This window comes from Lotus japonicus, chromosome 4 (assembly GCF_012489685.1).
Source record: "Lotus japonicus ecotype B-129 chromosome 4, LjGifu_v1.2".
Lineage (NCBI taxonomy): Eukaryota > Viridiplantae > Streptophyta > Magnoliopsida > Fabales > Fabaceae > Lotus > Lotus japonicus.
This window is the reverse complement of record NC_080044.1, coordinates 62,945,352-63,017,440: the sequence shown is the minus strand read 5'-3', so window position 1 is coordinate 63,017,440 and position 72,089 is coordinate 62,945,352. Positions and strand designations below refer to the sequence as shown.

The following is a 72,089-nucleotide window of genomic DNA, read 5'->3' as shown; positions in this document are numbered from 1 at the left end:
CTCCTGCTGTATGCGGCGTTGTCCATCTTTGTCATACCGCGCCAGGTTCGCAGCAAGAAAAGATTGGAACATGGTCGCCCCATGTAAACACCAAATCGCCTTCAACGCGTCGTCTTTGTACTTGAACCTAACAAAGCCAAATCTGGTTCGTCGGCCCAACTTCTTACGTTCGCTGCAAGTACACCCAGCACCTTCCCAAACTGAAAAACCATCTCCTTCAATTGCAGATATGAAACAGTATCTACAAAACCATCTAGGAACACCGTTGTTTCCTCCACACTCTGGGTAACATGCTCCAGGCGTCTAGATCTCTGGCGGCACCACCGCGAGTCCCCGGAGCCCTAGTAATTTCCTTAAATAGATAGCTTTTGAATTTAATAAGTAATTAATTTTTAAAATGTTTTTTTCCATTCTAAAAATGGAAATTATTTTAAATCAAAGAAAACGCGATTCATGTCATTAATTTATGTACATAAGGAATTTGAAGGAATTAATCAATGAATTTCGAATGATAATTTCCTTAAACAATTTTTCAATGCATTAAAATGTAATAAATTATTTCAAATGGGGTTTTAAAAAAAACGAATATAGCATGTATTTAATATAGCATTTAATGTCTTTTATGAGTGCAAATACAAATTAATATAATTAAGTGGTTTATATAATGAATTTGAAGGAAATAAATAATTAATTTCGAATGGTAATTTCATTAAATAGATAGATAATGAATTTAATAAGTAATTAATTATTTAAAATGTTTTTTTTTTATTTTAAAAAATGAAATTATTTCAAAAATGTTTGCACTGATTCACGTTACTAATTAATTTATATAAGGAAATTGAAGAAATTAATGAATTAATTTTGAATATTAATTTCCTAAAATAAATAATCAATGAATTAAAATATAATTAATTATTTTGCCCGAGGTTTTAAAAAAAACGATTATAGCAATAATTGACTGGAAAAATGAAATAATTACTGCATTAAAATGTAATTAATTATTTTAAATGGGGTTTTTAAAAAGAAAACGAATACAAATTTTATTTCATATAGCATTTATTAGATCTTTATGAGTTGACTACAAATTACTATAGTGAAGTTGTTTATGTAAGGAAATTGAAGGAAATTAAAAATTAATTTCGAATTGTAATTTTCTTAAATAGATAGCTTTTGAATTTAATAAGTAATTAATATTTTAAAATGTTTTTTCGATTCTAAAAATTGACATTATTTTAAATCAAAGAAATGATGCAAAACCATTATCTTTATTCATTGATTTTCCACAGATGCAAATTATGGATTTTAAGAATATATGTCGCTGATGCTCTGAAATGATGGAAATTAATATAAAATGTTTGTAAGTATATAAAATTACACGACCTCAATATATATCTTGCATTTCAAAAGAGAGACTCGTTCATTATAGAAAAATTGTAAACACAGGTAGAATGAAAGATTTGAATCCATCTAAAATAATAACATATAATCATAAAAGAAGCAATTATAAATATAAACCGTAATTTATTAATAAACCTTGAAAACTAATATGCAAAACATAAATTCAAACACTTTATGTTTCCTTGTATTGAAAACAAAAATAAATGCCAAAACTAATTTGAAATGTAAAAAGTAGTAGCAAAAGAGAGATGGTTTATCATCAATCTTTATTCTTGTTCTACTTGGATAACAAATATGAGAACCATGAACGGAAAGCTTATTTCTCCTCCTTAACAAATCTTTATTTTTGTTCTACTTGGATAACAAATTTATCATCACTTTCTATTCATCATATCTTCTCCTTCTTGACAATTTTCAAAAGCTTATTTCTCCTCCTTAACAACTTTCAATACATTTTGTTGGCAATCATCAACTACAATTGAAAAAGACAACAACTCAGTATTAGTTAACGGAACCAAATCAGATGTAACATGTCAATTGAATAGAAAGTGCGAAAACATACCTTTTGATATGAGAAGGTTGAAACTTCATACTTGCAGAAAAAGGATGACAAAAACACATTTTGAGTATGTGATGAAATCAACAATAAGAAGGTTGATTTATAGGAAATGATTTTGAAAATCACATTTAATGGGGGACAACTAAACCAAATTATAGGGAAATCAATGCAATTAATAAATTTGTGAGAATTGTTGTGGCTGTGACACTTGTCAGCCAGTGAGGGGGGTGGGATGAGAGTGCATCTTGGAATGCCACGTGTCTAATTCTTTTGGATAACGTTGTTCTTTTATAAAGTATATAGATATGTTTTAACTTAGTTTAGGCTATTTTCAGTAAGTATAACAGATATAGAACCGAGCATATGTTACAAACATGTAGATAAATGGACCACATTAAATATATTAATTTGATGAGGTTGTAGATACCTCACAACGTCAACACTTTAATAGTAATAAAAACCAAGTTTTAAAGTACTGCATTACATTGAAATCGAAATAAGATAAACATAACAATGACAGCAACATGAACCCTTATTAGAAGTTGTAGTCCATGATGAATGATAAAAACTTCATAACCAATCTTGTTCTCATTCAAGCATATTTGAGCTATAGAACCTACAAAGGAAATTTTTTTATAAGTGTAAAAATCAGTAACCAATACAAATATAAACTGTGTATAATTTGAAAATGTTAAACTAACCTCAATAAACCTTCAAATTAGATGATCAATAAACTGGTTGACATCTTTTTATGCTGTCAAAAATAAAAAGAATAACCATATCAGTTTTCCTATTACTAAAATTTAAATTGAAATTAATTGTAAGATAAATAAGCACTTACATATCAAATATTATCGAAGACTTTTTGATACACCACATTGCGTGTAGTGTTAGATACAACTCCTTCGTCATCTATGATTAGCATCTTCAACCCTTTTCTAGATTCAACTCTAGAAAGTGCAACATATAGCTGTCCGTGAGTAAAGATAGGCCTTGAAAATACAGTCCAACATGATATAAAGATTGCCCCTGACTTTTATTTATAGCCATTGCAAAACATAAGGTGACAGGAAATTGTCTGCGCTGGAATTTGAACGGAATGTCAGAATTAGATGGAATTAAGCTCATCCTTGGAATAAATGATGTTTCACCCATCTTGTTTCCATTTAAAACAGTAGCAAAAATTATATATTTAGTCAAAGCGTTGACTAACATTTGCCATTACACAACCCTGCAACTTGGTCTATGTTTCGAATGAGCATGATGGGGACACCAACTTTCAGTTTAATTGCATGGTTTGGAATTCCAGAGCATTTGAATTTAAGAATTCAGATGTAAACCATTCCGCATGGACACCTGAATCTTCGTCTGACTTACACGGAGTATCACAGCTCAAATATTCTGTTTCATCACCAGGAATCATTGCTAACATAAAGTTGTTGATTTCCTCTACACTTTCAAGTGTTGGTGCAAGGATCACTCTTTCTTGAAAGAATGAATATTTTTTGCAAATTATGCGCAAGTTTCGAATATCAGCCTTGCAGATTTAGTCAAACCTTCAGGATTAGACAGACCTTCATTAATATTGCCCTCGGTCCGAATCAGCCTTGCAGATTTAGTATCCCCTTTTTGCTGCGCGAGAACATATTTTCTCTTTGCTCTGGCTTCTTTTGAAGTAAAGGGGGTATTGTAGTCGGAATTTTCCACTGATAAGGGGGGCATAGTTGTAGATGAATACCCTAAGGGAGTTTTGTCAATAATGTTGGATCCTACAACAAAAAATTATAAAATTAAATGATTCATACTGGAATGTAAACCAAAGATATGGATTATAACCACTCTAAAAAACAAAACAAAAAACCATATACATTACCAATTATTGGAGAAATTTCATCGTTTAAAAGGGGCTGACATGCTTTAGCCCTGGGTTTTTTTGCACTGATATTGATAACTTGTTGGGAGTGGTGGTTCGAAGAGCTCTTTGCAGGAGTTGAGAATAATTTTCTTGAAATTGAAGCAGGTGTATATAGAGCTTGAGTATTGATATCTAAGGTAGAACAATTGGGGTTTGATGAACTTGATAAGGTACCACAATTTCTTCTATTTGATAATATTGCCTTTCTCTTTGCCCTGTCCTCACCAGAACTTCCCTCCTTGCTTGGTTCCATGGAGTAGATGAATGCAAAATGATGGCACCACCGTGTATTTTATATATTTTTTGGGATGAAATTTCTAATTGATTTCCAAACGTTTTTCCTTTCGTAATTGATTTCTTACGTAAATGCATTTATTTGTTTCCATAATTAAAAACTAATAAAACGGAAATTATGGAGTAAATTTTGTCACACTAATTGTGGCTATAACTTATGAGACAAAAATTTGAAATTAATGACTTTTAAAATTGTTTCCAAAATAAATCTATTAATGAAAGATTTGTAACAACAATTTTATTAAATATCGTATTAAGTTTTCCTTAAATTTTGAACTTGATTGTTTCAGAATTAATTTTTATTACAATATACAATTAAGAGCATTTATAATTTCACGCATAATACTAATACTATCCCACTGATATCGGTGGCACATCATGTTATGAAACTATGTTTTTAACGTGATATGCAAGTACCAAAAAAATTCATGATTGAGTGCAATGCAGGTACCAACTCTAACGTGATATCCCATTAAAAATTCATGATTGAGTGCAGTGTAATATCATCATTTGAAAAACCTACGTATTTCAGAGTTGAGATTTGTATACTTATACCATGAGCATAGGTTGAAATTCATACATCAAGTTCTTTAGCCTGCCTACCAAAAACAAAAAAAGTTCTTTAGAGGCCATGGCCCTGCATAATGAGTAATTATATGAAATGAGTAATTAAAGAAAATGAGTAAGTATTTCGAATTTTTTTGAAAAATAATAATCAATGGTATATGTATTCAAATTTTATGTTAACAATTAATGAGGGGCTCAAAAACAATAAAAATAAAATAAGCATTCAAAAGGCTTTCAATAATGGGTCTCCGTACAAAACTGAAATAAAAATGGGCTTGTACTATTTTGGTCCAAATCAATAAGAAGGTGACACTTGTTTGGCAAAGAGAGGGGTTAGATGAGAGTTATTCTTGGAGTGTCAAATCATCTAGGTGGGGCTCATAACTTTCCTCTTTTCTAAAGTATATAGTTTTTTTTTTAATTTTTTTTGTTTGTCAACTTTTTTAAACCAATTTGAACATTGAAAATTCTATCTATGAATAATTAATAACTTAATAAAATTACCTTAAAAAATTATCATTATTAAGATTAAATTTTATACTTTTATTCTACTCCTTAATCATCGAGGAAAAAATATTTAAATATATTTAAGTGTTAAGTATGTTCTAGATCCTTCACATATTGGTCAAATCCAATTATGTCCCAGGAATTTTTTTTATGACTTTTGGTAATTAAAAAATATATTTTTAATTAAAATGAGGATAAATAATGACGTAATAGTGTGCTAGGTGCTAGCACATGGACATTTCACATCACTTTTGATCAGGGTAAGGATATATACACACCTCTTATTTTATACACTTCATTTCCACCTATTTTTATTTCTATCTCTCTCCTCTTATTATCTATCACATCTTATACTTTCTCACTCTTACTTTTTCTTTTCTTCCTATCTCTCTCTTCCTCCACCTCATTCCACCTCAAAATGAGGTGTGAATAAATAATTATTGCTTTTGATCATTCTAATTTTTGTAATACTTTTGGTACAGTGCTTATATATAATGAGATATTTTTTGTTTGAAAAATAAAGGATTATATATAATGAGATATTCAATAACAATAACATGAGAAAAATAATTAAAATATTCAAATCACAATATATGGTATTGAATAGTAATACTTTTGAAATAAATAAATTATTAACTATTATCTCAATTATTCAATTTTAATTTTTTTGATGTATAAAAAAAATTATTCAATTTTAAGATAAATTTATACAGATAAATTTAGGATATGAGATCAACAATATATTACAATGCATTTTGGCACTCAGGCCTTAAGGTCAATCTAAGCAAAAGTTGAAAGGTCTTAAAGGCAAAATCAGGGAGTGGAAGAACAATGTGAGAACATGGGGGTCTGAAAAAATTAAAAGGCTTGGAGGATAATTTACATGGTGTCGTTTCGCGTATGGAGAAGGAAGGGTGGATGTGAATTTGAGAAAGGAAAGGTTAGAGATTCTTAATCAGTTGTGGAAGGAGTAGAGAATTCAGGAGAGTGTTTGGTTACAAAAGTCAAGGATTCGTTGGCTCAAGGAAGGTGATAGAAACTCAAGTTTCTTTCACAAAGCGTGTAAAGTACGAGAAGCAAAGAAAAATCTAAACCATTTGAACCATAATGGTGAGGACCTTCATGATCCATCATCAATTAAACAAGCTCTTTTTTTCCCACTTCCATGGGTTCTTCAAACATGATGGAAGAGTCAAGGTTGTGCTTCGTTGCCCTAACCTGCCTAAATTGAATTCTGAACTGAGGTCAATGTTGGAAGGAGAATTATCGGAGTCTGAAATTTGGGAGGAAATTCAATCATGCGATGGAAATAGAGCCTCAGGCCTGGATGGATTTAATCTCACCTTTTTCAAGGAATTTTGGCACATCATCAAATCTGAGGTTATACAAGTCTTCCATGATTTCCACACACATGGCAAGATAATGAGAGGGATGGATGCGACTTTCATTGCTTTAATCCAAAAATCTAATCACCCTTCTTCGGCCTTCGACTATCGCCCAATTAGCTTGATTGGGAGTGTATACAAACTTTTAGGCAAAGTTTTGGCTAGTAGATTACAAAAGGTGATGCCTCTTCTCTTAACTGAAAACCAATTTGCTTTCACAAAAGGGCGCCAAATTGCGGATTGTATTATGATTGCAAATGAAGTTGTTGATGCAATGAAGAAAAGTGAAATCGATGGGATTCTCCTCAAACTTGATTTCGCAAAGGCATATGACAATGTTGACTGGAATTTTCTGATTGGTACCTTGGAGACAATGGGGTTCGGAAGGAGATGGACAACTTGGATTCATGGGTGCATTTCATAAGCTTCTCTAGCGGTTCTTGTTAACGGGTATCCGACAGATTTATTTGCTATAGAAAAAGGCTTGAGACAAGGAGACCCCCTTTCTCCTATACTTTTCAACTTATGTGCAAATGTTATGTCGTGCATGCTATGCCTTCTGCTACAGGATGATCATTGCTGCGGGTTCAAAATGGGGGACGGATTGGTTCTAAATCACTTGTAATTTGTAGATGATACTCTAATCTTATGTGAAGCTGATTCGACCCAATTGAGTAGAATCAATGATACCCTTGAGGCATTCCTTTGGGCTTCAGACCTTAAGGTCAATCTAAGCAAATCTCATGTGTATGGATGTAACGTGGACTCGATGAGAGTAAACGAGCTGGCTGGTTCCATAGATGTTTGCCTTGGAGAGCTGCCCTTTGTCTATCTAGGTGTGCCGCTTGGTGGTAATCCTAGGAGGAAACAATCTTGGGCACCCCTCATTGAAAAAATGCGACTAAAATTGGTACCTTGGAGATCAAAATTTCTATCCTTAAGCGGGAGACTAGTGGTGTTAAAAGCGGTACTCTCTACGGTTCCAATCTATTATATATTTATATAACCATTTTCAAAGCATCGTTCCGTTGGAATATTTGAGAAGATAATGCGATCCTTCTTATGAAGCAACAATGAGGGGCAGCGGAAGATAAGTTAGGTGGCATGGGAACAAATCTGCAAAGACCAGCATCTTGGCGGACTTGGTTTATGCTTTCTTGGTTGGAGAAACAAAGCTCTTCTATTGAAATGAGCGTGGAGATTTGGACATGAGAAGGATATGTTATGGAGGAAAGTTGTATGCTCCAAGTATGGCTGGGATGAGCGCTGCTTATTGTTGCACCTTGTGGTAGACAGATTTAGTGGTTGTTCATATGTGTGGCAGGACATACTAGTAACGCTGACTAAGGACACTGTAATTGCTAAGAGTTTTCAGAACCAGTTGAGATGCAAAGTGGGGAGAGGTAACAGGGTTCGATTTTGGTTAGACCCTTGGGCGATTTGCTCCCCACTTCACAGCTCTTTTCCCCGAATGTTCTCTTTGGCGATCAACAAAAATGCATTTGTCAATGAAATGGGGTTTTGTACCCGAAAGAGATGGTCTTGGACAATGGAAATGAGAAGACAGTGTGTGGGGTGGGAAACAGATGAAGAAAAGGGATTTTTTGATATAATTAATCACTGTCTATCTAGTTGTGGTGAGGACACCGTGTTCTGGCAAGGAGACCAAGGTGGACTATATTCAGTGAAAGCCTTATGCAACCTCATTGAACATAAATCTCTGACTCACGAAGCCTTTTCCATCCATAGACGGATCCGCAAGGTAGTACCTCCAAAAGTTAGCCTTTCCCTTTGTCAGGCATCTTTAAATAAAATTGCAGTGAGGGAGAATTTGGTGAAGCGGGGCTTGTTAGTTGAAAACGAGGGAAGATGTTGCATCTGCAGACTGGTCCTAGAGACAGCAAGTCATTTGCTATGGGAAATTATGGGCATGTATTTTCAATCGAGAGGGGTACAATGGTGCAGTCCTCAAAATTTAAGTCTTTTACTGCTGGAATGGCCCTGGCTCAATGATAAAAGTGATTCTGTCCTTTGGGAATTGATTCCCTACGCACCATCTTGGCCGGTGTGGACTTAGGGATGGCAATGGGTAGGGTCTGGGTAGGGTACTATAGTACCCATCTCCATACCCGCGTTTTAAAAAATTACCCGTACCCGCCCCCATACCCGCATGGGTAGCAACTTGAATGCCCATCCCCGTACCCTCTGTGTACCTATATGCCCGTACCCGTGCCCATTACCCACAATTTAGCTAACCAAAATATATTTTTCACTATTTTTGTTAATAGAAAACAAAAAATACAACTAACTTTTTAAATAAAAAACACTAATATAAATACAAAAGATTATCTACGTAACAAAAAAAATCATTCAACTAAGAATATATTTTTTTAGAACGAATAAGCAAGAAAAATATAACTTAATTTTTAATTTTGGATTTATAATATAGTCCTAAAGTTGTAGGTTATTAACTTAGTAATTTTAAAAATAAGTGGGAGTAAATTAGCAATGATTATGAATAAGTCACCTACTTTTTAAAATAAGTAAGTTTGAAGGCTACATCTTAAGTTAATTTGTTCATATAATAATAATAATAATAATAATAATAATAATAATAATAATAATAATAATAATAATAATAATATGTGTGTGCGGGTATGGGTGCGGGTACCCAGACCCGCACCCATACCCAATACTTTTTGCGGGTAATTACCCATACTCATCTAACGGGTTTTTACCCTACCCATAGTGAATAATTTTTGCGGGTACCCTATGGGTCCGAGACCCATTGCCATCCCTAGGCGTGGTTAGCCCGCAATGACATGATATTCAACAATAAGATGTTTGAAATAGAATCAGTTTGGGATCTACACGTCTCTAGGATTTCATGGTGGGTGAAAGCGAATTGGAACGATTGCCCTTATACCAATAGTGATTTTCTGCTCAATTTTGGTGATATAAGAACTAACGTGAGACCAACACGGGTCCGCAAGAACGAGTGGACTACTCCTCCTATGGGTGTTCTCAAATTCAATGTGGATGGTTCGGCATTAGGAGCCCGAGGCAAAAGTGGCGTAGGTGGAATTCTCAAGAATTCACAGCGCCAAGTGGTAAGGATCTTCTCTATGGCCATGGGGGAGTTATGGGCTCACGAAGCTGAAGTTAAGGCCATCCTTCAAGCTCCAATTTTCTGTCAACAACACCAGCTGAAGCATATTCTGATAGAGAATGATTCTACACTAGCGGTGGGTTTGACGTCGAATCAAGTAAATAGACCTTGGCGGTTGATTCAGGATTTAAACCTCATTGGTGCTCTGTGTATGGAAGTGGACTGTATTGGCATCAAACACATTTACCGGGAATCAAATTCCTTAGCCGACTTCTTGGCAAAATCTGGCATTCGCAGAAACTCGTGCATTTGGGCCTTTTATGGTCATGCTAATCGGAGCTATTAATTCCTTGCAGAACTGTAATTGCTGTTTCTGATTGCAGTACCGGTTACTGAAGTGACTATTTGCATTGAGCTTGACCAGGTCTAAGGCTGAATTTCTGTTTTATATGCCTACTGCATTGAGCTGGTTTTCAAATAAGGTGATGTCTTTGTGCTGGGTGCTTTGGAGCTCTAGATGGTCTTTAAGGGAAATTTTGAAAGGTGTTATGAGAGCATTTCTGCTCTCGACCCATGCGTTTGAGTCCACTTCCTTGTCCCCCTTCTTTTCTCTTCTTTCTTATGTTTGTGTATTTTCTTCTTTTAGTCTTTGTTATGTTATCTCTTTTGCTGCTTTGCTACTGTTTTTTAGCTTCTTCTTTTCCTTAATTGGGAGGGCTGTTCTCAATACTTATTTTCATGAATAAATTCTTATCTTTTGTTGTCAAAAAAAAAAAAGAGACAAGACACTATATACAAGTTTAAAATTTGAGTAACATATAATTAGAAATTAATATATTTAGTAATGTAAACTATCATCAATCAATTGTATTTGAAATTTTAATTAACTTAAATAAGAACTCAATATTGTCAATAGTAATATTTTAAGAAAAATTACTAATATATAGTAGAGATTATGCACGTGCAGCGCACGATTTATTTATTTGTTATTACTAAAAATTAGAATAAGCGGGTTTTTTTAAGACAAAAGTTATGCATAAATTATTAATTTTTAATATATAAATCCGATTGCTATGTTGCTGTTTTTTGGGATCTAAATTCACATGGTTCTATAAAATAAAGCATAGTGAATTTTTCAGATGAGATTTAAACGTGTATTACTTTGATGTTTATAGTTGCAAAGTGGCTATCCCAAGCTGATGGTACTCTTTTTCCTTACTAGGTTTTTATCCCATTGAATTTTTTCTAGTAAGGTTTTAATGAGGCTCCTGCTTGGGATTACGTTGAAGTCATTTTGCGGGTTGGTGGTGGGTCTTTTTATTCAGTTTCTTGTACTTTGAGCTCAGCTGTTTGCTCCTTTTGCACGGGTCTTCTTTTAATAATATATATCTTTCATTTTTTTAATTTTTTTTAATATATAAATAATATTTTATAAATATAACTTATTAAATAAGTGATTCTGGGGCAAGTGATGCTATCCAAGCTTTAGTCCCAGACGTATCTTTGGTGTCAACAACCAAACCTCATCGCAAGTCAAATGCTATGGAGGGGGCTCCTAAGAAGAAGAGAGGTCGCCCGCGCAAGGAGATATTGCCAGTTTTGGAGGCCAAACCCAAACGTCCGCCAGGAAGACCTCGGAAGAATGGGTTTGTACAACAAAAGATAGATGCGAAGGATACACTATCGGTGGTGCCAGCGGATTGCAATAGTCCGGAAGGTATTCAAACAAGGGCGCGACGTGCATACATTAATAGTTTGCGTGCTGGCATGTTATTTGATTGTCCTGAGGAAATAGCAGTGCGTGAATTGGCTAATCATATTGCAAGCCATCGCTTTCAATAGTTTATGTTTGATGCGTTGGATGATGAGGTGTTTTGTGCTGATTGTTGTAGGGGGAGATTTCTTTTTGTCGAGGAACGTGGAGGAGGAGGATATAAATCTGAAGGAGTTTGTGTGATCAAGTGATCTTTTTTTTCCTTAACTGATTTGCTTTTGCAAATTGGGGTATACTCGTGGTGCAACACGAAGGGTGTGGGGATTATGTATCATGTTTGGTAGATGTCAAGTTTTGAGCAGGCTTTGCGGGTGTTTATTGAGGGTTGTATAGGTGGGTCAGGACGGAGGATTTTCATATGGCAGTTGCATTATCTGGCGATTCAGATCTTATCTTTTTCGTTTCTTTTTGCTAAGACAAAATGTGTTTGAATACTTCCATTGTGGGTGGTTTGTTTTTAGCTAGCTGGTGATTTGTATTTCCCACTCTTGAGAGGGTTTTTCTCAAGCTTTTGGCATTTCAATAATAATTTTCATTTTCAAAAAAAATTATGAAGGGCAATGAAATCAAATGAAAGCACATTGACATATTTTACTAAACAAATTATGATAAATAATTTTTTTATAAATATAACTTATTAATTGTGAATTGTTTAAATATTTTTTGATAAAACAACAATAACTTTTGAAATTTGATTTAGTTAATATATATTATCACAAATGATCAATATCCACATAAAATTTATATATTTTTCATAATAGTGTCTATTAAATTAAATTTTTATAAATTTCAATATCGTTATTTCTTAAATACCGAATTAGATGTTTGGTTAACTTTTCTCTAGGAGGACTTTTGGTTAATTAAATTAAATTAATTAGTAAGTACTAGTAAAAAAACTGTAAATCCTTTTTAAATTTATATTTTATTTAAAGTGTCTAAGAATAAGATGTTGTAGACATGGATTTTAGGTATAGTATCTCTCTCATATACCCCTTTTTGCTGTGTCATAATAACATGACATTTATTACAATGAATAATCACTAAATTGTCAACTATGAGATATTTTTTTTTTTTGGTTACAAAGGGAAAGAAACCAGACAAACAGAACTAAGAAACTATTTCTTGACAAAGAAGAGGCACCACCGTCGGCGGGTGAACCCGCCAAACCTTCCAATCCCAATCCTCCATGATCGCCATCTTAGCTAATGCATCCGCAACTGAATTCATCTCTCGAGAAATATGGGTCACAGACACAGTCCAATTCCTAGACACCAGGGCGCGAACCAACAAAATCATCTCCTCATGCCAATAGTTTTGGACATCGTTATTGTTAGTAACAACCTGCTGAACCTCAAGGCAGTCCACGTAGCACTTCACCTTGCGTAACCCGAGCTCCCAAGCATGCAGCAACCCTCTATGAAGCGCAGTCAATTCTGCCTTAAAAGCGTCACCGGAACCCATCATTGAAGAGAATCCCGACAACCACCGTCCGTTGCTATCGCGAATTAATCCCCCTCCTCCCATGCGATTTGGGTCACCCTGCCAGCTACCATCAGTATAAAGACTTGCATGATCACCATCGTGACCCGTTATCACCGTGCTCGGCGTCAACCCAGGTCCCCAACGCTGGAACTCCACAACGTCTATCGTTATGCGCTGCAGAACCTCTGTTGGTTGCCAAGGCCGCTGCTCAAAGATGAAACTATTCCTCCACTTCCATAAATTCCAAGCTATGGCGCAGAAAAGAGCATGTTGCTGGACCTGCAAATGAGAGAACAGCCATCCTCGAAACTGCATGGCTTGCGCAACATTAGCTATCATCCCTCTGAATCTGCTCCAAACCCAAACCGCACCAGGGCATCGACGAAGAACATGCTCCGCATCCTCTGCACCTGCACCGCACCTGATGCAAGCTGGGGAAGTAGCAAGCCGGCTGCGATATCTCTTGCTATTAGTCGGGAGAGATTCCCTACTGGCAAGCCATAGGAAAAACCGAACCCTCTCCGGTGCATCTGCCTTCCAAACCAGTTTCCAGAATCTGCTCTCATGGCCACCATCATTATTGAGGAAGTTATAGGCTGACCCAGCAGTATAGATCCCATTGTTGGCCTCTGTCCATAAAATTTTGTCTTCTCCCGTCTGAACACTCGGTATCGTAACACCCAAAACCTCTTCCTTCACGTCGGTTGGTAGCTGCGTATACAGTGCAGCAAGGTTCCATCTTCCTTCGTGCCAAACATCTGCCACTGTCAAGGCCGTGTCTGAAATGTGAACATAGGGTACTCTGGCCGCCAACTGCCCCGAGCCAAGCCAATTCGAATACCAAAAGGATGACGTTCCAGCCCCTAGCTTCACACCAAACCCTTGTGCCACTGCGTCCCTGGCCTTGAGTAAGCCGCGCCACACATAAGATGACCCCAACCTCACTTGTTCCGTCAAAACAGAATCTGTGCGCATATATTTCTCTCCTAGAACTTGCACCCACAACTTGTCTTTTTCATTCATCATACCGTGGACTAGTTTGCCTAGCAGCGCCTCATTGCTCCGCCTTGTTCCCCGAATCCCTAACCCACCTTTAGCCTTAGGTTGGATCAGGTCCTTCCATGCCACAAGGTGCCAATTTCGAGCGTCCCCTCCTTTCCCCCACACACATCTTCGTACCAATTTGTCAACGTGTTCACACACAGCATCAGGGAGCCAAAGTGACTGCACTGGATGCACTGGTAAGGACGTAAGCACCGACTTCGCCAAGCACACCCTTCCTGCCCTATTAAGGAGGCTATTCTTCCAAGATGCAAGCCTCGACGTCACCTTATCAAGGAGGGGAGCAAAGTGTGCCTTGGTGACTCGTCCCTTGAGCAATGGAAGGCCAAGATACTTCCCAAGATTACTAGCTCGTGCAATGCCAGCAATATCAGAAAGCTCTCGTTGTCTCCTTTGGTCCACGACTTTAGAGAAGAACATTCTTGACTTGTCAAGATTTACCTTCATCCCGGATGCCTCACAAAACGCTTGCAAAGTGTGATTGATCATCCGCAACTGATCTTTAGAAGCTTGGCAAAAAAGTAGAACATCATCTGCAAAAAATAGGTGTGAAATGCCAATCTCATCCTTCGTCACCCTAACCGGTTTCCAAGTCCCTTCTGCCACCAAATTCTGAATTTGAATAGCTAGGCGTTCCATGCAAAGCACAAACAAATAAGGAGATAGTGGGTCACCCTGGCGAAGTCCTCTTTGTGGAGTGAAAGGTGGTAGTTTGGATCCATTCCATAGTACCGAAATCCTTGGACATTGAACACCCCACATGATGAGATCAACGATTCTGGGGGGAAACCCAAAGTCATAAAGAGTAGCACGAAGGAAATCCCAGTTCACCCGATCATAGGCCTTCTCTAGGTCAATCTTGATTGCCACAAGACCACCTCCCCTCTTTTGTGTATGGATAGTGTGCATCACTTCTTGTGCTAGAATGATGTTATCCCTTGTGCCGCGCCCAGGTATGAAACTACCCTGCAAAGGATGTACTAGCTCGTTAAGAAGAGGCCTGAACCTATTCACTAGCACCTTCGTAATCACCTTGTAAGCGACGTTGCAAAGGCTTATGGGTCGCATATCCTTAAGCCGAACTGGGTTCTCGACTTTAGGGATAAGAACAAGGAGTGTCTCCAATAGGTTCGGATCCGCCTCTCCATTATGGAAGGCTGCATTTACCATCTGGTGGATATCCTCACCCAAGATATGCCAGTACTGCTTAAAAAAGATGGCTTGAAACCCGTCTGGTCCAGGTGCTTTGTAGGAATGCATAGCCATGATAGCACCTCGAACTTCTTCCATGGTCACTGGTGCTGCCAGCTTCTCTCTCTCCTCTAACGAGATAGTGGGAGTTGGATTCTCCATGATATGATTTCTCCTAACCTGTACATCAACAGCAAACAAGTTAGTATAAAATCTCTGTGCTTCCTCCTGCAGCAAGGAGGGTTCCGTGCACCAGCTTCCGTCCTCCACAAAGAGTCCATGTATTTTGTTCCTCTTGCGCCTCACTATGGTTTGAGCATGGAAGTATTTAGTGTTACGATCCCCGAATCTGACCCAGTTTTCCCTGGATTTCTGATACCATAGCATCTCTTCCTGATACAAAATGTCACCATATTCCTTCTGTAAGGTGCTTTCCAATCGGACCAGGGTTTCCGATCCCCGCCAATCCAATTCCCTCTGGATTCCCTGAAGACGCCTCTCTACTCGTCGTTTGCGCTTATGAATGCTACCGAAAGTGTGCTTGTTGAACTCCATTGCGGCCTCTTGAACATGGTGAAGCTTCACACTCACGTGGTTCTGATGCCGTTGCCACGATTGTTCCACAAGCGCCTCAAAGGAAGGATGAGTTGCCCATGCTGCTTGAAACCGAAAAGGACGGGATGCATAGTCTCCTTGAGGAGTATGTAGCCTGAGTAGAAGAGGTGTATGATCTGAGTAGACCCGAGCCAGGTTCTCCACATAAGCCTCATCATAAAGCATCCTCCACGCCATATCACCAAGAGCCCTATCCAGCCGTTTTGCTACTGTTCTTCTCCCATTCACACGCCGTTCCCAAGTGTACCGAAGGCCGGTGAAGCCTAGGTCAATGAAATTGCACTCCTCCATCATCGTCAACATGTTTGTAGCCCGAGAAGTTACAAACTCCCCACCGACCACTTCAGATGGGGAACATATCTCGTTCCAGTCCCCCACTGCCAACCATGGTCTCGTGCACCGCCTTCTGAAATCGGAGAGGTATGCCCAAAGCTCAAGATGCTTTACCGGAGTAGGACTCGCATACACCGCTGAACATACCCACTGTCTTCCATTGGCAGTGATTTCGACTGTGATTGCTTGATCACATTCTTCCATGTAAGTAATAGTAAAGGTTCTGCCGAGTGGAGCAAGAATCCAAATGCCCCCACGATGGCCAACTGCCTCAACTTCACGGATGATTTCATAGCCTTGCTGTCTCCAAAATCCAGCAACTCGCTCAAACTTGCAATGAGTCTCACACAATGCAACTAGAGAAGGATGAAAGGATTGAAGTAGATCCTTCATTCTCCTCCTACCACGGGCTCCTGCGCCCCCACGAATATTCCAAGCGATTATATTGAATTTGTCACTATCCATATAAACCAAATCCGCAGGGAACATAGCTATGACATGCATCATAGCCCTCCTTGTGTGGTTACTGGTTCCCCTGGGTCAAAGGGTTTATCACCCCCCAACACATCTTGCATAGGGACTATTTGGCCCTGCTGGTCCTCAACTTGATCAAGCATCTGGTACCTATTGCCACCTTTAGCCTCTAACAGCATAGTAGAGCGGGTTCCATCCGTCGTGGTAAATATTGGTGTGGTACCAATTATCGTTGGCAGCGTTGGTGTATCCCTCGTGATTGGTTTGAGCACGTGAGTGGGCTGTTGTATTATGGGCCCATCCGCTATACCCACCTCCTTTCTCAATCTTTTTTTCCGTTGTGTTATAACTGCTGGCTCCTGATTACCTTCTTTAGGAGTAGCTTGCGCCGTAAACTGCATGGGTGTAGTCGATTTCGGGATTGTTGCCGTAACAGTAGGAGGCTCCACTGGTTTCGGTTTTGTTCCTTTTTTAGCTCCCTTATTCCCCTCACCCGTGAGATATGACACCAATAAAGAGGGTATGGAATTTTTTCGTTCAAGGATATTCACTTTCCTCACTTAAGGAATCGGTGTTTAGGGGAGGTTTTGAGAAACTGTCACTCTCAACATTGAAATCAATGACTTCAGCATTCTCGACATTGGAGCTTTCCTCATTAGAACCTCTTGCGTTCTTCACCTTCTTTGCATCCTTTTTCTGAAAGATTCGGTAAACAACCCAATTTGCCATCTGCATTTTGAATAACAAAGTTTAGTGAACAAATACTAATGATGAATAAGACAAACAAAAACAACTCGGATAATTTGAAAAAAAAAATACATATCCTACCTACCAACCAACCATTCTCAGGATAATTCATAAGACATTATTCTAAATGTTTGCTCAGTTTGATGATAATGAAAATGGTCAGTTTAGGTATGAGGCTATATTCGTTATTTATAAAGACTTATTTGCTTGTATTTATAATCAACGTGGAACCTTAACCGTTAGTAGACCACTATTATATTATTTACCTTGGATGGGTTAGCCATTAACGCAAGGCGAAACTCATGCATCACCCATTTGGTCCTCATAAAACATGCTCCTTGCACTTTCCAGAAAATTAGAGTGTTCCTCTTCCCAATCACTTGATTGTTTCGAAGGGGGATTGGAACATCTTTGTCTTTCTCTATTATTCTCCATTGGCCACTCCTAGCAACTCTCGTGTCAAGGTTCTCAAGGTCACGACCCATGGTGTTGTAGAAGAAGCATTTGCGTTCATTAAAAATCTTTCCATCTGCAAACACAAATTAAATATCAAAACACCAACCTGGTTAAATTCTCACTTGAAATTAAACAACACTTAAAATCCATGGGACATGAAAAAAATGATGTTTCTTTACAAGACACAATGCTAATGGAATAGTGAAAAATATGGGTCCCATTTTTAATATTTTTCAACCCGCTTGAGCTTCAACCAGTAAAGTGAGAGTGTTTAAAAGTGAGTATTGTTAGAACTTCTCGTCCTGTGGAATGGTGAAAAGGAAAAATAAATTGCTTCACCAACCTCCTGGCAGACACCAAGGCTCAGTTTGAAACACATCAAAATTTGGGATGATTTGAAAAGGAAGCGGTTGAGCAAAGATCTTCCTTTTTAGGTAGAAATCCACAAGAACCTCATCAGTGGGATCAAACTTGTACCCAGGTAGGAGCCTAACATTCCCATCCTCATCTTGATAAGTCATGAGGTTCGCCATCTTAAAGGATTGATGTCACCTAAAGTGAAGGGGGTTTGTATGAATTCTTTGAGCGAATAATTGTTGTAAGCTCATGTTCTTTGGACAACAATTTATAGCCAGACGATAATGTCTCAATGTCTGCTATCTTATTATATATCATTTCAAAAAAAAAAATTTAAGTTCATGTCAAATTTGCTCCAGATTTAATTTTACAAGTTAAGAATGAAAAATCAATAATAACATTGTAAATGTTCATTATATTCCTTTAAATGTAAATTTAAATAGTTTTTGATCGCATGTTGCCTTTTTTTTTAATCATGTCATAGGTATTATGTAATTTATGTTTGCCTTCCTTCTCCAACAACTTTCCCTTTATCTTTTCTTAAGAATAATTGTTATATATGACTTTTCTGATTTTAAAATTTGACATTAGTGTGATATTATTTAGTGTCCAACCTTTTTTTGGTACAAATTTTGTGTCCAACCTATTGTTATATAAAAGGATAATAGTTTAAAAATTTAAGTATTTTACCATTCCTGTATCGTACACACACACAATAAATTTAATTATTAATGGGAAATAATAAAAAATGAATAAGTTACTATCCAACGTTGGACAAGAAAATAAACTACTATATAGTTAATTGTCATGATTAATTAGATTATAGATAAAAATTATATTGTAACCAATTTACTAAAAAAAATTATTTTAAGGATTTAAATTTTTTCTTCCCATTGAATTATACTATTAACTACTTTGTATTTTTCTTAAAAGAAAATTACCTTGCATTTTTGGATTTAAATTATTTGTTAAATCACTTAACTATAAAATTTTAAATTAAATTAAGTCAAATAATATTTAAGCCATCAACATATATATATTTGTTTGGTTCGTAATTTTTTTTAAAGTAAACTCATTTATCTTATTACCATTCCAAAAATATTATTAAATTCATGAAACTTATGCCAAATTTGCTCCAGGATTAATTTTATATTGTCTACAAATTAATAATGAAAATTCAAAATAACATTGTAAATGTAGTTTCATTATATTCCTTTAAATTTATATTTAAATAGTTATGGAGCACTTGTATTATTTTTTTAATCATGTCATAGGTATTATGTAACTTATGTTTGTCTTCCTTCTCCAACAATTTTTCCTTTATTTTTCCTTAAGCATATTTTTTATAAATGACTTTGCTGATTTTAAAGTTTTAGATATTCTACCATTTTTATATTGTACACACACAATAATTTAAATTATGAATAGAAAATAATAAAAGTGGATAAGTTACTATCCAACATTGTACAAGAAAATAAATGACAAATTAGTTAATTTTTAGGATTATATTATATTAGTTAATAATTATATTATAACCAATTTATTCAAATGTAATATTTTAAGGATTTAAGTTTTTTTTCCATTGTATTATACTATTAATTACCTTGCTTAAAAAATTACTTTATATTCATAGATTTAAATTATTTGTTAATCCATTTAAATATAAATTTGTAAATTAAATTAAGTCAAAAAACATTTAAATCACCACCATATTTATTTGATTCGTATTTTTTTAAAGCAAATTCATTTATCTTATTATCATTCTAAAAAGTTTGCTCCAAAGTCAACTTTATATTTCTACAAATTAAGATTGAAAATTTGAATAACATTATAAATGTAGATTAGTTATATTCCTTTAAATGTATATTTGAATAGGAGCACATGTTGTCTTTTTCTTCAATCATGTCATGAGGTGTTATTTTGATCTTCCTACTCCAACAATTTTCTTTTATTTAGCTTAAGAATGGTTATTTTATAGATGAATTTACTGATTTAAAATATTCCTTTGAGTGTATATTTAGATAGTTCTAGAGCACATGTTGCATTTTTCTTTGAACATTGGGTGTTACTTTGCATAGTCAATTCCAAACTTGAGTAAAGGAGGAGAGTTGTGTAAAGCCTTCACTGGTAAACGTGAAACTTGTAAAATTTTAAATTCTAATATTTATAATTTTAAATAATTTAATTTTTTATATCATACACAAAAGAAAATTAAAATATTCATGAAGAAATGATAAAAATGGATAATTCTCAGAGACTACAGGGTAGGCCTAATATGACGTACTAAATGAGCACTTATGCTATACTATACGTTCTATTAATATACCATCATCTAACTAAAATTCTAATAAAAATACTTAAGAAAATAAATATTGTTTACTTACGATTTTGCAACATATTCAAGTACGATATGAAACTTAGCAAGCCTTCAGTCGTAGTGGTGAAGCTCTTAGGGAAAAATCTGAGGTATAAGATGACGAGAAGCAAATTAAAAGCCATTTGGAAGCCTCGTTGGGGGGGGGGGAGGTTGATATCATAGTCGTTGATCATAGGTTTTATATGGTCAAGTTTGACAATGTGGATGATAGAGAACCTTGGATTTTTTTTTATCATTGTGTCGTTGTTGCACAGAGGAGTCCAAAGTTTTTTTCTTCTGCTTCATCTAGTCTATGATCGTTACTGTGGCTGCGATTCTAAGGGTTGAGCCTTGCTTTCTATGAAGAGAGTTTTTTGTTGGCGTTGGCAAGGATGAAGGGTAAGCCGATCCAGGTTGATGGAAATACGCTCCAAATGCACCAACCCATGATTGCTTGCATATGATGGAGTTGCTGCCAACAACGTTCCACTTTCATCGCTCGCGATAGCACTAAGACTTGCTCATTTTACCTCAGTGAACGCAACATCAAGGTTTAGACCATAATTTTGTTGCATCAGCTTCTCCTAACATCTTCTTGACCCATGCTTTGAACCAATTTTATGAGTTGGGAATAGAGCACACACATTTTATATCTTTCCATCATCATGTCTCTTTAGAACTTCAACTATGCTCATATTTAGCTTTAATTACCTTACATCTATTCGGTTATGTTAAGAATCTTCATCTTCATTCCCAAGGAGAACTTTATTAAAGGTACTTAAATCCTTAATCCTCAAGCCTCCTCCTTCCATTGGGTTACAAATTGTCTCCTACTTCACCCAAGAAATCTTATGACCTCCATCAAGGCCACCCCTCAAGATGTTGCAGATCATTCTTATACAAATCTTCTCGGTACCCCCCAAACATTTTCAAAAGAGAGAGGAAAAATAGAGGCAGTGAGGAGATGGCACTTAGGATAAGACATATTTATCCTCCAAATGAGACTGTTTTTTGTCTCCAAGATGAAAACTTACCCCTAATTTTTTTTAAGATGGGTTCCCACGTTAAGTGGCCTTTTGCTATATTGCCAACAGGATGCCCAAATAGACAAAAGGAATTGACATCCCCTTACATTTGAGCAACGAGACGAATCTTTTGGTACTAATTGCATCAACTTATATGCTTACCAACTTGCTTTTGTGAAAATTGATCAAGCCAAGATACTAATACAAAATACCTAAGAATGCATTTTATCACAACAATTTTATGAGTTGATGTCTCACCTAACGAAAAATGGCATCATCTACAAATTGAAATGTGAAGATTTCCAATATCCCCTAACAAAGTTTTATCTTTATGCCTTATTAGCTTAAGTGGTGAGAGTTAGCTGACATATGAGTTGTGCGAGGGAGATCTATGGATCAATTTCTAAAGAGTGTCATTTCTCTTTTCGATGTGTAAGGTGGACAAAGGCAACTCAACTTTTTATTAGGCAAAAGTATCAACCCTACACAAATAAATGTATCTAAGTTTTCATCTTATTTTTGAGGCTACTTTGATTGGTGAATTTGAATATACTTGTGAATATTACCCCCTTGACCCCTCCCCTCTCAAACATATACATATGGATAGGAGGACGACAGAGGAGTTTGTGGACCATCGGTTTCCACGACAATCTCCATACATAATCCCAAACGAGTCATTCTCATTGGCGACTAGATTTCCAACTTCATCACTTCACTCTCAACCTGAATCTACTCTCTAAACCCAAAACCCCGATCCCTACCCTGTTTTCCAATCCATGGCTTCTTCCATGGCCAGAACCATTCTCAGAGACCACAGGGTAGGAGGACTGAACAATGCGATGCTCCAACCAAGCTCCTGCACTCTACTTCGGAAGAATTTTCACAACACGCATCTGGGTATGTCTGAACTTTGATCCATGTTTTTATGCATAATTCTTGCTTACTGGGTTTGTTTCTTAGCTTAGCTTTTGGAAATGCAAGATGGGTATTCTTGATTTTACTGAAAGTTTGGTAATTTGTATTCAATTTGATGTGTTTCAGATGTAAGGGGTGGGGTTTCTCTGCATGAGAATGGAAGAAGTTGTGCAATTCGAAGCGAGTTGCGGGGTCCTGTTTTTGCTGCTGCGAGAAGTCCCTTAGTGAATCTAAAGCCTAAAAGGTAACATTTTGAAACCAAGCTTTGATTTTGGTACTCTCAGTGCTAATGTAGCTATAGAACTAGTGGCAAACCCAATTGAGTGCAGTTAGAGAATCATGAAGATGGAACTGCCAATGAGTTCATAATTTTGAATAATTGATTTCTGAGAAGGGATTTTTGAGGAAATGGAATCAATGCTGCCACATGCAGGCTATTAGAACTAAGAACTTGTTTATGAAATACTTAAAAAAATTGGTAAAAAAGTAAAACTTTACGGCTATCATCTGAGGTAGCTTGCAAGAGCTTCTGTTTGGCATTATTGAATGGAAAGAGGTTTGCGATCAAAAGTTTAAGAAATATGGGAATTTGTTAAGCTCCTGCATTTTAATTGTCTGTTCTTGCACATGTATTTGATTGAATTTGTCTGCAAGTTAAGATTTTTGCCTTAGGTAAAATGTTCTTGAATCTGTTTTAAAGTAGGAACAAGTGAAATAAAAAAAAGTGGAATAGGCTAAAACACCACTGTATGTAGTGATTTTAGCCAATTCTAAAATTTTAAAATAATATTTGTAATCATTGCCTTGATCTCACATTCTTGATTTATGTTGCCAATGTCTTATTCATTGCTTTGATTAGGAATTCACAAATATTGTGCAAGGCTACAACAGACCTCTCCGGGGATGTTCCTGGAAGTTCTGGGGAGCTAAGCCAGTATGAGAAAGTGATTGAAACCTTAACTACTCTTTTTCCTTTGTGGGTAAGTCTAAGGCTTTTCTTCTTCAATCTAGCATCTCAAATTTTTCTTATTACTTGCTCAGTAGTTTAAAAATTGGCTGACTTACATGTTCAGGTCATCTTGGGGGCTCTTGTCGGCATTTACAAGCCATCTGCTGTAATGACTCTGTCTCTTCAGCTACGTAATATGGTTTAGTGGAAATACAGTTGATTAAATGCTGTGATGTTGTGGCTTTATTCCAGGTAACTTGGTTGGAGACAGACCTTTTCACTCTTGGCTTGGGTTTCCTCATGCTGTCTATGGGCCTGACATTGACATTTGAGGATTTCAGACGATGTATGCGAAATCCGTGGACTGTAAGTGACAATAATTGATTTTTTTTCTCTGTTTTTGTTTCTCATTTTAAATATTATTTATTTTGTTTTTGCAGGTGGGTGTAGGGTTTCTTGCACAATATTTAATTAAGCCCGTGCTAGGCTTTTTCATTTCACTGGTAATTTTTTTTTGTTTTTTTATTATTTGGGAACTGTCATGCTTCACTATCTTTGCTTTATTCAAATTAGTTCTTGAAATGTGTTGTGCTCTCTTATTTTTCATATTACCTCCTAAGATTTTTGTCAAAAATATTTTCAAGGTATTGGTTGGTTGAATATTCTGATCTCATTTTGTTTTTAGGGCAAGACTTAGATAGAGTTCCCTACATGCTGTTTTTGCTGTTCTCTAATCACAACATGACACATAGATGAAAATTTGGAAATTAACACGGTAATAAATACCAAGAAAGTGGGTAATTGGGTTTTTTATTGGCCAAGAGCACAAAAAACACCCATGGAGCAGTAGGTAAGTTTTGTCCTTGTTTTTTGTATATCCGGTAACAATTGTTAAATCTAAGAAATGAAAGATATCTTACCCTTAAAATGAAGATATTGGCCATGGTTGGTTGTTCAATCCCCTAATTCTGTTTTCATTGATACTAAGCTAAGAGGTATTCCATTTCCTACGCTTTAGGTTCAGGAATAGGATCATCCATGAAATTCTGTACTATTTGTGGGTAATTTTGATGTTTAGACTACACTTCCTAGCTATTTTGCATCTTTGATAAAGTTTATTCCTACCTTCTCTCCGCTAGATTAGAAAGTTATTTGCCTTCCATGACAGGAGTGAATTTATGTACCTAAGAATCAGTGAGTTTTTAGATAAATGTACAGGTTCTGTAGATGTTAATATAAAGAGAGTATAATACGAATTGATGTCTAGTTTTTTATCCTTAAATGAATCTGCAGATGTATTTTCATTGAAGGAAAATGTTGTAGAACCTAGCAAGGAGTGGCAGATACTTTTAGGCATAGTTATAGAGCTAAGGATTTTATGCATGTGGTTATCAGGGCATCCCTTTCAATTTAGTATCCTTCTTAAGATATAAGAAATCATGGTTACATGGGTAATGGGTGTAGGAATTAGTATAACTCTTTATTATTGAGGCCAATTTTGGGATCTGCAATTTTTTTTTGTTACTGGTTAAAGAGACTATCTGAATGCTTATTAATGTTCCTTCACTGCTATTAATTAGTCCAGTTATTGTTGTTCTCTTTTAGAAACTAAAGTGTGTAAGATTGGTATTTTATAGCTAGTGTATCAGCAACCATAAGAATCTGTATTCTGCTAAATCTTCTAACATCAATCTCTGATTCCCAGACTCTAAAACTTTCGGCTCCTCTTGCAACTGGTCTTATTCTGGTCTCATGTTGTCCTGGAGGTCAGGCATCAAATGTTGCAACTTACATATCCAAGGGAAACGTTGCACTCTCTGTTCTTATGACCACGTATGATTAGCATGCATTCCCTTTTTTGTCGTTGTATGTTATGTTTTACCTTTTTCCCTCTGTGATCATGGTTTAAGTTTTATATCTCTGCTCATATTAACTGTTTCTATCAGCATTGCTTCTTGCATTTGTCAGTTGCATTGTTTTGGCCTCTGCTTTGGCTCCTATCTCTCTTCCAATATTTAAATTTTGTCATTTAAGTTAAAAAGATTACTTTTATTTGGTTAAATATTAATATCATGTTGGTAATCTAGAATCATTGGTTGCATTGAAGCATTGCTAATTATCCTATCCTTTTAGAGTTATGTTCGAAATTGTTACTACTTAATTGTTTTGAGAAATGGAAGCTTTTGGATTTACATCTTGCACCAAATAGAGCCTCGTGACATTGTTGCCAAATTGCAAACAAATTACATGTTAAAGAACGTTAATTTTAATTTATTTATGCCAAATTATAGATTAGTTTGAAATTTATTATTGTGTCTTGCGATTTCCTTGTATTATATAATTTTACGTTTTGTATTAAATAAGAAGTTTTAATAAAGAATGTGTTTAAGAGATGTAACAGTGAGATATTGTCAACAAAATTACAACATAAGCAAACAAATTAATTTGTGACAGAATTAGAAATGCTGGTTGCTACATTTTGTAGGTTCTCTTTTAGTAGTCTGAATGTAAGATCAATTATATTAATTTCAGGGTTGTCTCAATGGGCTTGAGGAATGATATGTTAGGCTCTCTTTTAGTAGTCTGAATGTAAGATCAATTGTATTAAACTATTAATTTCAGGTTGTAGCAATGGGCTTACGGAATGATACGTTAGGTTCTCTTTTAGTAGTCTGAATGTAAGATCAATTGTAGCAATGGGATTACGGAATGACACGTTTAATACATTAGTTTTGTTGTATTTAATATGTATTTTAGAATTATTTACTGTTCATAAAATTAAAACAAAACAAAAATTAAAATCTGATCCAGTCCTTACCGCTTTATACTGAATTGGATCTTATATGTATTTTGAATCAAATAGATTGGGTGATAAAAAAATGATGGGATTGGCCGATTTAGTCAGATACTCAGATGATGATTTTTTCCTCTTAAAATTGATCCAATCCAAATCGGTGAACTCCGAAACAAACATTTTGACCCCGCAATAAACACACACTTAATTCTTTTGTACTGTATACGTCTGATAGAAACCTGAAGCTGCATGCCGACATTTCTAAATGCAAAACAATGCAATGTAAATTCCATCTTGAAACCCGCAGAGCTGAATGATATTAAAAAAATTGCGATCACTAAATGTGTAACATGGTTGCAACTGTGCCTTGTTATATCTTGAAGTTATTATTACCTTTTCATTTGTATTTATAGAATATAAGTACTGAATTTATGTTGTATATATTAATGCTAAGAGATTTGTGGTGTTCAGAAAATAGGTTTCCAGAGATATTTAAAAATGTTATTTACCATTCTGCAGGTGTTCAACTATTGGAGCCATTATTATGACTCCACTCCTTACAAAACTTCTAGCTGGTCAACTTGTTCCAGTTGATGCTGCTGTAAGTTGTGACTTGCCTACTTTTTGGAATCAAAGGGATTTTAAAAGAACTTCTCATTAAATGATGCCATACAAGCCTCATATTGAAAACCTGTTCCTAAACAGGAAAAAAAAAAAGCAGTAGTAGTTGACACCAGAAATACGATTCATACTTTCTCCTAATAAGTGAAAAAGTAAACATAGATGCTGGATTCTGGACAGGATACTTTGTCTTTCTTTATTACATACTCTCTGTTCTGTCTATACCGAGATTTTCACATTTTTCTATCCCAAATCCCCATCATGTATTTGTTATTTTAGTTTTTCAGTCATGGAATGGAACTGATATTCTTTCTTTTTTCAGGGTCTAGCAATTAGCACCTTTCAGGTTGTTTTAGTCCCAACAATTGTGGGAGGTAAGAGATTGATCTTTCAATTTATTTGTGTTTACTTTGGCTCCTCTAAAATGCGGGGTACACTTCAGAGGGTAAAGTACGATATTACAACAGTTGATTTTTCAATCAATGATTGATATTATGATTAAAGACATGCACTTGTATCACAAGTTACAAAGTTATTAAAATTCTAACTGTTGTAATGCCGCACTTTACTCTTTAAGTGCAACCTGCACTTTAAAATAACAAAATCTATACATTAGCTCGACTGTTACGTGTCTACACTCTACACTATGTGTAATGCTTGGTTCATAAATATTTTAGGATGATTTTAAAATGTTCTTGCTTTGTCTGGCAGTTCTGTTAAATGAGTTTTTCCCCAAGTTCACCTCAAAGATAATCACAGTTACTCCTTTGATAGGAGTTATCTTGACCACTCTCCTTTGTGCAAGCCCAGTAAGTTGACTGTATTCTTGAATATGAATTTCGCCAGCATTAATCCCTGATAGCTAGCAATTTACTTCATTATAATTATCACTTCTCTTTCTTGTTTTCCATGTAATTGGTGTGCTGTGAACATTTCAGATTGGGCAAGTCGCAGAAGTCTTAAAAACTCAAGGAGCGCAATTAATATTACCAGTCATGGCCCTACATGCTGCTGCATTCGCCATTGGTTATTGGATGTCAAAATTGTCATTTGGTGAATCTACATCCCGGACAATATCTATTGAGTGTGGGATGCAGGTAAAGCTCTTCTTCATAACTATATTCCATTGTTCGCTTTTTTAAAATATTTAATTGGGCTGGATACATTCATGCCTGAAATTTTTTAAGAATCAGCTGGAGCTGGCATTTTTGCACATGGAAAACTACATTTGTTCATAACTAATAGAAATGAGCTGTGAAAGGATTTCATTCCTGATGCCTTTCAATTATGTAGAAGGGATATGGGCTCTTATACCAATTGAATATACTGCCGGTGTTTCTTTGTGTTTATTGCTATCAAATTGCAGAAAATAAACATCAGAGAACACACAAGCAAATTATCTAGATATCGTGTGGTGTGGTGCTCAAGAAGAGAAAAAGAAATAACATTAGATTAATAGATTAGTAATGTAACATCATATTGAAGTGTGTTTCTGATGAAGGGATGATCAGTAACAGTGATACATGTTTATATTTTAAATGGATGCTTATATTTGTACTAGGATGTATCATATGAGAAAGGTGTTCTTATGTGAGAAAATAAGAATAAATCGTGACCGCTAGATCTGATCATGAATGGTCAAGATTAAAACATGAAGTCATGTGACCATTCCTGATTAGATCTAACGGTCACGATTTATTCTTATTTTCTCACATAAAAACACTTTTCTCATATGATACATCCCCTATGTTGCATAGCTCTCATTAAAAATAAATATATCTCCTCCTAGTAATGTTTTATGCTATGTCATTTTAATGAACTTTGTTTTTGAAACTGCAGAGCTCTGCACTTGGATTCTTGCTTGCTCAGAAGCACTTTACAAACCCCCTTGTAGCTGTTCCTTCTGCTGTTAGTGTTGTCTGCATGGCGGTAAGATAGGATATTCTCATGCTCTCTAAGACTGTTTGGTTTTGTTCATTTATTGTTACATGGGTTTGGGAACTTAACTGCAACTACTTTTCATTGTGATCATGCAGCTTGGGGGAAGCGCTCTAGCTGTGTTCTGGAGGAACAGTCCAATTCCCATTGATGACAAAGATGACTTCAAGGAATGAAAATCATGACCTTGTTATCTTCTTTGTGTTGCAAGCCCCACGAATTATTTTCCACTTGTGCCACTGTGCTCTGTAGGACATTTATTTCTGCATATTGGTTGAGTAGAAAGTTTTGATTTTGGAATTAAGAACATTAAGAATTTAGGATAAGCTTGTAATAGTAGAGCAGGGTGAAGAGATTCAACACGTATGTGCGAACTGCAGCAAGTAATTCTTGAGATTTGTATGAATTTGTACTTATCAGAAATTGTATCACCAGTTTCCACTCATGATACTTCTCCGAAATGTTATGAAAATTGGGCTGGTTTTGGAGTTGGCGGTCATGTTATGAGAAGCCTCCTTTGTTTGGGAGATTTTAATTAGGGGAAGCGTTTGAGGTATTTCTAATAATCCTCCAAATTCCTTAGTTATATTTTTTAGTTCCTCCAAATTGGGCGCTTCTAGACTTAAAAGTATAAATAGGGGAAGGGCATACGGCCCTCTCCCTTGGCCTCCCCTCACCTTTCCCTCAAAGTCTTCCTCTAACCTCCCCTAAAAGCTCACAAACAAAGCCTAAGGAGATTGCTCAAGAAGACACTATGGTTGAGCAATGCTAAGCTTGAAGAACTACAGGGTGCTACATTAGTCACAAAATTAAATACTGTGTAGAATTTCTCAAAATTAAATACCTATATAACAAAGACCATGGGGATGATATGTGAGGTACAACTGACAAAAGGTTTTGAAAAGACCCTGACTCTGAAATGTAAGAGACTGCTCTGCTATCCATATAAGGAGTGTTGAGAGAGAAGTCTAAATTACCAAATAAGAAGACAACAAGCTAAAATTATAGAATTATGGAGGTAGGAAGAGATTTACTGGAGCCAAAGATGAAGAGTTAAGTAGCTCAAATGGGGAATAAGAATACTATTTTTTATGCTTTAACTGTCCAAATGAGAGATAGAAACAAGCTAGAAAGAATCAAGGATAATACTTGCTCTTGGGTGGAAGAGCAGGAGAAAATTCATGATCTGGTCCTATATCACTTTAGTGAGGTGTACTCCAAATCTAAAACCCATGACTTGGCAGAATGTTTATTTTATATGCCCAGTTTGGTTTCCTCTGAGCTGAACACTGTCTCACCCTATCTGTTACTAGAAAGGAGATTAAGGAGACTATTTTTAACCATGGAGACTTCAAGGCCCCAAGACTTGATGATCTAAATTCTAAATGGCTTAGTGCAGAAGGATTTTCATTCTCGCAAACAGAAAAATTACATCAATTTTTAGATTGAGTTATTTGTTAAAGTTTTATGCATTTGAAAAATATTTACGCTACTTTTAAGTAGAAATTGCGAAATGACGATTAGTTTAAGTGGTTTATGTTTCATTCTTCTTAAGCATATTACTAATAAATTATTAGTTATACTTTCCCTTACATGCTGCATATTGGTCGCCGCTTCCCTTTCGGTACCCACCTTGTAGATTCTCCGTTTAGAGAATGTCATAGTTTGCTTGTTTAGGATGGCTGGGAGTTTGTTCCCTATCCCTTTCTTTGGCTCCTAGTTAGCTTTTCTTTTTGGGGCCTCGCCCCACCTTTTAACAAAAAAAAAGATAATGATTATCAGTCCCTGATTTTATAAGTGAGTTTCATTTTAGTCTCTCGATGAAAAATGAAGTGACAATAATTTTTATAATTACTGGTTGTTTTTAACCGTCATTAAACATCACTTACAAAATGAAACTAAAATGAAACCTGTTTATAATATTAGAGACTAATTTAACATTAATTAAAAGTGTAACACAATAGTTTCACAAACATAGTGATTTGTTTAAGAGTTTAATTTCTATGCACTGACGGTGTAATTTTTTTTTGCACAGTTAACCAATTAGATTTCAAGATGTGAGAAATTTGTTTATTTTTTAATTTCATTAATTAATGTGACACATCCTTACAATTTGATTGGTTAACGGTGTAAAAAAATTACACTGTTAGTGCATCATCTTTTTTCTCTTGATTTAAATGTTTAAGTAAAATTAAATAGTAGTAAATACATGTTTTAAATAGTAATAATATTTTTTCTCTTGATTTAAATGTTTAAGTAAAATTAAATAGTAGTAAATACATGTTTTAAATAGTAATAAATATAATAGAATAATTGATTTTAATACTGTAGTACATATAATAATACTAGTAAGTAAAAGTTGAAGTAAATTAAATATTGTAGAGTAAAATACACTCCCCTCCCTTGAGATTTGCTAATTTGACACTCAACCCCATTCTTAACCAAAATCTACACTCCACCCCACTCAATCTAACAAGTTAACTACATGTTAAAAGATGCTCGAGAATATTCTCTTTAATTCCAAACTAATAAATTTAAATAATAATAAAATTAAAAAAAATTCCCTTTATTACTTTTTATTTCAAGAAGTTTAAGATATTTACAATTAAATATTTTCACAATATTGTATAGGAATATCAATAACATTTAAGTTTACATATATAAATTTAGACTAAAAAAATACTTCTATTAGATGATTAATTGTACTAACAAAATTTCATGATTAATTAGATGACATTTATTCCAATAAAAATTCCAAAAACAAATTTATGATTGTTCTGGTCACCTTCTAAATTAGTATATTATTAGCTTCATAGATTGGTTGCACTTGCAACATGCAATATTATCTTAGCAAATAAAATGGAAAATGCAACAAATAAGAGATGATTATTACGTGAGGTGCTTGGTCTGCTAGAATAACTGAATAAGGTATAGTTTCATATCTGATGTTGTATGTCCTTGAATGATAGCTCAAGTGGTAAGAGCTCTGGGATATATCAGTTGGGTATGGGAAGTCTTAGATGATGCAATTTATCTTTTTAATGTACTAATAAGAAATTAAAATATAATTCATATATCTTGAAATTATATAATCCAAGATGAATTTTATGATGAAAAAAAGTCATCTAATATTATGAATTATATTGTGAGAATATTTGTAGCTTTCGTCAACATATAATACAGTAACTAGTTTCAAATAGATTATTATAAAAATATTAATAGTAAATTTCTTAAATTTTTTAAATAAAAATAATAATAATTTTTTTTATTATTTAAAAATTTAAATCTATTAGTTTGGAATTAAAGAGAATATTCCGTGAGCATCTTTTAAGATGTAGTTAACTTGGTAGAGTAGGTGGGGTGGAGTGTAGATTTTAATCAAGAATGGGGCTGAGTGTCATATTGGCGAACCTTAAGGGAGGGGAGTGTATTTTACTCAATATTGTAACTTAGTATTAATATTACTATTACTAGTTAATAAATGCAATTAAGATATAGCGGAATCCAATGGACAGCACAGCTAAAAAACGTAACTGGACTTATTTTTAAAGCATATAACTGGATAGTTATTTTTTTTTTCCATATGTAAAAAAAAAACTGGATGATCCGAATGAATTACAAACGTTGCGTGGGGAACAAGAATGAATGTACCGCCAAAATAGAAAGATGACATAAAACGTAAAATAAAATTGGAATTAAAAACTGAAAAAATGATTTTTTTAATTAAGAATGAGCTAGTGTTTTTGATAGTGACAAACATTTAAAAATAAAAAATTAATTATTAATTTTAAGCATAATTTATATTGTAGATCTTCAATAAACTAATAACTTATGAGATTGATTTCTATGCACCGACGGTGTAAAAAGTTTTACACCATCATTCAATCACAACCTTCCATTTTCTATTTTAGATATTATTAAATTTAAAATTAATTGTGAGCTAACAAAATGGAGGGATGTGATTGAATGATAGTGTAAAACTTATTTACACCGTCGGTGCATAGAAATTAATCTCATAACTTATTATATAGATATTAGAATACAATTTTAATTAATTGATTTAAATTTATACTACAATTATAAAATATTATTAGCTTGAATTAGAAAATTTATTGGTTGGATATTCATTTATTATTTTTTAAAATAAAAATTCACTGTAAAAAATTTAAAAGACTTTAAATTTGAATCTAAATAATTATGGCATCATAACTCAAATTTATATAAAGATGGTTAATACTTAATCACTACTAGTCACATTGATAAATGTGACTATTTGAACCCCTAAGTTGAGATTTTGACCCCGAGAAACTGCACTTTGGAGAGAGTTAATTTTCACCACAATCTCATTAAAGTTGCGAGACAGTTTAACACATAAAAAAGCGTTCCTTTACTTTTGTATACATTTTAATCTACTCTATATATTCAATAGGCTTAATAGCTCTTTTGGTCACTCACTTATCATAATTTTGCACTTTTGGTCCCCAATAAAAAAATTAGCACTTTTGATCCTTCACATTGCTTAAATTTTTGCAAAAATGATCCCTATTTGGTAGGGGTGTTCATTGGATTGGATTGATCCGATGAAACCGATGAACCGAACCGAACCAAAGCAATTGGATCGGTTTTTTTTGTTATTCGGTTTAAAACCGATCCAAACCGATGAAAACCAATGAAGATTGGTTCGGTTCACGGTTTAAAAAATTAAAAACCAATGAACCAATGAACCAAACCGATGATATATATTATTTATAAAATATGTATATATATTAGACTTATTATGTTTTGCTTTCTATTATTAATTTGGGAATGTTTTTTGTTTACAACAAAAGCACCCTCTTATTGATTGAAAACTTTGATTAATTTGTAATTGTACTAATATTAAACACTATTTTAAGCATTTCTACATTGTTAAGTACTTAAGTTGTTGATTATGAATTATGGATTTGTGATTAAACTATGATTGAGTTACTGATTTGCCGTTTTTATGCATTTTTTAGTTGTGAATCATATGTGATTACAATATATTTAAAGTTGTGGTATTGATATTGACAAAAAAAAAAGGGAAGTTGTGAAACCGATGAACCGAACCGATCCAAACTGTTCATCATTGGTTCGGTTCGGTTTTGGAATTTTTTTTCTAACAATGGATAGAAACCGAACCAATGAATTTTGATTTGATCGGTTTTTTGTTTCACTTAAAATCGGTCCAAACCGAACCGCGAACACCCCTAGTATTTGGGACTAAAACAGTAAAAGTGTGTAAATGTAAGAGACTAATTTTGCTAATTTTATTTCTGAAAGGATAAAAAATGTAAAATCATGATAAGTGAGAGACAAAAAAAGGTATTAAGCCTATTCAATAAAATAACGTTTTTTTAAGTCCCGTTATATCATCTTCTTTCAAAAAATCTTATCAAATTTTCAAATTGTAACAAAGATAATATTAAAATAAGGAACTAAATAAAAAAAAAAATTAGGGTCTATATATATAAGACCTTGCGTAAAGCGTAAACTTAGTTTCCCATCTTCACTCACTGTGTAGCGGGAAACACCACTCTTTTCTCTCTCTCTCTCACAGTCGTCGCCATAGCCACACTCTCACTCTCACAGCGTTCTTCAACGCTGTGTTTCACCAAGATCAACCCTATTTCCATGCTCTCCACTTCAAACCATGTCTCGCGTCAACTATGAAGCTGATCGAATGTAACGATCCCGTTCCTATTCCGATTCTCCGCTTGTTTTTCCACTCGCTTTGAAACCTTCTCTTGTTCCTTTTCCTCTGTACTTGATTTCACGCTTCTTGTTTCTTGTATTAACGAGTTTCCATGCCGTCGTCGCTTTTTGCTTCAGGGTTTGGTGTTAGGGTTCTGGTTTAATTCGGTGTTGACGTGATGATAATGTTGTTTTGCTTTAAGTGTGTGTTTGGTTTTCAGTTCACACACGTTCCAAGACAGTTTCAACTGAAAAACACGAATTCCAATGTGCGAATGTGAAAGTAACTCCTAGGTTCCGTTGGATTGAAAGTGTTTTCCAGTTGATCTCAACTGAAATCCAAACACACCCTAAATTTTTGGGGGTTTTTTGCACCTCTTTTGATACATGTTCATAGCTTCCTTCTATTGCCATGTTCATGCATTGCTTGGGTTTTAACATTCATCTGCCTTTCTCCTTTTTTGTTGGTTTGTTTTTGTGTTGCAGGACTTTATGTGTATATTCACACACCCTTTGGCCTTCAGTAGCTTATTTTGATTATTTAGTTCTGAAAATGTAATGGCAATTTATCGTATAGTTAGTGCGTGTTTGGTTTGGTGTTAGCGTGATTTCGCGTGGTTCCATGTTGTGTTCAACGGAAATCCAAACGCGTGCTGTATTCTACTTTTATGTTTTAGCAGAAATCAAGGTTTTGGTTTGTTGTGTTGTAGGTTGAAGTTTTGCATTTGTTAGGTTTGACATTGTTTAGCTTGGATTTTTATTTGCAATTTCCTTAGACAGTCTTCTTAGTTGCTAATTGCTATGATTTTGATTATTTGTGGTAGTTTGCTCGCCATTGAGTACTCATTATGATTTTTTGGCATTGGGGAACAGGTTAGACGAGTACATCCATGATTATTTCGTGAAGAGACAGTTACATGCTTCTGCAAGCACATTTCAGACTGAAGGAAATGTCTCAACGGAGCCTGTTGGTAAGATAATAATACGAGAATTCTCAGGGGAAAGAAAATTTGTAGATGCAAATGCTCTTCTATTTATCGGAATTTAACTTTTACTTTTGGCCTTCTGCTGTAGTCATCGACGCACCTAATGGCTTTCTCTTTGAGTGGTGGTCAGTCTTTTGGGAGATATTCGTTAATAGGACAGGTGCGAGGCGCTCGGAAGCCGCAGTGGCTTACCTTAAGGTGCACCTCTTTTCATGGGTTAATTCCTTAGTAACCTTATTACTCATTCATCTGTATGTGCAGTTCTTAATATCCATTGTACTTACTCTTGTTGCTTCCAGTATTTGATGATGGAAACCAAGGTTAAGGTTGTGATCCTCATTGAGGCCTTTTGTTTTTCTACATTGTGCCTATCTGGTCATCATAAGCTGCAGAGTCATATATATGGTCATTTTGGTTTAGCAATCCATGGCTTAGTTCTATTATTTACTAGGCATTATTTTCATGACCATATGTACTATTTTTGGTTTTAAGACGGTTAAGATTTTCAACTTTGACATCTGTCATCTTATGTTAATGGGTCACTTTCAAAATCAGAACTAAATGCTATGCTAAGTTTTGCTTCATTATCTGTTCCTAGCCCTCATTTATATATGTTCAATATGTAGTCAAATGGTATAGACTATAAATCAGAAATTATTAGCTCAATATAAATTTTAAAATGACAGATGCAACAAATTAAGGCTCGAGAAATGCGGCAGCAGCGAGAGCAAGAGCTTCCGAATCCAAATCAGAATCAACAAACACAAATGCAGCTGCCTGCTCTGCAGCAGCAATGTATAGGTGGAACTCAATTTGTTAGTGGCTGTGCTAACTGTCCTATTCACAATAATCCTTTGATGAGAAAGAACCAAGCAATTTGTAATGTTATGCCAATCAAAATGTATGATGACAAGTTGAAGCTTCACCCCCAGAGAGATGCTTTTGATGATGCCACCATTAAGGTACTATTAAGTCTGTTACTCTGTAATTATAATAAGGTCCTGTTGTTTTTATATATGATCAACATCATACTCTTTATACTTTATAATATGCAGCAAAAGGAAACTGATAAAGTTGGCCAGCTTCTGGACTCAAATCATGCCTCTTTGTTGAAAGGACAGACTACAACTACAGGGTTCCTACCAATCATTTATCTTTGATGACAGTGTTTATTATTCATGCCAACTTTTTCTTGATGCTTCCCTCAATTTGGGCTGAATTTACAAATTGTCAACTTCTTTTTGCAGACAAACATTTCTCTGTACACCTAGCATTTTGCCCGCGAATGTTCAAGCTCAAAATCAGACCCAGCAACTTCCAGGGTCTAGACAAGTAATCATGAACATCATTCTTGATTGTTTGCAACTCTTATTTTAATTTATAGTTTTCTGTATTTACTGGTTTAGTGTCCTGAAACAGGATGTTTATCTTTCTAATTTTCATTTTTTCTTGGATTTCATCTTGGTAATTTAGTTGTAACAGTGTTCTTTCAACTTTCCAAGCAATCCTATTCTGATTAGGTCTTAATTATTTTAGGGATTCGATCAAGTTCGCTCAGGATTTGTGCAGCAGAATAATTCGATGCAGTCTGCATCTTTCAATCAATTTTCCCGACAGCCGCAATTTATGCTTCAGGCACAGCAGAATTCAGTTTTACCATCTGTCTGCGATCATGAGAGCAGAAAACTCAGACGGTATTTTAAAATTCAAACTATGGGTCTCGAGAGAGATGGCCAGTCAGATTTTGTAAGTGATTCAATTCCTAATATTGGAAGATCTGCACAAGCTGGTTCCCCTTTATTGCTTCACCCTGACTCAGATATGTCCCTTCAGGTATCACCTACACCTATACCTGAATTCAATTAACTTTTCCACCACTTAGAATGTATTCCATTAGAAATTATTTCTTTTGGGCTTCTCACTGAGTATTCATTATATATCATCAAATGGTCTTTTGCAGCAACAAGTTCAAAAGAGTATTCAGGAGTTTCAACCTTCACAGCATCCTCTTTCAAGCCAGAAGTCTCAGTGTCTCCAGCGGCAAGCAAAAATTGGCTCTGAAAGCATGATAGTAGATGGAAATGACCAGGTTTTTACTCTGTACCTGTGAGCAATATTTAGGCGCTGTAATGCATATCTGGGTTTTTTAATAAGTTTCTGTGCATGTTAATTTAAGGCTTCCAAAAGAAAAATCGGGCGAAAGCGAAAGCCTGCATCATCTTCAGGCCCTGCCAATAGCTCAGGAACTGCAAAGGCCACAGCATCATGTATCAGTTCACCTTCTACACCATCTGCACAAACACCAGGAGATGTTATGACAGCACCGACTGTGCAACAGAATGGCTTGGGCTCACTTACATCAGCACAGAATCAATTGGTGAGCTCCTTTATATTTATTAGATTACTACTCATGCATAACATGATCTGAAATAAACATATTTCCTAGTCATGTTTGTGCCATACTGCCATCCTAATAATGCACTATGTTTTGTTATGAACTCCTGTTTCTCTATCTGTAAAATGAAAAAAAAAAATTATTTCTACTGCAAAAAGGGGCTGCAAAACTATATTTTATGTGTATGCCTGCATCATGGCCCATGTAGAAAACAAGAAATACTTACCTTTTAGGAGTAAATAAACCCAGCACTATTGGGTTCAGACTTCAGATCATATTTGCGATTATCATTCCATTAATATAGTGGACATGTAAGGTTTCTTATGCATGGATCAGGTGGGTTCTCTATAAAAAAACTACTTGACAGCAAGGTAATTAAATGACTATTTGGCAGGATGATATGGAGCACATTGTGGATGGTGAACATTTGGGTGACAATGTTAAGTCAGACTTATCTCCTGATGCAGCAGTCAATAGACAAAGTGTTGATCAAGGTATGATGAATCCGGTAAATGAATTATCTCCCCCCCCCCCCCAATCACCTCACCCAAGACTTCAAATTTAAATGGTCTTCTGTTTGTTAGAATTCTCATTTAAGGAGATCAAGTTTGTAAAGGCAAGTTCACATAAAGTTGAGTGTTGTCACTTTTCATCAGACGGAACACTGTTTGTTACTGGTGGCGATGATAGAAAGGTCAGTTCTCGGTTGGTCCAACTTAGCTACTCCATTTTAGTAGACTACATTTAGTGTTTGTAGGACAAAACTTTAGTTTATTGATTTGAATTTGTCTATATATGGTGAAATCAGTTTGTTTACTTTATCTTTCAGGCTTCTTTGTGGTGCACAGAATCCTTTAACCTGAAATCTACATTTGAAGAGCACACTCAACAGATAACTGATGTTCGATTTTGTCCAAGCATGTTGCATATTGCTACATCCTCAGCTGACAAGACTGTTAGGGTTTGGGGCGCTGATAATGTAAGTCCAGTGACCAGTGGCACAATTTGAGCGTTCTATTGCTGGGACATGTCAATAAATCTCTACTGGAGTTTGATTCTTACCTTTTCCTGTGTTTATACATGCTGTTTGATAGCCAGTGAATTTTATTTTTCCGCTGCCCCTACATATTTGGAATTTTACAAGGATATAACTTCTTAATCTTAGCATCAGTTATGCAACTAATTGGAAAAAGTTGACTTTGTTGGTATCAGTGTTGACAGTTGACTAACTCTAAAAAACCTACTAGATAAGCTTAGGATTTAATGGGATGCGCATCACAAGATTTTTCTTGTCTCAGTTTAGCTTCTATTTTATTATACAAGAAGTTATTTTATTTTATCATTTAGCTGATGTTTTTTCCCCACTATGCAGCCTGGTTATTCTCTTCGAACTTTCTCAGGACATGCATCAACTGTAGTTTCAGTAGACTTTCACCCCAGTTGTAATGACCTTATTTGCTCTTGTGACAATACTGAGATAAGATACTGGAATATTAAAGAGGGTAGTTGTGCTAAGGTTTTCAAGGTATGAAATCTCAAACATAAATCGTAATGTCCCAACTTATAGTTTGATTGCAAATAACTTACATTTCCAATATCTTATCAGGGCGGTGCTACTCAGATAAGATTTCAGCCTTGTATGGGAAGTCTTCTTGCAGCTGCAAAAGATAAGTTCATATCCATTTATGATGTGGAAACCCTGCGTTGCAGACTTAAATTAAAGGTCAGCTGTGATTTTTTGTTTGTAATGCCCTTATCTACATCTATAACCACATTTCATTTTAAATTTCTGGTCTATTCATGAATTTGATTGAGTTTTAATTAGGCTCAGGTTCAAACAGTGCAAGTTTTTTCATATAGAATGTATATGGTTCACATATTCATGGTCCACTATTTCATTATTTTGCTTATGTAAATAGCTTATGCTACCTATAAGCTGTTTTGAGCCTATTTTGAGCTTATTTTCATAAGTTGTTCAGATGAGCTTATGAATAAGAGCTTATCATATTTTCAGCTTATTCCAATAAGTTTCTCAAATTAGCTTATGAATAAACCTTAAGATAAGCACTTATTGTCATAAAGCGCTTAATTAAGGGGTTTACCCAAACACACTCATCCATCTATCTATTATAATTTATGAAAAGCTAAACCGTTAGTTCTTGAGTTTGACATTTCAGCTTTTTGAAGCTCTACACTTATGCCACATTGGACAATTCTTAGCATTCTGATTTTCTAGTCATGTCTTTTTAATTTTCCATTCATTTTCATTCACCATCCTTGCGATTCACCTTCATGTTGTACGTCTATAAATTCACGATATGAATTATTCATCATTTGTCATTATGATACATTCAAAACTCATACTAAATATAAGTTGAAAACATAATAGTTCAAGTTGCTAGAATATGAAATTAATACAAATCACCAATAAAGATTTTTCTCAAGGGTCACCATGTTTCCCCAGTACAAAATTAGGTAAAGTAGCTTGTGCCTTGCACGGGTTTGCATCTAGTTATTTGTTGTTAGCGATAAAGATTATGTTAGCAATAAGGATTATGTTAAGAGTTAGGTTAGGCCCATATGTACTTTAAATTCGTGCTTTGTATTACATGTTGTACTACTCTTAACCTAGTATTATAGATGCAGTGTATCCCATTACAATATCTTAGTCTCTCTCTCTCTCTCTTAGTCTTTTCTCTCTTAAAATTTGTCAATTTTGTTCTGTTGCTTGATTTTAGGGCCATAATGACCCTGTTCGCTGTGTGTGCTGGCATCCTTCCGGAGAATATTTGGCATCTCTTAGTGATGATCAGGTAATAATCTGGAATGTTGCACCTGGTAACGGAAGGATCACTCATGAATTAATCTTACCTGGGAAAAACATGAACACCTGCGCTTTCCATCCCTTACATAATGTGCTTGTCATTGGCTGCAATGAGGTAACATGCATATTAATCTTCCTTTTTTTTTTCACTTGGATTGGAAGATTTGGTTTTTGATATAGAAATGAGATCACTTGAATTTCAGACTCTTGTGCTGTGGGACTTCAGTCAGAACCAAACCATGACGTTGCTGCGTGCACATAACAGTCTCGTATCTTCCTTGGCAGTATCCAATGTTACTGGGTTGGTGGCTTCAGTTAGTCATGACAACTATTTCAAAATCTGGAAGTGAATGAATGGCACTTTGCCTACTCCTTAAGCAAACATAGGGGTTTTTTGTACATGTCCTTTTTGCTCCTACTTCCTTACAGAAGTCATATGTACATAACAGTAAAAGGGATGTTTTGGTTTTGATCCCTGTCCTCGTTTGCCCATGTAAAAGACACAATCCTTGTGACAACTTTGCTTTTACTTGGGTTTAGATATAGCAAATGCCAAAGGGTATTTAATGAAAGTGGTAAAACCTCAGAAGAACTCAAGTTAACTCTTTTTTTGTGATTTACTTGGGATACAGCTTTGATAGTTGATATATATATATCTGTATATATATGTGGGAAATAGGGATGGCAATTTTGCCCAAACCCATGGGTACCCGCCCGAACCCGATCCGATTTGACGGGCAAAATCCGAGTTGACTGGATTTGGGTTTTGCCTGTTACTGTAGCCATTTATGGGTTTGGATTTGGTATTAGTTAAATCCGTGTCCATACCCGTCCAAACCCGAACCCAAAGATACCCGAAACATAAAATTACAAAAAAAAACTCTCATACATATATATATTTATAAACTTTGTTCTTAGTGTTTGATGATTAATTGTACTTTTGTATGTTTGAGAAAGTAAACTTTAAACTATTGTTGTCTCACTTTAGTGATGGATGAGGATGATGAATAGTATTTGTTTTTTTTATATGAATTTCACTTTTTTTTTTTATATGAAAGTAAGTTCTGGATTGAGTTGTTACGTAACTAATGGGTTTGGGTTTGGGTTTCGGGCAAATCCGAAACCCAATGGATTTGGGCATGAATTTCATTTTATCGCCCATAAGGGTTTGTGTTTGGGTTTGGGTTTGGGTTCTGGGATTTGGGTTTGGGTTTGGTAATTGTAAAACCCGTGCCTGATCTTACCCGTTGCCATCCTTAGTGGGAAATGTTTAGTACAATCAAATGATGCCAATGATAATGAAAAGAGAAATAGAAGTGAATGAAATGAAAAAAAGTGAAATTTATCGTATATAATTGTTATGTTATTTGATAAATAATATGGAAACAAGTTTTTGTTAGTTTATTGATTCGTACACTCCACTTTTTTTTATCTTATTTTCACTAATCTATTTTTTTCTCTTACTTTTCTATGACACAACTCTCTACTATTCTTATATCTCTTATTCTTATCTTAATAATATATAACACTCATCCACTAAAGTGAGCCATATTATTACTTAATATTCACATGTTTCCATTCTATTGATTGTTGCTATTGAATTTCCAAATGACATCGTCTGATTAGTCCACATTGTTTAATTTTTATTGGTCCAAATTGATGACTTAATAAATCAATAAAATAAAAATTTAAATAATTTACTCAATAAATTATGAAATTCTAAATTTAAATCATGCTTAATTAGGTCCATATTAATGACTTTTCATTGGTCCATATTAATGACCCAATAAATTAAAAAACTAAAAAATCAAATCTTGAATATACTTCCAGAAGTTGTTAACGAAGATGTAACGCCCCGAATTTCGGGTGTCACCTTAGTAACCTATTAAAGTAAATATGCAATATTTTCCAAAAAAATGTATAAACACGAGTGTATTTTTTTTTTCTTTTCGAAGTATTTCTAAAACATGTCATGCATACTCCCAACTGTAAATAAATTTACATTAAACCTTGAACAAGGCGAGTATCTGCAACCCCAAATATAAATTTCTAAACTCATTATGCAAGCTTAAACCAATAACGGTAAGCTCTCTAACCCAAAGCTCTAGCCCTACACCTGACTCTATTCTTCGAGTCATCCACAGTTCTTCAAGTTCTTCTCTCCGACTCGTACGAAGGTCAAGCTCCATCGAAGATTCTCCATCGCCTAATAGCGTTAAGCGCCCAAACAACAAGTAGCAAATAGAAAGGGTTAACTACATGCCATTGCCACGTATGAAAGAGAAAAACGTGCTATTCAGATATAAGTGCATAACATGGCACATAAACTAGCAACTTAATTCAAGATAGATGACGACATATATTCAACAATATAGATTTAAATCAACTATCAACAACCTCAACAATACTTCTACTCAGATATCAACAACTTAACAACATAAATGTTAATTCAGATATCAACAACTTAACAATGTAACATTTATTCAGACATCAACTTAACAGCATATAACAGCTCAGATATCCACAACCTCCACAGTATAGAATCAAATCATATGACAATAATCTCAACAATATAACATCAAATCAAATAAAACCAAAATCAATCTATATCATCTAATCAAATGTCAACAACCCCAACAATATCACATCAAACTATATATCAACGACCTCAACAATATAACATCAAAACAGATATCAATGATCATCAACAATATAACATCAAATCAGAAATCGACAATCCTCAACAATATAATATCAATTCAAATATCGACAACCTCAACAATATAACATCAAATCAGATATCAACAACCTCAACAATATCAATCAAACAATAACGTCTCGCAAGACGGGACAGTCCTGTGAAAATATCCACTCCACTGTCACTAAGTAACGCCTCGAAAGACGGGATAGTCATGTGAAAATATCCACTCTACTACCACTTGATAACGTCTCGCAAGACGGGACAATCACGCGGGACCACACCCACCTCATCGCCACTTAGCACCACTACGGACGAGACAATCGCGTGGGACCACACCCACCTCAACGCCACTTAGCGCCACTACGGACGGGACAATCGCGTGGGACCACACCCACCTCATCGCCACTTTAGAACATCTCGAAAGATGGGAAAATCACGCGGGACCACACCCACCTCATTGCCACTTAATAACGCCACGAAGGCCACACAGTACAATCCAACAACGCATATGCACAAATATATATATATATCAACAATTTCAAATCCAATAATCAAGACAGAGTAACCCTATGTTACTCTTAATATCAACAAGCATACGTCAACTCAATTCCATATCAGCACAAACACATCAAGCTCTATTGAGCGATGAATCAATAATTCAGTGTTGGAAAACATAACCCTTTCATATCAACTAGAAAGCAGTAATGACATAAACCAGTAAACGGCCGAAGCCTCTCAGAAAACGGAGACACACGTCTCAATAAGTTCACTCGGTCGAAGCCTTCAGAAAACATTTAGCACAAGCCTCAAAAAACATTCAACATAAGCAAACATACAACATTGCAAACATGCAAATATTTCAATCACTTGCCAATCAAATTAAACACCTTCATCTCAAACGCATGCAGTGCGATAAAAGCATGCAAGACTCAAAGACGCGCTAAAACTGAGTTACCCTTACCTTAGCCAATTTCTCCATCCAAGCTCAACATCCCAGTCCATTCCAAAAGAAAGCTCCCGAACCCAGCAAGTTCCCCGGGCGTCCTCCTTAGTTGTGAAACCTCATTAATTTCTCCAAAGTCTCTTTCCTCAGCTCAACTCGTTCCAAACCTTAAGCAAAGTATCATTGCTTAGTCGCTAAGAAACAATACAACTAATAACACTATCAAAACCCGAAAAGAAGCTTTCGAAGCTCTAGAGTTCGACATTTAGGCACGAATGGACAATAAGACATGTTTTCGCTAAAATGCGCATAACTCGAGCGACAGAACTCGAAAATGACACGAAACCAACGCCAAAATTTCGACAATTAAAAGAGCTACGCAATGGCTCAGGTCATAGAGACTCAAAAATTATTTTTGGACACGGTACCCTAACAAACAGGTTTCAACCACTTTAGAAAATAGGGTTTCCGAACTTTTTCTTCGATCTAAATCAATTCCTAGGTATTCTTAGGCGATATCTAGGCCAGGGAAACTCTCAGAAAAATTATCGGATCGAAAACTAGAACATGGGTATTTTGGTCAAGATTTTTAGCTCGGAAACTCAAAGTCGGAATTTCGAAAAAAAAAATTAGATGGGGACGTCACCAACGACGTTTATGGCAACTAATCCTACTAGCACTAAGGTCAGTCGAGAGTTTTAAGTCTAAAGGTCGAAGCTTTGGTCAAAAATGGGTTTTTCGAGCAGAATTGAAACTCGGCGGCAATTCGGCGAGATTCGGCAAAATGTAATCCGCTAAACATGCTCTTGGGCATGCAGGGAATAAGTTTAGACAGAGAAATCGAGTTATTTGGACAGTTTTACAAAAAGCTCAAAACTTTGAGCACAGAAAGACATAGAGAAAAGCGACAGAATTGACGATCAGAAGTAAGGAATAACATCTATACCTCGAGGTCTTCGAATAGCAACTGTCGGTGCAGCGATCAGGCAAGAAACGGCGAAAATATTTTCTCCCCTCTCCTTCCTCAAGCTCGCGGGTTTGGCTATGGTAGTGTTGGAAGATTTTGATTTTTTTCAAGCTATTTATAGTTTATGGAAAATGCGGAAAAAATGAAAATTTCGCGATTCCTATTTTTCCTGTGCCTTCCTCTGTTCATTCTAAGATAGGTTATGGCGACATAATTTCAAAACTCAGAATAGGTTTCTTGGAATTAAGACATACGATCCAAAGTCGGTGTAAATCTATTTTACCCGAAAAACTACTTTTTGCAATTGATGTCGGAAGAGAAAACTTCCTTCTGAAGAAAGGTCTAAAACATCGAAAGAAATGGGTGTACGTATGTGGAATCTTCGTTTGAAGCTCCGAATAGAAAAAGTCTTCATGAACAGTTTACTCTAAGGTTCTTGAGCTATCAGGGATTCAGTTTCGGCAAACTTCTGAAAATTGAAATCGATCGTTCGTACGTTCCAGGGTTTCGTGTCGAAACACTCGTCAGGGAAAGGAATAAGAGAAATTCTTATAATCCTCTGAATATTTTTGAATTCCGCTTCTACAGTGCTTTAAGAGCGGATTAGCCTTTTCCTAACGCTTTCGCCCTAAGGCAGAAGTGAATAAAACTCGTGCTATAAACTATATCGACTATAGTACTATTCTTAGTCATTTCCTGAACTTTCTTCTTCATAATATTAATCCAACCTTCAAACGAAAGTCAAGTTCCTCTCACGCTGACACAAAATCCTATGCGTGAGTTGGAAATTAATTATTTATTTAATTCTAAAATCCTGGGTCTTACAAAAGATGCCCTTTAAAAAAAAAGATGCCACATGATTATGCCATACGTTTTCAACACCAAATTAGCCGGTAATGATTTTTCATTTTTTAAAGTTTACAACTGAAAATTTTGACAAAATCATTGTTTCCTAATGTGTTTGGATTTTCATATATACGCGCCTTTTTCAATTTTGAATTTTTTAAAATTGTTAATTTCTTTTGAATAAATTAACAATGTATTCTCCACAAGATATTATAATAGCTAATGACATTAGTGGCTGAAATGGACCAATCATAATTTGGCTGATCATTTCCCTTGACATCATAAAATAGCACCTACATGTTGTTACAAAATCAATGATGAGAAGATGTTAAAAAAGAACTAAAGCTGGCTTATGAAGCACTAAGGCATTTTCTTCATAGCAAAAATTTGCACGTGGCTTCTTCTATCTAACATTCCATCCAATCGCATGTGGCCTCACCTCCTATCAATCCATCCGTTTTCGGTTTCCGTTTTCTCTCAACATCATAATCTCTTGGTGATTTTGGCTCTTTTTAAGTTGCTTCATTTTTTATCCTTGTGAGGAAAATGTAAATCTTGCAAATTTCCTCATCACTCTATTAATACATATTTTTTTTTTCGAAAAAAAACATATAATATATATATTAACACGTTTTCTTAAAAAAAAAGATACATTTATTTTTAGAAAATAAAAATATATTAGAATAAAAGGATTCTTGAGAACAGCCTCTCTCAAGTGAGGGAAACAACAAAAGAGAAATACATAGCATGAAGGACGAAAGAACAAAGATACATACTATCACAATTTAAATAAATTTAAGTAAATTCATTTTTATATATAAAAAATGAACAACCTAAAACTTCCGTGCAACGCACGGGTCATCACACTAGTATCTCTCTAAGGAGAATAATGTTTTTCGTTTTTATAAAATCAAAAGTAAATAGAAAGACAAAATAAGAGGTGCAAATGAAACTATGTGCAGGGGTAGAGCTAGGTTGTGATAAAAGGGGCAATCGCCCTCAAAGGATTTTATTTTTATATAGAAATATTCAAATGTTATATTCATTTCCTTAAATATTATATACTAGTATTTTTTACCCGTACGATGCACGGGGATATTCATTTTTATTTATTTTGTGTGTTTTTATGATTTTTGTATTATTTTCTAAAAGATATTTTTGTATTAATATATTATTTTTATATTAGAACTTTTTAAGGGTTTTTTTGTGATAAATGTGTTTTTTTGTTTGGTCGTGGCATGATGATGAATTTAGTTTGTTTGGGGTATCTTGTCTCCCTTGAGACAACACACCACACACTTTTAACTTGTCTTGTTTTACAACCCTTTTCGTTTGCGTGTTTTCATGAAAATATAGTGGATTGTATTGCCTATAGCAGGATTTTATCTGTGATTTTTTTTACCTTTGTTGATGTTGGTAGTGCGGATATCCTCAAGTCTCTTTTCTACTCCATTCGGGAAGATCGAAATAACATGTTCCGTCACCAACGTAGCTTCGTTGGATTCTTTTTTGTGACGTGTTGCTGCATTGCGTCCATCTTTGGTGACAACAAATACCTCATATGTGCTTAACCTCCAGGGAGCTTTCTCTGGCCTGGGCTCGACCTTATCCAGATGTTATGAATGTCAATTTTGATGCTTCTGTTTCGACATCTAGTTCAGTTGGTTTTTGCTTTTTGTTTTGAATTATTTTTTTTCTTGAAAATTGTGATACTATTTTCATGGAGGTTGAAACTTTCAGTTGCTATTTTCATTCCACAACAACAACTTTTCCACCTGGCACAACAACTTCTCCTCCAAAAGTTGGTTGAAACTGTGCTTATTAGTAAATATTGTAATATTATCTCTGAGTGTTCTGTCTACAACTTCAAAATAATGCTTGTAAGTAATGAGTTATTCGTCCTTTGATCTTATCGCTGTCGGTAATGCTCTCCATTTACGTAGTAAGCAAATGGAAATGGAGTTACATATGTGAAAAGGTTTTTCCCCCGGGCTTAATTCTTAAATTTGGTGTCATGATTAGACACTTTGATGTGGGATTTAAATACAATCGTGAAGGTTATAAACTTCTCAACTTCTACATAACTATTTAAAATTAATGACATTAGTTGATAATATGTAACCACCTTTTTTTTTTTTTCTGAGGGGAGTGTAGAGCAAAGAAAACTTATTTAAGTTTATAATAATAATGTGTAACCAATATGTTTCAGCAACATTTCTATCTATTTTATAACTTTTTTAGTTTTAGAATTTAAAATCTATCTTTAAAATATAAAATTAATGTACTGTTAAATTTTATTTTTTTAATTCTCATATAAAATGAGGTAAATATTTTTTTATTTTATAAATTATATATAATAGTAAGCACACGTAAATGGAATTGTAGAAGTGGAAAAAAATTTCCCTTGATTCCATTGTTAAATTTTTTGTCAATCTAAGATTTTTTTTTTTTAGCTTCCATATAACTCCTAAAGGATATCAATGTATGAAATATAACCACTATTTGTATGCTTATATTTATAATTTTAAATATTATAATCAATTGATATGTAACCAACATGATGTTCTAAGACCTTCATGGTAAAAATAATAATATTAAGTTTTAAGACTTATTTAATAACAATTTGATATAGTATAGTTTTTGTTCTTTTTAAATTCATAATATGTAACAATTACTTTTATTTTTGTATTTTTAATATTTAAATTAATAAATATATAATCAATATATATTTTTAAAAATATTTTAATAAATAAATATGTAATCCAAATGAAGTGTTAAGACTTATTCTAATTAAGTTTTGTTATTTCTTTCATTTTTATTTGTAATTTGTAACCGCTATTTGCACTATCATTTTAAGTTTTAAATATTTTACTTAATAAATATATAAACAATATGTATTTTAAAGACACATTTTAATAAAAAAAATCTATTTTCTTAATTTTTTGTAGGCAAATGATAATAAAATACAAATGTGTCTTCTCTAGAGTTTGAACCTTGGTCATTCACCTTCAATTTTTCTTTAATGTTTTTTCACTAAATACGTTATCATTTTCAATTAATTTATTTTCATGTTTTTATGTGTTTCTTTTATGTGTTTTTGTGTTTTTAATGTGTTTTCACTAAATACATTATAACGTTTAATTTAAAATTTTGATATGAACTAAACTTACTTGTGTGGTTGGCAGAATATCACGACGAAATGAATTCTGCATGCGAGCTTTATCTTTAAGTCATCTTCCTCAAAGAATGTAAAATATATTATTGAGATTTGGACACATGCAACAACGTTAAGGGCTGAGAAATAATGTCAAATTTTGATGAAGATGTTGGATTGAGAAATAGTTTATGTGAGAGAAATTTTTTCAGAGAACACGGAGTTCATACGTACATTGAGATGGATAAACAATCTCAGTCATTTATATAGTAAGCAAATGAAAATGAAGTTGTAGAAGATTTTTACCCCTTGGACTTAATCTTTAAATTTGATGTCGTTGGACTCTCGAGAAAAAAGATTGGGAAAACAAAGAAACATTATCCATGAATCATTACTAAAGGTAATTTAAAAAAGAAAATCACCAAAGGTAGATAAAAGAACATTAACCGCTAACTTATTTCCTCAAATCAAATAAAAGTATTAAACAATATAAGTTTCTTTTCTTGAAGAAAACAAAGTATATCAGCTCAAAACATATATAATTTAGTTCCTAAATGTCTCAACCACATATCATACTAAATTTCAAACGCCTTTAAGACAAAATACCTAATTATTCTGTGCAAAGAGGTTTAGAGACAAAACTAAACTTCAAATTACAAAGAATCTAGACAAACTCACCCACGCTCCATTACTTAAGGACATAGATAACTCATTAGTTTCCATCAACTTCTCTATAATATTCTTCAACACATTGTATTTCAATTTTAGTCTTAAATTTCTATTATGTTAATAAATAGATATTAATATGCACAACTTTTACTGTTATAATTTATTAATAATATAAATAAAAAGAAGCAATATACCGATGAACTTGAACATTCTTCTATCAAACTTAAGTTAAATTTATAGATTTAACATTGATTTGAAGTAATTCAAATTGATGCACTTGTTGCTTTAACATTTCCCTACCTTCCTACCCCTCCCAATTTTGTTTCATTGTCCACCATTCTTATATATCTTGCATAAGAATAAATGGATGGGACAAAATAATATTAATTTTTTAAAGATAAAAAAAATCATAAGAAGAGTAAAGGAATAGATACCACGTCATGTAAAGATAACAATCATGATTTGGAAGCATGGTTATCTGTAAGACCCAGAATTTTAGAATTAAAATAAATTAATTAATTTCCACCTCACGCATAGGATTCTGTTTAAGCGTGAGAGGAACTCGACTTATGTTTGATGTTCGGATTAGTATAATGAGAAAGAAAGTTCAGGGAATGACTAAGAATAGTTCTATAGTCGCTATAGGTTATAGCACGAGTCTTATTCACTTCAGCCTTAGGGCAAAAACGTTAGAAAATGGCTAATATGCTCTTAAAGCACTGTAGAAACGATATTAAAAAATATTCAGAGGAATATAAGAATTTCTCTTATTCCTTTCCTTGACGAGTGTTTCGACAAGAAACCCTGAACTGTACGAACGATCGATTTCGATTCTCGGAAGTTTGCCGAAACCGAGTTCCTGATAGCTCAAGAACCTTAAAGTAAACTGTTGATGAAGACTTTTTCTATTCAGAGCTTCAAATGAAGATTCCACACGCGATCACCCATTTCTTTCGATGTTTCCAATCTTTCTTCAGAAGGAAGTTTCTGCATCTGACATTCGCTGCAAAAAGTAGTTTTTCGGGTTGAATTATTTCATACCGCTTTTTGGATCGTTTCATTTATTCCAAAACCTTGATTCAAGTTCTGGAAACTTGACATCGGAAACCCACTCAGAATTCACGGAGTATTGCACAGGAAAAATCGGAATCGGGAAATATTTGTTTTGCCGCGTTTTTTACCAATCTATAAATAGGCAAAATTTGAAATATCTTCATCTTTTTACATGTTTTGGTCGTGGGTGAGCTTGAGGAAAAGAGGGAGAAGAGCTTTTTTGCAATCCTTGTCTGATCGTCGCTCTGTTCGTTGCTATACGTAGGCCTCGAGGTACTGATGTTTTTCCTTACCTCTGATCGTAAATTCTGTCGCTTTTCTCTATGTCTTTCTGTGCTCAAAGTTTTGAACTTTTTGTAAAACTGTCCAAATAACTTGATTTTAGTGTCTAAACATATTCCCTACTAACCCAAGAGTACTTCTAGCGGATTACATTTCGCCGAATCTCGCCGAATCGCCGCCGAACTTCAATTCTGCTCAAAATAGCCATTTCTGACAAAGGTTCCGCTTTTTGAATCAAAAACTCTCGACTGAGCTTAGCTTCAGTAGGATTAGTTGTTATAAATGCCGTTAGGATCACGCTCATCCAATTTATTTTTCGAAATTCCGACTTAGAGTTTCCGAGCTAAATATATTGACCAAAATACCCCTGCGACAGTTTTCGACCCGATAATTTTTCTGAGAGTTTCCCTGGCCTAGATATCGCCTAAGAATACCTAGAAATTGATTTAGATCGAAGAAAAAGTTCGGAAACCCTATTTTTGAGAGTGGCCGAAACCTATTTGTTAGGGTACCGTGTCCAGAAATAATTTTTGGGTCTCTATGACCTGAGTCAATTGCGTAGCTCTTTCAATTGTCGAAATTTTGGCGTTGGTTTCGTGTCATTCTGAGTTATGTAGCTCGAGTTATGCTCGTTTTAGCGAACGAAGTCTCCGTTGTCAATTTGTGCTTAAATAGGAACTCTGAAGCTTTAAAAGCTTTCTTTCCGGTTTCGATTAGTGTTATTAGATAGTGTTTTTTTCTAGTAGGGCTTGTGTTGACAATTGTGTTTCCTTGTTCTAGGTTCGCAACTTCCATGCACAACTTCTACTCCCGAAGGTAAGGGTAACTCAGTTTTAGCGCGTCTTGAGTCTTGCATGCTTTTATCGCACTGCATGCGTTTGAGATGAAGTTGTTTAAACTTGATTGACAATTGACTGAAATGTTGGTATGCTTTCAATGTTGTATGCTTGCTTATGTTGACTGTTTCTGAGGCTTGTGCCAAATGTTTTCCGAAGGCTTCGGCCGAGTAAACTTATTGAGACGTGTGTCTCCGTTTTCTGAGAGGCTTCGGCCGTTTACTGGTTTCTGTCATTGAACTGAGTTGGTATGCAATTGAATTGAATTATGTTTGTTGATAATATGAATAACGTGATTATGTTAATTTGATTATTGGATTTGAGATTGTTGTTTGAGTGACTACTGAGTTGGATGAGATGTTTTGGTTTGCTTGAAGTGGCGATGAGGTGGGTTTGTCCCACGGGATTGTCCCGTCTTTTGAGACGCTAAAGTGGCGATGAGGTGGGTTTGTCCCACGGGATTGTCCCGTCTTTCGAGGCGTTATAAAGTGGCAATGAGGTGGATTTGTCCCACGCGATTGTCCCGTCTTTTGAGACGCTAAAGTGGCGATGAGGTGGGTTTGTCCCACGGGATTGTCCCGTCTTTCGAGACGTTATAAAGTGGCGATGAGGTGGGTTTGTCCCGCGTGATTGTCCCGTCTTTCGAGACGTTATAAAGTGGCGATGAGGTGGGTTTGTCCCGCGTGATTGTCTCGTCTTTTGAGACGCTAAAGTGGCGATGAGGTGGGTTTGTCCCACGGGATTGTCCCGTCTGTCGAGACGTTATAAAGTGGCGATGAGGTGGGTTTGTCCCGCGTGATTGTCCCGTCTTTTGAGACGCTAAAGTGGCGATGAGGTGGGTTTGTCCCACGTGATTGTCCCGTCTTGCGAGACGTTATTGTTTGATTGATATTGTTGAGGATTGTCGATACCTGATTTGATGTTATATTGTTGAGGATTATTGATATCTGATTTGTTGTTATATTGTTGATGATTATTGATATCTGATTTGTCGTTATATTGTTGAGGATTATTGATATCTGATTTGTCGTTATATTGTTGAGGATTATTGATATCTGATTTGTCGTTACATTGTTGCGGATTGTTGATATCTGATTTGATGTTATATTGTTGAAGTTATTGTTATCTGAATTAACCTATGCTGTTAAGTCATTGATTCCTGAGTTAATTTATGTTGTTAAGTTTTGTTGTATCTGTTTTAAAACCATATCGGTGATTTTGCTGATATGTTTAATTCTGTTAAATATATGATTCGATTTCATGATCGATAGGATGAGTTGTCATCTATCCTGAGTTAAATTGGTAGCTTACTTACCATGGCATGTATTAGATTTGAATAACATGCTTTTCTCTTTATTATGTGGTAATTGCATGGAGTTAACCCTTTCAATTTGCTACTTGTTGTTTGGGCGCTTAACGCTATTAGGCGATGGAGAGCCTTCCGCTAAAGCTTAGCTGTTCGAGTTGGAGACCGTGACTGTGGGCGGTCGAGTAAAGGTGGATGAAGCAGTTGCTTCTCCCTTTTTGGTGGACTATGTCTGAGTTTCTTCCTCCATCTGAAAACTTTGTTGTTTAAACCTTATTTTCGCCACTTGTCTAAGTGAGCGTACTTATTTTGGAACCCCGTTTATGGTGTTGTGAACTACTCTATGTCATGTATATTATTATGTCGGGAAACAGGTTATTTAAATAAAGTTATGTAACGTTTCCAACCCTATGGTATTTAGTCTTTTCATTTTCAAAAAAAAAACCCTTGGATTTTAGGGATTGCAGAATAGTCCTTAGACTTTGTTAGGTTACTTAATGTGATTCCTCAGTTGAGAAATTGGGGCGTTACATTATCCTCATCACTCGTATCATTACTGTTGCCTCGACTACCCTTCATATGATGCATTTTCCTAGTCAATACAGTTTGTCTTCCAAGTTGTCTAACTATGGAAGCAAGAGTTCCTTCATCTTCGTTATTTAAACCAATCTGCAAACGTAAATTCTTATTTTGCGTTTCAAACCCTAGCAAAAAATGGTGCAAGTTGAGTCATTTCCTAACAAAATAGCAATTTGTAAATTTAAGCATGAGTGTTTAAGGAAAACTACATTTTAAACGAAAGAAATACAAATTTATTAGTTAACTTTCAAATCATGATTTCTTTACACATTTGTCTTGCTTTACTTGTTCCCTCATAACATATTCATTTATCCTCTTCTCCACTCACACAATTTGAACCTGAAATTAAGAAAAATCAAATTATGATATTCAAAATTAGAAGTTAAAGCATTGATAGACCCACCCACTTTTTTAAAAAATAGGCAAAAGATAAAGAAATGATAAAATAGAAGGAAAAAATAAAAGATACAGTGGAAGAGCATTCACCATTTGAGAGTTTGATCAAGCTTAAAGGGTCAATGACTGAATCTACTTTAAACCAAATGAGAAGAAAAAATAAAGGTAAGAAAACCTCCAAAAATATTATGGAGCAAAGATGTATTTATACTTGTAGTTTAAGATTTAAAGAAGATTGAAGGTTTAAAAAACGGAAGAAGATTGAAGGTCTAAAAAATGAAGAAGATAGAAGGTCCCTTCAAGGGTTCGTAGGACCCCTATGAATGACATCATTTATTTTTACAATTATGCTTAGTGAATGTATTTGGGAATGCAAAAAGACAATGAGATTATTACTATGAAACCCACGGCTGAGATTGAATCTTGGAAAATAATCTAAAAAACTGAAGAAGATTAATGGTCTCTTCAAAGATTCTTAGGATCCCCTATGAATGACGTCATTTATTTTTACAATTAAGCTTAGTGAATGCATTTGAGAATGCAAAAAGACAATGAGATTACTATGAAACGAACGGTTCAGATTGAATGTGGAAAAATAATTTGTAATTTTACTAAAATAACCATAGTCAAATTTTCAATATAATGTAGTCAATTTTTGAATTACTTTTTTATCCTCAAGGTTGCAAAAAATTCTCCTTTATGTAAATTATAGATAGATAGATAGATAGATAGATAGATGAGTAAATAGCCATTCTGGTCCTTGATTGTGTACACTTGAGACGGAATGGTCCTCATACTTTGAAAATAGTCTTTTTTTCGTCCCTGAATTTGTCGCCGTCAGTCAAGTTAGTCCTTGATTCATTTTTTTATTCATAGTATTGCTATACCAGGTGTCCGAGATGACGACAGAGGTGAAGGATAACTAACCCCCTTGGCTTGGTGGTGGAGGATGAGGCCACAATGGAGAGGAAACCAGATGAAGAAACCCAGAGGAAGATCTAGTCCGATGGGAGATGGTGGTGTTGATGTGATTGGATTTGGTTGGCTCACCTCCTTCATCCTTATCTGTTCTGGTTTAGGTGTTGTGAAGGACAAGCAAAAATCGGATCTAAACCCAAAGTGAGAAGATGAGAGAGAGAGAGAGAGAGAGAGAGAGAGAGAGAGAGAGAGAGAGAGATGGGTAAGAAAGCAAGTATTTCTTGTCAAAGAAGATGAAAATGTTTATTTTTGGGTTTTCTGGGTTAGATGATGAGATGATGATGAAGATGTATAAAGAAGATGAACATTCAGAAGTTTTTTCTTTTTAAATTTTCTGAGGGACTAAATTGACATAATAAGATGTGAGTCATTGATGACGTGTCAAGCCAATGTGGCAAAAATTGTGACATTTGGACTTTTCCGTCCGAGGGACCAACGGAAAACTGAATCAAGGACTAACTTGACTGACGGCGACAAATTCAAGGACGAAAAAAGACCATTTTCAAAGTATGAGGACCACTCCGTCTCAAGTGTACACAATTAGGGACCAGAATGACTGTTTACTCTCCTTATGGCAAAGAGAGACGGTAGCTCGATGGAGACAAGCGGCTCTGAGCTTAGGCACTATGAAGGGTCTAGATAGATAGATTGTCTCATTTAATTATTAAGTATTAATTTTACTTAAGAGTTAAATTTTAACTTAGTAGTATTCAAATAAGAACGGCAAGGTCAATCTCGCGCGCCTGCCGCATGCCACCACCTCTAGAGTCACCACACATTGCCATTGAGACCCTTCATAGTGCCTAAGCTCAGAGCCGCTTGTCTTCATCGAGCTACCGTCTCTCTTTGCCATAAGGATGAAAAATAAATATTTTTTTACACATGCTAAAAATGAAAAAAAAAATGGTATATTCTAGGACCAAAAAGTTATTTAAGCCATGAAAATAATTTATAAGTTGTCTCTTGTACTTTTATGTTTGATGGTTGACGAGAGTTTTTACATAATCATTCTCTGATTGTCAAAGTCTCAAAGATGGGTCTCACTTTATCACAATTCTCTATGGATCATATTTCTATGCTTGTAAAGGGCTAAGTGATGTAGTTATTGGCGGAGAAGTTTAAGTTCACAAAATCATTCAAATACTATGCTGAAAAATCAAAAGCATTCCTATTCTTTTGGCCTCGAGGAATAGCTTCAGAAAAACCTTTCTACACTTTCTTAAAATCAATCATTAAACAAAACAGTAATCTGACTTTATAACTTAACAAAAGACCCTACAAACTAATCATATGTCACTTTACAACAAATATGCCCCCAAATTACGAAAAAAAGAATCATTTTGATAGTATTTATTGGTTTTCAAAACCCTAAAATCATATAAAATCTATGCTATAATGTTATAATTATATCGCTATACAGATGTCATGCTTATTGAGAAACTAACACACAATTGAGGACGGTATCTCTTAGTGGCTAGCAAATCCATCCCATCATCTCCTTTGGAAATTGAAGGATTTAATTGCAAAGGCAAATATAATTGCAAAAAATATGCAGAAGCCAGCTACCATAGTAGCAGCAAAGCACAAGAAATCATGCCTGTACCCGAACACTTCTTTGAGTACTAGCCTTATGGGGCTCATGTTTCCATCAGATAGCTTCACCAAATTACTATCATCACCATACTGTGAAGTTAGGAGACCATACAGACTCCAGGCTACAGGGTTTGCCCAGTAGTACCATCTCCACCACATAGGGATTCTCTGAGAAATTCAAGGATAAGAAAAAGTTATCAGACAACATATGAAATTAATAGTTAAATTAATTATGTGACTAGGTAACTAATTAAAAATCAGAGCACACTAGTTATTATACCTTATGAGGAATCATAAAACCACTGAAAAGGTTCCACAACATGTAAAATGGAGCAGCAATGATGGCAGCAACATTATGATTTGGTGTGATAGCCGTAGTCATCATTCCGTAGAAGGTAAAATACAACATGGTGAAGTACATGAAGAACAAGTACCAAATGAACCTATCAACAGTCCAGACAAAGGCAGCCATGGAGTAGAATATTGAAGAGTATATCATAGCCTGGGCAAACACATATGGAAACTCAATAACAACCTGCACATTGTAGGATAACACATTAGACCAGTTACAGAAACCTCTAGTTTCACTGCAATAAAGGAATTTTGCATGTGAAAAAAATACCTGAGCAAATGCAAATGATAAAGCCGAGTACATTCCTGCAGCTCTTTCTCTATACGAAACAAATCTTTCCACAGAAACAACAGGTTGAACAGCTGTGCCATTTGTTATGCCAATGAAGAGGATTGCAGAATACATGGATCCCATGGCATTAAATAGATCTTTCTGTGTCTCCCTGTAAACAAGGCTTGATGGTTAAAAAAAAGAAAAACATTGCAGCGATTTATCTAGTAATTAAAATAAAAATTACTAGATAAGGTGTTCATTGCACATTATGGCTTCCCAAATTTGAAGCATTTGAAACAAGGTGTTCATTGAAATTGAATATCCACAAAAAAAAAACAAAAGGAAGAGAAAGGGACCTCCTAGCACCAAATCTCCAGCATATGGTCCCAAGCATCAATGAGATGATGACAGTGTAGAAGAAGCGAACAGCCGTGTACTGAGGATTTCGCCAGTAACATAGATTTTGCTTCCAAAGACAGGTTAGGAACTGCTCAAAAGATGACCGGCAGTACTTGGTTGGGAAATGCAATTCTTTTGCATTACTACTTGGCTTGCTCAAGCTTTCGACTAACTCTTGGTTATATCTGAAGGAAAAGATTGTATATTAACATATTAACATGTGGTAAAAATCCGTGTACAAGGTCTACAGCCAAAAACTGCACATACTGATATAAACTTGATCTTCGGTAAATTTCTGCAAAGTCCACTCCCAATCGGCTTTCTTCTGCTGAAGAAGTAACCTCCAGCATCCATGTAGCAGGATTATATCCAGACCTGATCTTTGGAACTCCTTCGATTGCCTTCATAGACATAGTCACATAGATAATAAAAGTAATTGAGGATTGCTTCATTACTATTCAATTATATACTGCATATGTAGAATGATCCAAACGTGCATCAGCTAACCTCGAAATAACTTATAAGTTCTCTAGATTTAGGGCCAAGTGGACCAGCATATATGAGCTCTCCTCCCCGCTTCATAGACAAAAGCTGTAAAAGTTGGGATACCATCAGACTTGTGAGCAGAAATTAAATGTTAAAGTTCCAATAGAAATATAATATATGGTGCTCTCTCAGAAACAATGAATCAGTCCGAATCAGAGACAGGATCTCATAAACTAGAATATACGACAGGTATGGACATTGTTACATACACAAATGAACAACACAGAAAAATTGCGGCATAACAAAATATATAAAAATATACATTTCAACATAAATTGCCTGCTGATAAGTACAACACCAAATACCCATTTTTAAATGGAATGCTAGAAAAAGTTCTTTAGTAAAGATAGTACCTCATCAAAGGATTCAAATATGTCTATGCTAGGCTGATGGATCGTGCACACAATTGTTCGCCCAGTATTAACTATATTCCTCACAGTTCTCATCACAATGGCAGCAGCCCGAGCATCCAATCCTGATGTGGGTTCATCCATGAAGACTATTGAAGGGTTGGCAACCAGTTCCACTGCTATGGTCAACCTTTTTCGTTGTTCTGTTGACAGACCATCAATTCCAGGTAGACCTACCAGTGCTCCACTTAAAGGAGTGAGCTCCACAAGCTCCATTATCTCCTCAACGAAGGCCTGTCAATCAAAACTCTCCAGAAGTTACTTTTTGATTAAAAACACACTACAAAGTACCGTGTCTCTGTCCTATAATATGCAAAAGGGTCATACTCTCCCTCACACCTTTTGTGTCTCGAAGTCAACATCTGAAGATAATCGAAGCCAAGCAGAAAACAGTAAGGACTCCCAGACAGTCAAGCAAGGGGAATGAACATCAGTCTGCTCACAGTAACCAGAAATTCTTGCAAAAGTGTCTTGTCTTTTGGGATAACCAGATACATATACGCTTCCTTCTATGACTCCACCAGTTTTTCTTCCAGCTAATACATCCATTAGTGTAGTTTTCCCAGCACCACTTACTCCAACCAATGCTGTCAATATACCAGGCCTAAAAGCTCCAGTAACATTAACAAGCAGCTGCAGCCTATCTTCTAATATCCCTTGTTGTTTCAATTCCTGAAGCAATAATTGAACCAAAAAGCAGTTAGTCTACGATAAATTAATTTTTTTAAAATAAAAATGATCTGTTTACATACCAAAGGGACATCCACATAGTAATTGATATTGCTAAAAGCCATGGAAAGTGGTTGAAATGGGAGAACCATTCCTCTTTGCTTAAAATGCTTTCCTGGGAAGATATGGCAATTAAAATGTCAGGCCCCAGTCATACACAAATGGCCAAGCACTAAGAGAAAAAGAAAAAGAAATTAATACAAACCATTTGATGCCGAATGCTGCAAGTACTCTCTCAATTCAATGACAACACTTTCACCGTTTCTTCTCTTTTCTCTTTCTTGCAACTCTTCCTTTGAAACTACAGCTTGTGGTCTTCCCAATGCTGAAGCAATATTGGGACAATAAGATATTATTATTGTCCTCTAAACAAAACCATTTTGGTTTATGAAGTACTAGAAGGCACCACAACATTAGACAATTAGAGGGATATATACAGAATAATGAATCTTACGATTAAGGTAAGCTAAGAAGATCGTAAATAGAATGTTGAACAAAATCGTATATCCAACCATTGCACCAAGACCAATCCAATACCAATAGCTCTCTGGATACAGACTCCGCTGTTTTAATACTGCCATACCCAATGAATAGGTGGTCTGATTTCCAGCTTTCTACATAGAGAATAAATAGTTATCTGAGAACATTTTCAATGTACTAAGGAAATAGCTAAGGAGAGTTCATATTGAATAGATATTATCACCTACTGACATTAAGAAATACATCAATACAATCACAACAAGGATTATACCTTATCCCATGAATGTCCAAGGAACTCATTAACAGAAGCTGAATTCTGTGCATACATCAAAGGAGAAACCCAAAATCCCCATATCCACCAACTCGGTATACGGTCTGCTCCAAAATGAGAAAAAGTCAGAAAAATTAGTTTGTCAGGATGATATTTAGAAAATTCAGAGAACTGGTGTTCATGTTTGACCTCTCGAAATTATATATCCGCCAAGAGCCATTACAACCAACATGGCAAATGATCCAAATGTATTTGCCACAATCATATTCCGGCCCAAGGATCCTATCAAACGAAACAGACCTATAGACATCTGGTGCAGAAAGAAATAAAGCAAGAACTGCCGCAAAAATCTGCAGATCCAGAAGTACACAAAAGAGTCACTTAAGAGAAACCCTACTAGTGCATGAAGACACTAAGTGAACAGAAGAGTTATGACCTAGTAAATGCAGGATCATAGCCACTTGCATAGTATGAAACCACTACCCAGCATCCAGCCTCCATGATGGAAGTTGGGATACTAAGGAACCAAGAAGGGAGTGTATATGCCCAGCTAGGATAGAAGTGCAAGTCTCTGTGCTTGTAAAGAACCGGAAGCTTTGCAACTAACATCGACACCTCCGTAAAACCATTGAAAAGAATAATAACCATAGAAAAGTAGAGTGCTCCAAGATACAAGCCTCCATCGTCAATTGTATTGTGGTGCATCGTTGTTCGGAAGAAAACACTCATTGTTATTAAAGCAACCAAAAACAGCTGAAAATATAGAAAGGAAGGTGATGAGATAACTAATGTAAGAGACAACAAGTATTATTACTTTTCTTGAGGTAACTTTATGAGTAGGATTACCTGAACAAATTTAAATACATAAATAAATGAATTCCGCTTCATAAGAAGCTTCTGCCACTGGAAATTAATCTTGAGAAGTTCAAGCCTTTTCGCGCCATAGGTACAAGTTGCCAAGGCGGCTGGATGATTATAACGCCTATCGAAAGGAACATTTAGTTCCTCAGACAAACTCTTTCCCTCACGATACAAGGAAAATGCCTCAGCAAACTTCCCAACAGGTATGTACCGGTAAGGGCGTTCAAAAGCGGACCAGTACTGCTCTTGGTCTTTCTTGGAAGTAACCTGTTGACAAGTATTTCAAGTCTGAATAATTAATAAAATTAAATGTAGGACAAATATACATTCTGAAATCGTCACTACTCACTTCCTGTAAGAAATCTGCTACATTTTTTCGCTCAGGACAACTGAATCCCATCACTTTGAAAAAATCAAGAGCAGATTCACGGGGCCCCTGATATACTATCTGTCCCTCAGACAAAAGAATAACATCATCAAACAACTCATAGGTCTCAGGAGCTGGTTGAAGAAGAGATATAATTGTGGTTGAATCAAGTGCACGAGTTGAATGCTTAAGATGTCTGATAATCTGATAAGTAGTCGAACTATCAAGACCAGTTGATATCTCATCCATGAATAGCACTCTTGCTGGACCAATTATTAACTCACCTGTAAATCACACATCAACTGATTAGAAAATACCAAATGTATCTAAGGTGCTGTAGTACACAAGACAAAGTTATACATGTCATGAACCTGTAGTGAGCCGCTTCTTTTGTCCCCCTGAGATGCCCTTAATCATTTCATCCCCTACCAATGTGTCACCACATATGTCCAAACCTAAAATCTTTGTCAGAAATATTTTAGTACTTTGGTGTTCAGAAGATTTATAAAGAACAAAACAATGGAATAACCACATAAAAGAGACATAAGACCCAGCACAAGAGATACAAGTTGCTTATTACTTATATTAACTCGCCAAAATGGTTAAACATGTTACTCCCTCCGTTCCTAAATATTAAGAAAACACTTAATGTGACTAATTAGTGTATTGGTTTTTTTAAAATGCATACATTCTTCCTTATTTACCCTTTGTCATTTTCTCTCACTAATAATCATTGCATTCATAGTTAGTTGGAATAGTAGTAATTAATGGTAGGTGGTAACTTTGGAATTGAAAACATACAATTAATGTGAGGGGTGATTATGGAAGAGTACAAAACCTTTTGCTAGATTTTTGTAAGAGGTCTTATATTTAGGAACATGAAAATTTTGAAACTAGGTCTTATAATTAGGAACGGAGGGAGTAGCATTTAGGCTTGGAGGGATCTTATTTTTTCTTTTATCCGCATGCCCTGACTATGTACCCAAACGGCTGTCATGGCGCGTACTGGAATGTTCTATTTGTGGAGCGTAGTTGGAGCTTCAAAAATCCCTTTCAAACTGAGAGGAACAAACACTATCCAAATGCTAGCATATGAATTCGAGCTTATTCCAAGCTTATGATCCACCATTGTTTCTGTAATTCTTATGCAGTACCTTCCACTTAATACACACACTCGCACTCGTACCCAACAGAACTAATTTGGACCACAAATTCCATTAAGTTATAAAAAACCAAGAAAAAAATCCCAAAGCCGACAAATACTTCAGGTCATAATCACATGACAACTCGTTGTGAATCCAAATTAGGGAGTACCTTCATGATGTATTCCACCACAAGATTTGTTTCCTGTCCACCGAGAGCTAATGACTGCCAAAATAATTTAAAGTAGATTAATTTGTGGCCATGAATAAAGTTTGTCATTAATTTTAGAAAAGAAAGATAAGGTAGATATTTTCCCTTAAAAGGGAAGAATAATAAATGTGAAAGTACCTTCATGAATATATCAAGATCTTCATCGGGTTTTATTCCAGCATTCTTTTCTCTTCTGGCAAGTTCCAGCAACATATCTGGAAGGACTCCAGAATTTAGTAGTTAACATCTAAAAGTGCAAATGAGTGTAAGTTAACATGATTACATAAAAGCATACCAAAATTAAATCCAACGCCTTGACAGCGACCCGCAAACTGGAGAGTTTCCCTTACAGTCATTTCTGCCACATGCCAATCTTGTTGGCTGACATAAGCAGCTGTTCTCTGAGGAACAAACTCATTCAGACGATGTCCATTGTACGTAATGTTCCCTGACATCTTCAAATGGCATGAAAGAACATATGTGAGACTGCGGGAAAACAAAGATTTAAATCCAAAATGGGTGTAGCAAGTATATAGGCTCTTAGGTCAATTATGCTATTTAGATATTATCATGTGCATCCAATAGAGGCATCCTTCCACAAATTCAATTTACGTACAAGAAATGAAGAGAGTACAGTTTAGTCCATGCTTCCAATAGGACCACTTCATTTTATTAAGTTCATTTATTATGCATAACTCCACGCAGAGTGCAGAAAAGTCTTCACGATAGTGTCTCCAATTATCAAGAGTCACAAGATTTGCTCTTATTAATTTCAAGCAACCTATTGAATCATTCTTACTGCGGGTACTCTGTTCAGTGTATTTAGCTTAAACAGCATGTTTGACCAGAATGTCTATACTATTTTTTTTTATGGAAGAATGTCTATACTATTTGATCATTCAAACATGAAGGAATATCATTCTAGTTATTTGTTTAACGTAATTTGGCAAACTAAACTAAGTACCTGCAAACCAGGTCCTAGCCTACCAGCAAGAGCTAACAGCAGTGTCGTTTTTCCAGAGCTTGGCGGACCCATTAGTAACGTTAGCCTGCAAGAATAAGAAGATAACAATCTATCAAACGGACACAAACAACAAATTACAAGTTGGTTTCGAATAATATTAAAATAGAATTTCATACAGCACATGTAACAATTGTAATTATTAGGAAAAGAAAATTAAAGAGAATCCATCGATGTTGAATATGATTTAGAAACATAGGTATGAAAAGATTTTTTAAACTAATTTATTCATTGTAGCAAAAAAAGAGAGAAATTTATTGTTAAATTTTATGATTTTATCTATGTAACTTTTCTTTGAAAGATATATACTAGTTGCATTGTATGAGTAGTTTTAAATACACATAAAAAATGCATATTTAATTATTAAGAGAAGATGGATTTAATAGGTAAAATTATTTTATCTTCTCTTGGAATGGGAGAGACTACCACATTTTTCCAAACTAAATTAGTCTTGCCCTCAAAGAAGCGGAGACACACATCAAAAGACAAAAAAGGTCTCATGCAAACATCCAGCCCTGTTTCATTTAATATTCTTACTTTTAAAATGTTAATTCAATTATTATATGTCAAGATGGTAAATAATAAATATGATTGAATGTCTATATAAAATTTATTAATACTAGTTTCAATTTTTTTTAATAATATATTATCAATTTTTGTTAATCTAATTTTTTTCCAAATATATGATAGGAAAGCAAAAATGAAACATAGAATCGAGGGAATGATTAAACAAATAAAATAAAATAAAATGTCCTTAAAAATTGAAGAGGTTTTTATTTTAATATGATGAGAAGAAAACTGCAAGATATGTTACAACTTACAACACAATTTCTTACCTATGTTAATTTCTTCTTAACCCATATCCTTATACCCCTTTCCAGAGAACATACAATCCCCTTGATATTGAAATGAATTTATAAATGTAGAAAACAGTGATCCAAGAAAACAAGGACCCGTGCTATAAGTCGAACAATCACAGGGAAGGATCAATGTGATGAATTTTTGTTGTTGTGGGTTAAACCCTGTATTTACCTAATAACATAATATAACCTTCAACACTGACCTTGAAGGTCTGATAATCCCGCTAATGTCCGCAAGAATTGTCAATTTGCTTCTCTTTTTCCTGTATATCTTCAACTGTCTTAAAAGAGCCTAATCACAAAACGAAAATCAAATTGCAAAGCTAGGTTACAATCCAAAAATTGATTGAAGCAAAATCCAAATCAAAGAAAGGGAGAAAAAAAATGCACCTCAGTCATATTTGAAATGAAATTGGGAATTGTAGGCAAAGCTCTGCTTCCAACATGTACAAAAGTCTCAACAGTCAAGTTCTGAAATCTAACTTCAATCTTCGGAAACTCCAAATCTACTCTGCAGAATCCATGAAATCAAGTAGAAACATCCAATACAATCAGCTAATTACACGAAGAACGAAAAAACTAACTATCAGAATTCAGAATCAACTATATTTCAAACTTCAAAACTCATGATTCTATCTAATTAACGCGATTGCTTTCGAATTGCAAGTTCAAGTACTCTACATTTTGCTAGAAATTAAGAGAAAGAGGGGAAAATTACGCGTCGAATCGGCTTCTAACGCGACGGAAGAGCCGCTCAGGATCACTATCGGCGAGCCTCTCGAGAAGAAGGCGCTGCTCCTGCGCTTGAAGATCGGTGACATCGACTTCCTTCATATCGCCGGTGAGATTCTTGAAGATCCCGCGGCGCGCTCGCTTGTACGTCGGAAGCCGCTCAAGCGCCGCCCAGCGTAGCGCGTCCTCGTCTTCTTGACCTTCTCTTCTAAACGACGCCGATCTGGCAAACGCGTTCTCCGCCGAGTTCCACATCGCGCCACCACCACAACCACTGGCGGAGCAGTTTTAGAAAGAGAAATGAGAATAATGAGAGAGAGTGAATGAATGAATGAAGAAGAAGCACAACCACCACGCGAGGGTTTCACTCTTTCTAGTTGTGGTTGTGAGCGTTGGATAGGTAGTTGAGGAAATGCATTAATGGCAGCATCTTCTCTTTGTTGATCTAACTGCACAGACTGGGTTTAAGAGCAGCATAGCATAGTTGTTGTGTGATGAACTCTTCATTTAATAGCCGCGGGAAAAATCCACACACAAAAAAAAAAGAGAGAGATTACAACCCACGCGCTCTGGATGATTGACACGTGTACATGCGTTGTAATCGTGATGGGGAAGATTCATGGTGTTTTTACTAGTGACTAGTGAAGTCTGTTACTGTTATGTATGTACATGCTTAAGTTGCTAACCTAGCAAATAGCAATAACAACGTGACGTGATATGTGTAAAATTTGGGAAAAGAATCACTGATTCAAAGGAAAAGCTACTGGGGTTGGCCATTTTTAGATGTGAGACTGCTTCACGTTTTGTTGTGATCGTGAATCATGAGACATCAGAGCCATAACGTGAAGAGTCTGTTTACTTAAAATATGTGAAGAAAAATATGACCTGTAATGTTTTTATCTTCTAGCTAGCAGAAAAGCTTCACACTTCAGAGAAATATGAATAAAGAATAGGAAAATAAGAGATGAGAAAAAAAATTAGGGTGAAATGAAAATATATAGAAGAGAAACCGATTGTGATTTGATGTTCAAGCCTATGTTTGATTTTCTTTTGAAGTTATTGAAGGAAACGTTTCCTCCTAGAATGAAAGAATTTTTTGTTACTCTCCGAAGCAACAAAAAAAAATTAAGAATTCTTGGTTTAATTTTGTTTACCCTAGCTAGTCAATGATGTCATATGGTGAAAACTCAAAAGTTATATTTTAAAGTTTTTAAATATTGTCCTTTGCTGATCAATATTTTTGAAAAAGTATTTTACATATAATTGACTTATAATATAAGATTTTTCAATGTACCAAAAAAAAAGCCTTAAATAAAATTTTATTAATTTTTTATTTTCCATGAAAATGTTAAATATTGTTCTTACGTGGCATATACCGATGCTAACAAAATGATATGATAATGTTTTATCTTATTAAGTGTGTAGTGTCGGTTAAACCGATACTAACTATATATTAGCGTCAGCTACATAGTGACGTTACATGTTACCTTCAATTGAGTTGTTTAAAGGAAATTTTGATGTTGATGCTAAATCGACTATGACATTAAAAACCTATCTATTTAACATTTTTCTCACCTTTAAAAAAAACATTTTTCTTTTTGTGTATATATGGATATAGAAAATAATGGATATATTAACTATCTCGATTTCCTTTTTAAAAAATAAGAAACTATCTCGTTTTTTTACATAATATAATGGTGTATGGCATCCCATTCTCTTTCTCTTCTCTCCACAGTCTATGAGGTTTCATCTTTTATGAACTTGCCTCATCTAGCCCTACATGCATTATGCTAGCGAAATATCTAAAGCTAGAAAGTAGGCCTTAATTCGTAGTCCAAAAGTTTGGTCGATTTCAATTCTTTCTTTCATTATATTGGAAGTGTGGTCACCCACTTGAGATTAGTAGTTTTCTATATTGAAAAATGCAAAAAATCCATGGTATAAGATAGTTATGATAAATCAGAGAGATGTCTCATGTTTTTCTTGATCAGTTGGGCATCTACTATGGACTATTCAGAGATGTATTAGGTCAGGTAGTTTGTGGATTTGCAAGAAAATAAAGAATGCGATGAAGAACAAAGTGGACTTTAATTTGAGAGGGATGGATGGTGTAACCCCTTTTCCTAAACACCCTCTTTAATCATCATGGGTTTTGTTCATTTGACATGTATCTATCAATTTAGGTACAAGTGCATGTCATATTGTATATATTTTCCTTAATTAATTGGAATCAATTTTCGATTAAATAACTTTTCAATAATGACAATGAAAACTAACAAAAATTTGTTTTCCTATATATAGAACTTTTTTTATAGAAGTGTATGTATTTGTCAATATGTGTGTTTATATAGAAACATCAAAATCCTAACTGCATTAATAGCGGCTAAGCATCCCTAAGTTGTTCCCTTACTGGAAAGGGGAAGGGGTTTTCTCTCGTTCTAACACACGAACCTTATGCCGCTACCTGCGTATGACCGCCACGGCCAAGCGCCTCTCGGCGCAAGAGACGGACCTGCTGGTTCGTAGCAAGGAGAGGCCAAAAGGAGGAGATCCACAAGGGAATCGCCCGATTCAGGAGATTATTGCAAATTTTGAGCTGGGTTCAGCTTCGAATCAGATAACAAAAGAGGTGAGTGCCAAAAACCCCCTTTCTTACAAAGATGCTTGCTTGGGTATCAATGGGAGGGGGTCTGAAGGTATGGAGGAGATGGAAGCCTGGGATGCATTCGAAGAGAATTTTGATGAGGATTTTGAGGAGGACCTAGATGAAGGCCTCTTGGCTCTAGAGATACCCGCGGAAGAGGAAGACCCACTCTGCCCACGCCTCATCATTTCTAGAGGTGAAATGAAGCGCATTTGTAAACCTTGGCGAAAATCAGTGTTGGTTAAGCTACTGGGTATGAGAGTAGGTCTGAGATTTATGCAACAAAGGCTTGCTAGACTGTGGCAGCCAAGGCATAATATGGATGTGATAGACCTAGAAAACGAGTATTTCTTGGTGAGATTTGATGATTTGGAAGACTTGCGAAGGGTGTTTGATGATGGGCCCTGGTTGATTGCTGACCATTACTTAGTAGTGCAAAGATGGAGACCTGATTTTCACCCGTGGGAAGATGACTACAAAAGAGTGGCCATCTGGGTAAGATTCCCAGGCCTACCAGTTTACTGCTATGATAATCAAGTCTTAAGATCGATGGGGAACATGGTAGGGCGTACTCTGAGAGTAGACAGGAACACCCTGAAAGAGCATGAGTTGAGCCAAGGTTCTTTCTGCATAGTGAGAGGGAAATTTGCTAGAGTTTGTGTGGAAGTTGATCTGAAAAAAGTCCTTGTATCAAGGATCTTTGTGAACAACAGGAAATACCCGGTAGAATATGAAGGCTTGCACCTTGTATGTTTCCACTGTGGAAGGTTTGGACATAAAGCTGAGGCTTGCTCACTGCTTAGAGGTGAGACATCAGAAACTCCAAGCAGCATTAATAGAAAAGACAACAAAGCTCAGGTCTTTGATGGTGAGAGTGGTGAGAACTTTGGGCCATGGATGTTAGTGAACAGGAACCGAAAAGCAAGAACCAATAGCCAGAATCAGGCCAGAAATAGCCAAATTCCTAACTCTGGGCAGGGAAGGGAGAAAGGAGGGAGATTTGAAATCCTGCAGAAGGATACTGTGAGGGTTGAGTGGGATGGAGTTTCCCAAGGTAAAGACAGAGACCAGCTTGAAAAGACCAGGGTCAAAGAACCTCTGAGAGTGCCAACAAAAGAAAGACCTGCTCTCAAACAAAAAGGGGTGGAAGAAGGTTCAGGGGTATCTGAAAAAGATAATTTGAAGGTGGACACTGAGTTGCAAGAGAGAAGAGAAGGGAAGAGACAAGCCCTTGCGTTTAAGGATACAAACAAAGTTGATGAAGATAAGGAACAGAAAGAAACCTCTGTTGAGGATGTGTACACAACAAGAGAAGAAGGCCATGATCTACCTGAAAACAAGATAGGTAAAGACAAAAAAAAGGTCCAAGATAAGAAAGGGGGGAGGAAGAACCCTGGTAATAATGTAACTCTGAACCAGTTTAAGAAACAGGCTCGGAAAGTGTGCTGGAAGAGGATAGAAAAGAGTATGAATGGGGAGGCCTTGGCTGAGATTCTTACTAACAACCTAGAGTCTTATGCCACAGATTTGAATGCTTCTAAGGTGAAACCCACTCCTAGCTCAAAGGTGGATGATGCACCCTTGGAGCCAAGTGCTAGACCCCCAGATGGTAACATTGGAAGGTTTTGTGAAGCTGATAGAATGGATATCAATGTACTCACCTGTGATGGTAGGAGCTATAATATGGGAAAGGAGAATTCAGTGGGTGGCCTCTCCCACCTCTGAATTGTCTAGTTGGGTTATGTGTTACCTCTTCTCAATCAGTTTTTTAATGATTTTAAGCTGGAATTGTAGAGGGACCAACAACAGGAGTTTTGCTAGGATGATGAAGGATCTTATTAAGATTCACAATATTGATATATTAATTTTGGTGGAAACCCATGCAAGTGGGGAGGCAGCCAGGAAAACAGCTAGTAGCTGTGGTTTGGATAGCTTTGAAATAGTGGATTCTCAAGGGCAATCAGGAGGCCTATGGGTTCTTTGGAATTCTGGGATTTGGTCCATGACTAGATTACATTCCTCTAACCAATTCATTCATATGGCTATCAAAGGAGCTGATGGACAAGACTAGTTTCTTACTGCTATCTATGGCAGTCCTAATGCTACTTTGAGGAGAAATCTCTGGAGAGACCTTGAAACAATCCATGAAACTATCAATGGCCCGTGGTGTCTCACAGGAGATTACAATGTTACCTTGCATGATTTTGAAAGATCTGGTAGCTCTATTCCTGCGCCCAGAGACTCTGGTTTGTTCAGGGATTGGGTGAGAAGAAGTGAATTGTTTGATGCTGGGTACATAGGCTCCCCTTACACTTGGAACAGAGGTAGGATCAAGGAGAGAATTGATCGTGTCTTATGTAATTTAGATTGGAGAATTATGTTTCCAGAAGCCTCAGTCCTTCACCTCCATCCCATGAAATCGGATCATACCCCTTTACTCTTAAACCTTTGTCCTAACCAGATTACAAATAGAGGTAGAAGACCTTTCAGATTCCAAGCTGCTTGGATTTCGCATCCCTTGTTCACTGGGTTCTTGGATGATAAATGGAAGAAAGATTTACAGTGGTCTGATGCCTTGAATTCCTTGAAAGAGGATCTGGTGGTCTGGAACAGAAATGTGTTTGGAGATATCTTCAAGAGGAAAAAAAGGATTATTAAGAGACTGAATGGCATAGCTAGGAACCTTTCTGCAGGAACCAACCCTTTTCTGGAAGAGCTTCAAATCCAACTGTGGAAGGAATATGAGGATGTTGTTCACCAGGAGGAAATTCTGTGGTTTCAGAAATCTAGATGCAAGTGGCTGTCTTTTGGGGATAAAAATACGCGTTTCTTTCATGGAACAACTTTGGTTAGAAGGAGGAAAAATAGCATCGAATCTCTTCAAAATGAGGAAGGGGAATGGGTAACAAATAGAGAAGGTCTAGAAAATCTGGTATCTTCTTATTTCCAAAACCTGTATTCTGATGATAGTCCCTCTCCAGAATTCTGCCTGAAAGGGTGTTTCCCAGACATTGAAGATGAGGACAGAATGATGCTGAGTAAGGTTGTTACCATAGAGGAAATTAGAGCTGCAATTTTTCAGATGGGGAGCTTTAAAGCCCCAGGAAAAGATGGATTCCAAGCTATCTTTTACCAAAGTAATTGGGATATTGTAGGGCCTTCCTTGTGTGAGCTGGTGAAAAGGTTCTTTTCCATGCCTGATATAGTGAAAGACATCAATGAGACACTCATAACTCTTATCCCCAAAGTGGAACCGGCCATCAACCTAAAGCAAATGAGGCCTATCAGCCTCTGCAATGTCTCCTACAAAGTTATATCCAAGATTCTTGCTACCAGATTAAGAGGAGTTATGTCTGGTTTGGTTGGGCCTACGCAATGCAGCTTCGTTCCGGGAAGACATAGTAGTGACAACATTATCATTTCTCAAGAAGTTATCCACTCTATGAGAAGTAAACGGGGGAAGCTAGGTTGGATGGCAATTAAAATAGACCTTGAAAAAGCCTATGATAGAATCAAATGGGATTTTATCCTTGAGACTCTAAGGGATATTAGACTGTCGGAAGACTTTGTTAGTTTAGTTAAAGCTTGCATTACAACAGCTAGAATGAGAGTGCTGCTGAATGGGGAGGCTTTGGAGGAATTTGAACCAACTAGAGGGATTAGGCAAGGGGACCCTTTGTCCCCCTACCTATTTGTCCTATGCATGGAGAGATTGTCCCAAATCATTTGTCTAGCGGTAGATCAAGGC

General features: G+C 35.5%; 4 protein-coding genes across 5 annotated transcripts; 2 read left to right on the top strand and 2 right to left on the bottom strand.

The window, feature by feature from the left end:
• Positions 1–17,202: 17,202 nt before the first annotated feature.
• LOC130713131 (NAC domain-containing protein 83-like) lies at positions 17,203–18,401 on the bottom strand. Its single transcript, XM_057562928.1, has 3 exons — positions 18,212–18,401; positions 17,679–17,941; positions 17,203–17,394 (listed from the first exon to the last, which is right to left on the bottom strand). Exons 1-3 carry the CDS (start codon positions 18,399–18,401, stop codon positions 17,203–17,205), a joined length of 645 nt encoding a protein of 214 aa, XP_057418911.1.
• A 3,810-nt stretch (positions 18,402–22,211) lies between these two features.
• On the top strand, positions 22,212–29,311 carry LOC130710665 (sodium/pyruvate cotransporter BASS2, chloroplastic). The gene is made up of 13 exons (XM_057560006.1): positions 22,212–22,503; positions 22,648–22,765; positions 23,381–23,501; positions 23,595–23,636; positions 23,723–23,836; positions 23,911–23,973; positions 25,176–25,303; positions 26,784–26,865; positions 27,208–27,259; positions 27,597–27,694; positions 27,824–27,982; positions 28,725–28,814; positions 28,922–29,311. Exons 1-13 carry the CDS (start codon positions 22,383–22,385, stop codon positions 28,997–28,999), a joined length of 1,266 nt encoding a protein of 421 aa, XP_057415989.1. The 5' UTR covers positions 22,212–22,382; the 3' UTR covers positions 29,000–29,311.
• Positions 29,312–34,338: 5,027 nt separating this feature from the next.
• On the top strand, positions 34,339–41,389 carry LOC130710664 (transcriptional corepressor LEUNIG-like). Its single transcript, XM_057560005.1, has 16 exons — positions 34,339–34,526; positions 35,409–35,506; positions 35,610–35,719; positions 36,208–36,483; positions 36,577–36,656; positions 36,769–36,853; positions 37,058–37,354; positions 37,482–37,610; positions 37,698–37,898; positions 38,311–38,410; positions 38,501–38,610; positions 38,746–38,895; positions 39,289–39,441; positions 39,523–39,639; positions 40,655–40,855; positions 40,944–41,389. Exons 1-16 carry the CDS (start codon positions 34,495–34,497, stop codon positions 41,088–41,090), a joined length of 2,286 nt encoding a protein of 761 aa, XP_057415988.1. The 5' UTR covers positions 34,339–34,494; the 3' UTR covers positions 41,091–41,389.
• Positions 41,390–56,682: 15,293 nt separating this feature from the next.
• Positions 56,683–66,177, bottom strand: LOC130710663 (ABC transporter G family member 32). 2 transcript variants are annotated; one of them, XM_057560003.1, is made up of 24 exons: positions 65,684–66,177; positions 65,356–65,476; positions 65,169–65,257; positions 64,049–64,133; positions 63,380–63,539; positions 63,223–63,299; positions 63,046–63,099; positions 62,103–62,193; positions 61,714–62,015; positions 61,350–61,631; positions 60,940–61,256; positions 60,693–60,853; positions 60,504–60,607; positions 60,207–60,366; positions 59,958–60,077; positions 59,776–59,867; positions 59,363–59,695; positions 58,967–59,257; positions 58,575–58,658; positions 58,335–58,468; positions 58,025–58,252; positions 57,666–57,837; positions 57,324–57,578; positions 56,683–57,211 (listed from the first exon to the last, which is right to left on the bottom strand). In XM_057560003.1, the coding sequence occupies exons 1-24, from the start codon at positions 65,950–65,952 to the stop codon at positions 56,942–56,944; spliced, it is 4,251 nt and encodes a 1,416-aa protein (XP_057415986.1). In that variant the 5' UTR covers positions 65,953–66,177; the 3' UTR covers positions 56,683–56,941. The 2 variants fall into 2 exon arrangements, with proteins under 2 accessions (XP_057415986.1, XP_057415987.1); XM_057560004.1 differs by lacking the exons at positions 65,356–65,476; positions 65,684–66,177 and having other exon boundaries at positions 65,138–65,252.
• Between the last annotated feature and the right edge of the window lie 5,912 nt (positions 66,178–72,089).

Coding starts and splice junctions, on each gene's coding strand:
- LOC130710663 (XM_057560003.1), bottom strand. CDS start 65,952: ATGTGGAACTCGGCGGAGAACGCGTTTGCCAGATCGGCGTCGTTTAGA. Junction 60,608..60,692: donor CGGATATATAATTTCGAGAG/GTCAAACATGAA, acceptor ATTTTGGAGCAG/ACCGTATACCGAGTTGGTGG. Junction 57,579..57,665: donor TATCATTTGCATTTGCTCAG/GTATTTTTTTCA, acceptor TACAATGTGCAG/GTTGTTATTGAGTTTCCATA.
- LOC130710664 (XM_057560005.1), top strand. CDS start 34,495: ATGTCTCGCGTCAACTATGAAGCTGATCGAAT. Junction 37,899..38,310: donor CATCAGCACAGAATCAATTG/GTGAGCTCCTTT, acceptor ACTATTTGGCAG/GATGATATGGAGCACATTGT. Junction 38,611..38,745: donor CTGGTGGCGATGATAGAAAG/GTCAGTTCTCGG, acceptor TTTATCTTTCAG/GCTTCTTTGTGGTGCACAGA.
- LOC130710665 (XM_057560006.1), top strand. CDS start 22,383: ATGGCTTCTTCCATGGCCAGAACCATTCTCAGAGACCACAGGGTAGGA. Junction 23,502..23,594: donor CTACTCTTTTTCCTTTGTGG/GTAAGTCTAAGG, acceptor TTACATGTTCAG/GTCATCTTGGGGGCTCTTGT. Junction 26,866..27,207: donor TTGTTCCAGTTGATGCTGCT/GTAAGTTGTGAC, acceptor TTCTTTTTTCAG/GGTCTAGCAATTAGCACCTT.
- LOC130713131 (XM_057562928.1), bottom strand. CDS start 18,401: ATGGCGAACCTCATGACTTATCAAGATGAGGATGGGAATGTTAGGCTC. Junction 17,942..18,211: donor GCCTTGGTGTCTGCCAGGAG/GTTGGTGAAGCA, acceptor TTGTGTTTGCAG/ATGGAAAGATTTTTAATGAA. Junction 17,395..17,678: donor TAATGGCTAACCCATCCAAG/GTAAATAATATA, acceptor TTCAAAATGCAG/ATGGCAAATTGGGTTGTTTA.